We start from the raw sequence: 72089 nt of genomic DNA on the forward strand, positions 1-72089 counted from the left end.
ATTGTTATTAATGAATATGATATAGTTGGGATCACAGAGACATGGCTCTAAGGTGACCAAGGATGGGAGCTCAACATTCAGGGATATTCAATATTCAGGAGGGATAGACATGAAAGAAAAGGAGGTGGGGTAGCATGGCTGGTTAGAGAGGAGATTAACGCAATAGAAAGGAAGGACATTAGCCGGGAGGATGTGGGATCGATATGGGTAGAGCTGCATAACACTAAGGGGCAGAAATCGCTGGTGGGAGTTGTGTACAGGCCACCTAACAGTAGTAGTGAGGTTGGGGATGGTATTAAACAGGAAATTAGAAATGTGTGCAATAAAGGAACAGCAGTTATAATGGGTGATTTCAATCTACATATAAATTGGGTGAACCAAATTGGTAAGGGTGCTGAGGAAGAGGATTTCTTGGAATGTATGCAGGATGGTTTTTTGAACCAACATGTTGAGGAACCAACTAGAGAGCAGGCCATGCTAGATTGGGTATTGAGCAATGAGGAAGGGTTAATTAGCAATCTTGTCGTGAGAGGCCCCTTGGGTAAGAGTGACCATAATATGGTTGGATTCTTTAATAAGATGGAGAGTGACACAGTTAATTCAGAAACAAAGGTTCTGAACTTAAAGAAGGGTAACTTTGAAGGTTTGAGACGTGAATTAGCTAAGATAGACTGGCAAATGATACTTAAAGGATTGACGGTGGATATGCAATGGCAAGCATTTAAAGATTGCATGGATGAACTACAACAATTGTTCATCCCAGTTTGAAAAAAGAATAAATCAGGGAAGGTAGTGCACCCGTGGCTGACAAGGGAAATTAGGGATAGTATCAATTCCAAAGAAGAACATACAAATTAGCCAGAAAAAGCGGCTCACCTGAGGACTGGGAGAAATTCAGAGTCCAGCAGAGGAGGACAGAGGGCTTAATTAGGAAAGGGAAAAGAGATTATGAGAGAAAGCTGGCAGGGAACATAAAAACTGACTGTAAAAGCTTTTATAAATATGTGAAAAGAAAAAGATTAGTTAAGACAAATGTAGGTCCCTTACAGACAGAAACAGGTGAATTGATTATGGGGAACAAGGACATGGCAGACCAATTGAATAACTACTTTGGTTCTGTCTTCACTAAGGAGGACATAAATAATCTTCTGGAAATAGGGGACCGAGAGTCTAGTGAGATGGAGGAACTGAGGGAAATACATGTTAGTATGGAAGTGGTGTTAGGTAAATTGAAGGGATTAAAGGCAGATAAATCCCCAGGGCCAGATGGTCTGCATCCCAGAGTGCTTAAGGAAGTAACCCAAGAAATAGTTGATGCATTAGTGATAATTTTTCAAAACTCTTTAGATTCTGGACTAGTTCCTGAGGATTGGAGGGTGGCTAATGTAACCCCACTTTTTAAAAAAGGAGGGAGAGAGAAACCGAGGAATTATAGACCAGTTAGCCTAACATCAGTGGTGGGGAAAATGCTAGAGTCAGTTATCAAAGATGTGATAACAGCACATTTGGAAAGTGGTGAAATCATCGGACAAAATCAGCATGGATTTGTGAAAGGAAAATCATGTCTGACGAATCTCATAGAATTTTTTGAGGATGTAACCAGTAGAGTGGATAGGGGAGAACCAGTGGATGTGGTATATTTGGATTTTCAAAAGGCTTTTGACAAGGTCCCACACAGGAGATTAGTGTGCAAACTTAAAGCACACGGTATTGGGGGTAAGGTATTGATGTGGATAGAGAATTGGTTAGCAGACAGGAAGCAAAGAGTGGGAATAAACGGGACCTTTTCAGAATGGCAGGCGGTGACTAGTGGGGTACCGCAAGGCTCAGTGCTGGAACCCCAGTTGTTTACAATATATATTAATGACTTGGATGAGGGAATTAAATGCAGCATCTCCAAGTTTGCGGATGACACGAAGCTGGGTGGCAGTGTTAGCTGTGAGGAGGATGCTAAGAGCATGCAGGGTGACTTGGATAGGCTGGGTGAATGGACAAATTCATGGCAGATGCGATTTAATGTGGATAAATGTGAGGTTATCCACTTTGGTGGCAAAAACGGGAAAACAGATTATTATCTGAATGGTGGCCGATTAGGAAAAGGGGAGGTGCAACGAGACCTGGGTGTCATTATACACCAGTCATTGAAAGTGGGCATGCAGGTACAGCAGGCGGTGAAAAAGGCGAATGGTATGCTGGCATTTATAGCGAGAGGATTCGAGTACAGGAGCAGGGAGGTACAACTGTTATTGTACAAGGCCTTGGTGAGACCACACCTGGAGTACTGTGTGCAGTTTTGGTTCCCTAATCTGAGGAACGCCATTCTTGCCATAGAGGGAGTACAAAGAAGGTTCACCAGATTGATTCCTGGGATGGCAGGACTTTCATATGATGAAAGACTGGATCGGTTAGGCTTATACTCTCTGGAATTTAGAAGATTGAGGGGGGATCTTATTGAAACATATAAAATCCTAAAGGGATTGGACAGGCTAGATGCAGGAAGATTGTTCCCAATGTTGGGGAAGTCCAGAACGAGGGGTCACAGTTTGAGGGTAAAGGGGATGCCTTTTAGGAGCGAGATTAGGAAAAACTTCTTCACACAGAGAGTGGTGAATCTGTGGAATTCTCTGCCACAGGAAACAGTTGAGGCCAGTTCATTGGCTATATTTAAGAGGGAGTTTGATATGGCTCTTGTGACTAAAGGGATCGGGGGTATGGAGAGAAGGCAGGTACAGGCTTCTGAGTTGGATGATCAGCCATGATCATACTGAATGGTGGTGCAGGCTCAAAGGGCCGAATGGCCTACTCCTGCACCTATTTTCTATGTTTCTATGTTTCTATGTCCCTCCCTAATTATCCTTTTGTTCTTGATGTGTGTATAGAATGCCTTAGGATTCACCTTAATCCTACTTGCCAAGGAAATTTCATGGCCCTTCCTAGCGTTCCAAATTCCCTTCTTTAGTTCTTTTCTGGCTTCTATATAGTCCTCATGTACTTTGTTTGATCCATACTTCCGAAGCTTTACACACTCTTCCTTCTACTTCTTGACTAAATTCATCATCTCTCTTGACATCCATGGTTCTCTTATCTTTCCATCCCTGTCCTTCCTTCTCACAGGAACATAGCTTTCCTGTACACTGTACACTTAAACACCTTCCACATGCCTGATGTGGACGCCAGAGAAAAGGTGTTCCCAATTAACGCTTCTTAGTTTCTGCCTAATGCCCTCGTAATTTGCCCTACTCCAATTTAAAACTCTCCTGCAAGGACCAAAACTGTCCTTATCTATAGTTATCCTAAAAGTTAAGGAGTTATGGTCTCTACTCACCCACTGAAAGGTCAGTCACCCAGCCAGGCTCAATACCCAACAGCAGGTCCAGTACAACACCTCCTCTCATTGGACGGTCCACATTTTGATTTAAGAATCTTTCCAGGATGCACTTAACAAATTGTGCCCCATCTAAACCCCTTTCACTAAAATGTCCCAGTTTATGTTAGGGAAGTTGAAATCCCCCAGGACAACAACCCTATTATTTTTACACATTTCCTTAATCGGATTAGATATTTGTTCCACAATGTTCCAGTGGCTATTCGGGGGAGGGTGTGGTAGTACAGTCCCATCAGTGTGATTGAACCCTTCCTATTCCTGAGTTCTACCCAAATGGACTCAGTGTCTGACCCCTCCATTATGTCTCCCCTGACAGCTGCAATATTGTCCCTGATTAATAATGCAACTCTCTTCCCACCCCGCCCCCCACTCCACTTTACCTCCTTCTCTATGTTTTCTAAAACTCTGACAACCTGGTACATTAATCACCCATTCCTGCCCCTCTCTCAACAAAGTAATGGCCACAACATCATAGTTCCATGTACTGATCCATACTCTAAGTTCATCATCTTTACCCGTAATACTTCTAGCATTAAAATATATACTGACTCATCACACCTGTTATTTTGATTTTGCCTTTCAATATTTTTTCTGACATCTACCTTCTGGTCCAATTCTTCCCTTACTGGCCTGGTGCTCTGGTTCCTAGATAGTGTTGCTGTTGTTCAGTTAAGTCTGACTTTTGGTGACCTTATGGACTGGTCCATAGGGTTTTCGTGGCAAGATATGGAAAGATTGCCAGGCCTTTCTTCCACTTGCTGTTCAGGTTGGGACCCGTCTGGGTTTGAACTCAGGACCATCAGCATCGAAGTCCAGTGCTGATGTCACTACACCACCAGTTGGCCCTGCTAGTTAGTAGATAGGAGTAAAGTGTTCAGGTGCAGCAGCATATATCTCATCACGTTTCCATAGTAAATTTAGTTAGAACTACGAAAAACATGCAACAGCTTTGTGAAACTTGTGGAGACGTTATGTGTGAAATCTTTGTAAAACTACCAGAGTAACAATGGAAATTGCATGGCCATTTACAATTCCAGGGGTATATTTTCTTTGTCACTAGCTAGTGAATGAGTTTGCATATTAATAATTTGGTGCATACTGAACTTGCTTAATGAATACTAATTTTGAAAACTCCATTCAAATGTAAATACTCGGATAGTGTTTGTGCCTTAATATTAATTACATTGGATTTTAGTGAACATCAACAACACTAATTTATTGTCTTTTAGATAGAATAACATCCAAAAGTGTTCAATGAATAGACATAATTACATGAATAAACATAATTTACTGCCAAAGGTTAAGCACGGTAGCAATGTGAATTACCTGCAACTTTGATGAGGAAAAGTCACCCATGAGTTGGAAAGTGCTATATTTTTCTGTATAATTCTTGTATTGCTCTTCTGTTTGTATCTTTGCATCAGCCTCCTACTCCATTAGCAAATTTATTTCTAATTAAATTTTCCATAGATTAAGGTTTATAAAACCAATATGTGGGTTTGTTTATTGATTAGAGTATTTCCTTAAAAACTCATTCAACAATTTGAACTCTTTATTAACTACACTCAGCATTTAATGCAATCATACCTTCAGTACTGACAACTAAGCTTCAAAACCTGTACCTTTTTCTGCTACTGGACCCTCAACTTACTTACTGGGAGACCAGAGTTAGTGTGGTTCCTTTCTTGCTGACTATCAAACCAGCAACAATCTGTGCTTGGTCCAGTGTTCAACTCTCTCTACACTCATTGTTGTGTTCCCAAACACAATTTAAATGCCATCTATAAATTTGAAGATGACCCCTCTGTTGTTGGTAGAATCTCAGATGGCAATGAGGCAGCATACAGGAGTGAGACAGGTCAGCTGGTTGAGTGATGTCAGAACAACAACCTCATACCCAACATCAGCAAGACCAAGGAATTGATTGTGGACTTCAGGAAAGAGAAGCTGGGAGAACATACCCCAGTTTACATTGGGGGTGTGGGTGGGCGAGGGTCAACAGTAGAAAGAGTGAGCAGCTTTATGTGACCGGGCGTCATCTATCCTGAGCCTAGCACATTGATGCAATCATGGAGAAGGCAATCCAGTAGCTCTACTTCGTTGGGAGTTTGAGGAGATTAGCTTGTCAGCAAGGACTCTGGCAAATTTTTATAGCTGTATACAGTAATGGGGAATATTCTGTCTGGCCACGTCACAGCCCACAATGCACAGGATCGTAAGGGACTGCAGACAGTTGTAGACTTGGGTAGCTCGACCATGGAAACACCATCCCTACCATCGAGGACATCTTCTAAAGATGGTGCCTCAGGAAGGGGGCATCCAGCAATAAGGCCTCTCACTATCCAGGACATGCCCTCTTGTTCGGGAGGAATTACAGGAACCTAAAAAAACACACTCAGTAATTTAGGAGCAACATCTTCCCCTCCGCCATAAGGTTCCTGAATGGTCTATGAACCCACGCACACTATTTGGTAATTCATTTCGTTCTGCACAATTTATTTATTTTTGTAAGTTGTAGATTTTTATGTCACTGCTGCTGCAAAGCGACCAATCTTGATAATAAATCTGATTCTGATTTTGATTCAGTAGTTTCTCATTTCTTTAGTTAGGTGATGCCACAATTTTTTCACATTTAGAAACACTATTCTACTTACTTCTCCCTTAATCATTTCCTCTCTTTAACTTTGATTCTCGTTCACCCCTTTACTCTTCTACTGCTTAAGGAAATCAGCTGAAGTGGTCCCGCAATATTCTTTGCCCCTGCCGTGCATTATTAACTTGCACTTTAAAGCAGGAAGGGCAGGAGATAAAATCGAAACAGCAACACCACAATATGTTCTAATCCAGCACGTACTAGGCTAGTATTGTGTACTTTGTTCTGAATATGGTGTGAATTTTTTTGTTTGAATAATAAACAATCTGGCCACAGAAGAAAACATCCACAAAAATTTTAAAGCTAGGGGTATTTTCACAATCTATCAAAAGGAAAATAAACTTTTCCAAGGATACCTGAGAAACTACGACACCCACGTACTTCCCACTCATACGTAACAGATTTTATTTCTACACGATAGGTAGGGTACCTCCCACAAGTTGATAACTACTTGCTGATATCCTTCATGTTATTGGTTGAAACCATGAGGCTACATGTCTCATCCCATGGTCTGATTTCATTTCATTTGCATACTTGGAAAGTTTCCTAAAAATTTTTTGTACATAGTTTACTAAAGGATTGGCTGTGTGCGATCACTGACCTTCAGGAATTGCTTCCTTTTAATGCAGTAGAGGCTATTCAATCCTACAGAAAGAACTACATATTATTTAAGCAGTACAGTATGTATTCTGCAATTGCTGATTATCAGTAAGCTTGTCAATGTGTTATTTATTCTTACATTGTTAGATATATTTAGCTTTCAAGTTCTATTCATTGTCACTGGTCTGATACAATTGAAATATCATCGTGACCTTTGAGAATAAAATGGTCTGTTAATTAACTAACCGAACTTTGCTCCTGCTTCCATTGGGGATTTATGTGACCTCATCTCCCATTGCCCCTAAAAGCCCATCCAGCTGAACAACATCTTGAGGTCTCTCCCCCTCCTCTATTTTGTAATCTGGTGAATTTATCCAAGTTTCTGTCTCCTGTCTTTCCTCACATATCCCATGCCAACCTCAGTCCTTCCTCCACAACTCCCATCCAGTCTACTTCTCCATCTCCTTCTACATCTCCGCACCAGTTGCTATCGCTAATCTCTTCCAACTCCTTTCGAGCCTTGGTCCCCAGACTCCCTGTCTATCTTTAACCTAGCTGCTTTCCTTGACTAACCCCATTTTCCCATGCCAGCGTCGGTCCCTGACCAGACCGACACCTTTAACTGCCTCTCCCTACCAATTCTCAGCTTTGCTCTGTCTAAAGCTGTCCTGTCCAAAAGTCCTGAAATACCCTCCTGCTGTTGCCTCCACTGAAACCATAGTCACAACCAAAACAGCAAGAAAGCAGAAGATCCAGCCCACAGAGTTCATGCCAGCCATCAACCACCTATTACAACTAATCCCACACCACAAATGCCATTTTAACCCCCTCCCCCAATTCTGTTACTCACCTACACACTAGTGGTAATTTGCTATGGTGAATTACCCTACCAATCCACATATTTCTGGGAAGTGGGGTTAAAAGCAGAGCTTTGGAGGAATCTCACATGGTCAGAGGGAGAGCATGCGAAGTCCCTGCAGTCAGCACCAGAGATCAGGACTGGGTGTTTCTAGACTGAGACAGTTTTTAGGGCTGTGCAGGTGGTTCATGAACCACATGGTTGAAGGGAAATAGCTATTCTAGAACTTGGTGGTGTGGGAAATCAGGCTTCTATACCTCCTGCCCTATGGTGGTTTATTTTTGATGGCTGGTTCTATTGAGTACAGTTGCCCCAAAGCAGTTAGTGAAGATTGGACATGAAACATGAGATATAAGGCAGGTTGAACTTTCCCCTTTGCCCGGTTCCTAAGCCCACATTAATCTCTCACTAGGAAGGACATATACCGTACTGGGTTTGTGGTTGGCTGAAGTTCGGTTGGACACCATTGGAACAGGAACCTCCCAGTCTCTGTGGCACAAACAGTCACTGTCTTAGGTGCAGTGAGAGAGACTGTGAGAAGTACAGGAAGGTATGGGAGGGAAGAGGTTGCTCGACACATGCAGTGGCCAGGGTGTGAGGGTGTCAGAAATCCAACATTTAGTGGGGTATGTTGATGATTTGACATAAGGGAAAGGGCCATATTGTCAATCACAAACAAGAGAAAATCTGTTGGTGCTGGAAATCTGAGCAACACACACAAAATGCTGGAGGAAGCCAGCAGACTGGCAGCATCTAGGAAACACCTGAAACGTCAACTGTACTCTTTTCCTAGATGCTTCCTGGCCTGCTGAGTTCCTCCAGCATGTTGTGTGTGTTGCTTGGGTTGCATTGTCAAGTTTGATTTGAGGATATCAAGCAGATGTGAGAGGAACAGAGGCAGATTTGGAGATGTGGGGAAGGACTGGCTAAAGAGGATCAGATAGAGACTGATGATTGTTGCTGGCATTGAAAATAGAGTGGGAGATCAGGGAGAAAAGCTGTTTTGAAGGTAAAAGGCAGATTGTGTACTGGTGGGGAGTGGGATGGGGATCTTGGGAAAAGCTGAGGGCAGAAGTTGGATGTTGGATGTTGGGGAGTATATCACGCACAGGGTCTGAGATGGAGATACTTATGTGGGGAGAACGAGGACTGAGGCTGACAGAGCATTGAGTGTGTCATTGGAAGTAACAGTAGCAAAGCTCAGGAGGAGGTATGGAATTTGCACAGAATGCAGATCTGGGGTAGGGGATGGACTGAAGGTAGTCATAAATAGATGGTAGGGCAGATACACAAGACCAAATGGCCTACTCACCCTATTCCCCCGTGTGTCCAAGACCACATGATCTCTTCCATCTGATTTGTGAATGGACACTGAACCCATGAACACTACCTCACTACTTTTTTATTTCTATTTTTGCATTACTTGCTTAATTTAACTATAATGTATATATGTGTATGTGTTTATATGCTTACCGTAATTCACTGTCTTTTTTTCTCTGTTATTATGTATTCCATTGTACTAGTGCTGCAAAGTCAATAAATTTCACGACATATGCTGGTTTTAAATCTGATTTTGACTCAAGTGCGTCTTCAGTGCTTGAAATGGAACTTTGTGTAAAGAATGATATTACTGCAGGTAGTTTGAAATTGAAGTTGTGTTGCTGGCAACAGGGCAACACCAGCTGAATGTATTGATTGGCGTGATTTAACCCAGCAACTGTGGCAAACCTGGTGCGATCAGTGTTGCATTAATTTTCATAGCACAACACTGAAAGAAAAAACGTGTTATGTCTTCCATTTTCCAGCCAAGACGTTCAAGAATTACGAATATTGGGTAAATTGTAAATGTTAGTTTAACATGAGGCAGCAGAGATGTAGTTTTTGAGGAGGATGCAAAGAATATCATAGACGAAACAAGTATCTAACGAATATGTCATGAACAGAGCAAGCACAAAAAGAGAAATAATGCATGAGATCATGAAAAGGCAACGTAACTTCATTGGACATGTGATTAGGAAAGAGAAGTAGAATGCACGATAATTATGGGGAAGATTGAAGGGAAGAAAGCAAAAGGAACCAAAGACAAATGCTGGTGGAGACAGCAGCCAGAGAACTGGAAATGAATACCAATGAATTGATCCACTTGACCCGAAACAGGAATGTGTTGGACATGGCAGTCAAAGCTCAGACTGGGCACAGCACCTGATGATGGTGATGATGATCGGTGAAGGGTGTCATAGGAACATTAGCTTACATCTTTACTATAGAAATTGAATAATTTTCTCAGTTTTTATACACTTCTACTAATTGTACATATGTCTTTATCAAGCAAAAGGTAGGACTGGGTTTTGAAGTTGAGAAAGTGAAAAGTTTGCAATGTCTTTGCATTCTATAGCTGCAGGGAATTGGAAGGTTTGTGAGAGCATTATTATATGCAATCAGTAGAGAACTGACAGAACATGCTTTACAAAATACAACAAAGATGAGTCTAAACAATGAGAAAACATATTGTTTTATTTTAATCAACAGTCTGTTACCAATTTCTGATGTCATTTTCCAAAGCTGCTGAAAACAGCATGAACTAACTGGTTTGATTTTCAAAACCAAAGTTGTTTTTTTCTTTAAAGGCCTGAAGAAGTTTTAGTCTTCTGTATGTGATTGTGCATTTGGAATTTTAGATTTTCCCACCATCCTTTGCCACGAGGGCGGGTTGGCGGGGTGGGGGGATGTGGTTGGTAAACTCTAATTTCATTTCCAGGGCAACTGTCAGAATTCTCAGAATACTCAAACACTGAAAGCTTTAAAACCATGAATACATTTTTACACTTGTATGCTGTCAAATTTCAATATGTGCTTACACTAAACTCTATACTGGAACCTGAAGATAAATTGTAAATAAGACAAAGGCTACTGATAACATTGTTTCATACCATGACAACTACAAAAACATCTGCTGTTCAATTGTAAGTCACAAAAGTGCAAATCTTAACCAAAATCTATTAAAGGACACCTAAGCCATATCTTAGCAACACTGCACCAGCCAAAATGACTACTTTCTTTTGCTGATCTACAGCATCCTCTAGTGGCCGATGTGAGTTTAACAACCTGCAATTTGAATTTGTCATTTAGAAATCCATTAATTTTACAATCTTCTCTGTGGATTGTCACCTTGTCGTGGTGGAGAAGCTTGTGCGTTCCTGTGATCCTGAGAGCGATGCTGCCTGGAGCTATGCTCCTCGTAGGGTCACCCATGGCGGTAAGGTCGAGGGTGAGGTCCCTGACAAAGAACAATCCAACCAAGACCTCAATGGTGGAACAGGCGGACGAAGTTACTTCAAAATCAATGGCTGTGAAGGCGGATGAAAGCTGCAACAAATCCACCAGCTCCAATCATCATGGTTTCTATGCCATTGGAATCAGTTGGTTGATTTGGGAAGTATCGTGTGCTTCTTGGAGTGCAACACCAAGTACACGTTAAACAAATACAAGTACAGGCGTCTTCGCTCTGTGGGCCACTTCTTCAAGTCTTTCGGCGATCTGGGGAGGGCGACGGGAGCAGCAATGTGATGGCTGGAAGCTCCTAGTCAAGAACCAGCACGAAAGCGGTGAATACTTGATTCAGTCGCTCAACTTTTGGACAGAAGCAGGAAAGTTGTTTGGTAGCAGTATTCACGTCTGAGCAGCCCTATTTAGGATCTACTGTACTTACCCTGAACTGGGAAGGGGCTAGAAAAGGTGCCCTAAAAATAATCTGCTTCACCCCATCCTGTCTGGAAAGCCACGTCCAGAGGGATCACCATCATGCGGTCAAAAAACATCGAGAAGTGATGAAATTAGGAACCTGGAATATACGAACTCTGATGGATAACCCAGACTCAGACCAACCAGAGAGGGGAACTGCCTTTGTTGCCCAGGCACTCCAAAAATTCATCTTTGACATTGTTGCTCTGAGTGAGACCTGCAGAGCTGGAGAAGGGCAACTAAATGAAGAGCAAAGTCAATACACCTTTTTCTGGAAAGGACTGGATCCTGAACAACCGAGGATCCATGGAATAGCTTTTACCATCTGAAACAGCCTATTTCAGAAGCTGACAGAGCAACCTCTGGGAATCAACAAACGTCTCATGACTTTGTGAATCCAGCTTACCAAGAACCAACATGCCACCATCATCAGCGCCTATGCTCCAACTCTGGATGTTGAAGTTGAAGTAAAGATGAACTTCTACACTCAACTTGATAATGTCCTTTCCTCTGTTCCCAACAAGAACACAATCATTCTCTTGGGAGACTTCAATCCCAAGGTCGGGAAAGATCATAGGCTCTGGGCTGGAATAATAAGCAAGGAAGGAGTTGGCAAGGTCAAAGCCAATGGAACACTCCTCCTCACCAAATGTGCTGAACACAACCTGGTGATTACAAACACCCTATTTCAACAGAAAAACAGGCACAAAGTCTCCCGGCAGCATCCATGTTCCAAACACTGTCACCTCATTGACTACATTATCGTACGATCTTGGGACCATCAAGATGTGCTGATAACAAGAGCTGTTACTGATGCCGATGAGTGTTGGACAGCCCATTCACTCATCTCGTCCACCATGAGAATTAAGATTCAGCCCAAAAGGAAACACCAAAATCAGAAAACTATTAAGAAATTCAATGTTGACATCCTTCAAGACATCAACCATGTACAGAAGTTCCAACAAGATCTTCAAGAACAACTGCCTCAACAAATCCCACCATCTGTAGAAGAACACTGGAATCAAATGAAGAACGCTATCATCACCTCAAGCAAAGAAATAATTAGGTTCAAGACAAAAAAGCATCAGGATTGTTTCGATGATAACGACAATCTACTATAACAACTCATCAATGAAAAGAGAAAAGCTTTCATCACCTTACAAAATGACCAACAGTCAGCTACCAAAAAGAAACGCTATCAGGAATGCAAGGCTGCAGTCCAGAAGAGCACCTGAAACCTGAAAAACCAATGGTGGAGGAAGAAAGCTCAGGAAATCCAACAACTAGCAGACACCAATGACACTCGAGGCTTTTTCAACACAACTAAAGCTATTTTTGGCCCATCCATTCATGGTTAAGCCCCTCCCAAAAGCAAAGATTGCTCAACGATCCTGAAGAGCAATGCTGACATCAATTCTAGATGGAGGGAGCACGTTGAAGATCTTCTTAATCAAACCATCTCATTTGACAGGAATGTGATTAACAACATTCCAAAACAGCCCATTGACGACTCCCTAAGCAAAACACCAACACTTGAAGAAGTCAAAGAAGCCATCAAAACCTTGAAAAACAACATGACAGCTGGACACAACGGAATACCAGTCGAAGTGTACAAAATTTGAGGTAACCCGCTTCGTTACCAACTGCATCAACTTCTCATCAAGATCTGGATAAATGAAGACCTACCAGCAGACATTAGAGACTCAGCAATCGTTACCATTTACAAAAGGAAAGGCAATTGGTCCGAATATGGAAATTATCGTGGAATTTTCCCGTTAGCAACAGCAGGAAAAATCCTCACCCGCATCATGAACAACCGGCTCCAGCCTTTCGCCGAGAAGATCCTTCCGGAGACCCAAGCCAGTTTTAGACCACCACGTGGAGCAATCGACATGATATTCACAATGCGACAACTACAAGAAAAATGTCATGAACAACTTTAACCTTTGTACGTGGCATTCATCGACCTCACCAAAGCCTTTGACTCGGTATCAAGAGAGTTCCAATGGGATGTCCTATCCACCTACGGATGCCCTGAAAAGTACATTTGAATCCTGAGACTCCTCCACGATGGCATGCTTGCCACAGTCATGGTCAGCAGCAGTAACTCTGAGCCTTTTCAAGTTAGATCAGGAGTAAAACAGGAATGCGTGATTGCCCCAACTTTGTTCACCATCTTCATTGCGACAATCATCCACATCATCAAGGACGACCTACCCCCAGGAACATAAATTGTCTACAGAACAGATGGCAGACTTCTCAATCTTTCCTGTCTCAAGTCGAAAAACAAGATATCCACGAGTTCCCTCATCGAGTTCCAATATGCAGATGACAACAGTGTTGCAACTCTCTCAGAAAACCACCTACAACAGATTCTGACTGCCTGCAACCATGCATACACAAAACTTGGATTTACCATCAATTCCAAGAAGACTCAGATCATCTACCAACTGTCAACAACTGAGACAAATCGGATAGAACCATCAATTCAACTTGGCGAAATAACCCTGGAAAACGTGCACCACTTTCAGTATCTTGGAAGTCACCTCTCCTCCAATATTGATCTTAATGATGAGATCCAACATCGTCTTAAATGCGCTGGAACAGCTTTTGGATGTCTCCGAACAAGAGTCTTTCATGATCGTGACATCCGAACAGACACCAAAATGTTAGTGTACAAAGCAGTGGTGATCCCAATGCTCCTGTATGCATCAGAAACCTGGACAACATACCAACGACATCTGAAGGCTCTTGAAAATTTCCATCAATGCCATCTTCGAAACATCTTAAATATCAGCTGGGAAGATAGAAGTACCAACATCAGCATGCTAAATGAAGCAAAAACAACAAGCATTGAAGATTATGTCATTAAGAACCAACTAAGATGGAGTGGTCATGTTGTTCAGATGAAAGACGAACGTCTGCCGAAACAAATCTACTCCCAGCTTAAAGAAGGCAAACGTAAAAGAGGCGGACAGCAGAAGAGATTCAAAGACGTCTTAAAAGCCAACATGAAGAAATGTAACATTGACATCAACAATTGGGAAACCAATGCCAAGGACAGGAAACTCTGGCAAGCCATCATCCGAGAAGGAACAGCAACTTTCGAAGCCAACAGATGTGCGGAATTAGAAGAAAAGAGAAGAAAATGGAAAGAGAGGCAATAACAACCAAAGCCCGATCTGCCATCTGGAACTACCTGTCCTGAATGTGGAAGAACTTTCAAAGCCAAGATTGGACTCATAAGCCACTTGAGAGCCCATAAGTAGATCAACAGAACGAGGATCATCATCCTCGACCTCGAGGGCTAGCCACGACGATGAATTTTACAATGGCAAAAAAAGAATGTTACAAGAGTGACAAATATCAAAGTTGGACAGTTTTGATTAAACTACTACAGATATCTATCAAAAGCTAAGGAAATAAAATTAGGCACACACTGTATGATATGATTTTCGCATACAGTCAAGAAGTCAGGAAGTCATTCCTGCCTGTGGCCATCAAACTTTACAACTCCTCCCTTGGAGGGTCAGGCATCCTGAGCCAATAGGCTGGTCCTGGACTTATTTCCTGGCATAATTTACATATTACTATTTAATTATTTATGGTGCAACTATAACGAAAACCAATTTCTCTCGGAATCAATGAAGTATGACTATGACTATGACTATACAGAAGAAAAAGAACTGTGTGGCACATAAAGAAGCCAATTACCTCAGTCTGGTAGTGCCAGGTTCACATATTGTTAGTTACATTCACAAATTGAAAGAATGATAGGTGTGTGTTCATTGGCAACCAGACAAAGTGCTAGAGGAGCTCGGCAGGTCAGGCAGCATCTATGGAGGGGAATAAATAGTGGATGTTTCAGGCTGAGACCTTTCATCAGGACTGGAATGGAATGGGGAAGAAGCCAGCATAAGAAGGTGGATGGTGAGGGGAAGGAGTACCAGCTGGCAGGTGATAGGTGAAGCCAGGTGAGAGGGGAGGTGGGTGGGTGGAGGAGGGGGGGAGTGAAGTTAGAAACTGGGAGGTGATTGATGGAAAAAGTAATAGGCTGAAGAAGCTGGACTGTGATAGGAGAGGAGAGTGGATCACTGGGGGGAAGGGAAGGAGGAGGGGACATCAGAGGGAGGTGATAGGCCGGTGAGGGGAAGAGATGGGGTAAGAGGGCAGCAAGAATGGGGAATGGAAAAAGAGAAAAAGAGAAAAGGGGAGCGAAATTACAAGATTAGAAAAATCGATGTTCAAGCTATCTGGTGGAAGTTACACGGATGGAATATGAGGTGTTGCTCCTCCACCCTGAGGGTGGTCATCTCAGTTGTAGAGGAAGCCATAGCGATTCTGATAGGTTGATAATTTCCCAAAACGTCAACTGTTTATTCCCTTCCTAGATGCTGCCTGACCTGATGAATTCCTCCAGTATTTTCCGTGTGCTGCTCAAGATGCCCAGCATCTTGTGTTTATTGGCAACTGTATGTGTGGTTAGCCGAGTTGTGGTGATAGAGATGAGTAGAACAGGATTCTTGCTGCAACATGCCGAAGAGGAAAGGATAAATGATTAAATGATTGGGACGGTGAGAGATAAATGTCATGGAGGGAAGTGAGTGCTGGAGTAAGTAATGAAAAGATTGGTGGAGGAACGAAATCCAGGGGAGTTGCGGGTACTCAGCAGTTATCACCAAATACATTTTGAAGTGTCATCCCTACTATCTGCCACGGGAATTCACCTCGGTCATACTGACAGCGGTCTACATTCCTCCCCAGGCGGACGTGGAGTGTGCTGAGAACATACTGTATACCAACATCAGTGAGCTTGAGACCTGGTATCCGGAGGCTTTGCTCATTACAGCCAGGGACTTTAACCAGACCAACCTCAGAAAGGTGCTGCCAAAGTTATACCAACATGTCTCCTGCCCCACTAGAGGCCTGAATATACTTGACCACTGCTACACAGCAGTCAAGGATGCCTACCATTCCATCCCACGACCTCACTTTAGAAAATTGGACCATCAAGTTGTACTCCTTCTCCCGGCTTACAAACAGAAACTGAAGTGGGAGGTCACAGTGTCAAATGTAGTGTCACGTTGGACGGAGGAAACACATGAGGTCCTCCGTGACTGCTTTGAATCGGTGGACTGGTTAGTATTCAAGGACTCGGCAGCTAACCTCGATGAGCATGCCTCAGCTGTCACGGACTTTATTTGGAAATGCACAGAGGACTGTGTGTCTCGCAAGATGATCCGGGTATTCCCTAACCAGAAACCTTGGATGAATTATGAGGTCAAGTTCCTTTTAAAGGCTAGAGCTGCGGCTTTTAGGTCCGGGGATACCAGTCGCTACACGGAATCCAGGCGTGAACTCTGGAAAGCCATTAAGGGCACCAAGAGGCAATATCGAGCCAAGTTGGAAGCCCAGGCTAACCAGAGGGATGCCAGTAGACTATGGCAGGGTCTAAATGAGATCACTGTGCACAAAGAAAAGGCTGGGAATATCAATAACTGTGGTGCTTCTCTTCCTGACGAACTTAATGTATTCTACGCAAGATTCAAACAGAAGAGGAGCGTCCCGCTCCCTCCGGATGAACCGGACCTGCTGGCATCAAGATTCATCATCACTGAGGAAGATGTTAGAAGGGCCTTCCTGAAGATAAATCCAAGGAGGGGACGGGCTCAGATGGCATCCTGGGACGGGTTCTCCGGGCCTGTGCAAGTAAGCTAACTGGAGTGTTTGCTGACATCTTCAACTGCTCCTTGCTTCAGTCTAAGATCCCCTCGTGTTTTAAGAAGGCAACGATAATCCCAGTGCCGAAGAAGAGCAAGGTGGCATGCCTGAATGACTATCGGCCTGTGGCTCTGACATCAATTGCTATGAAGTGCTTCAAGAGATTGGTTATGGCACACATCAACCACAGCCTACCGGTCAACCTCGACGCTTTGCAATTCGCCTACCAGAGCAACAGGTCAATGGCAGATGCCATCTCTCTGGCCCTACATTCCTCCATAGAACACCTGGAGAATAAAGATGCATATGTAAGGCTCCTTTTAATTGACTACAGCTCTGCCTTTAATACCATCGTTCCAAATAAACTGATTCCTAAGCTCCGGAACCTGGGCCTTAGCGCTCAGATCTGCAGCTGGATCTTCAACGTCCTCACAGACAGGACCCAGGCTGTAAAATTTGGGGACAAGCTCTCCTCTACAATCGCAAACACAAGGAATTCTGCAGATGCTGGAAATTCAAGCAACACACATCAAGGTTGCTGGTGAACGCAGCAGGCCAGGCAGCATCTCTAGGAAGAGGTACAGTCGACGTTTCGGGCCGAGACCCTTCGTCAGGACTAACTGAAGGAAGAGCTAGTAAGAGATTTGAAAGTGGGAGGGGGAGGGGGAGATCCAAAATGATAGGAGAAGACAGGAGGGGGAGGGATGGAGCCAAGAGCTGGACAGGTGATTGGCAAAAGGGATATGAGAGAATCATGGGACAGGAGGCCCAGGGAGAAGGAAAAGGGGGAGGGGAGGAAAACCCAGAGGATGTGCAAGGGGTATAGTCAGAGGGACAGAGGGAGAAAAAGGAGAGAGAGAGAAAGAATGTGTGTATATAAATAAATAACGGATGGGGTACGAGGGGGAGGTGGAGCATTAGCGGAAGTTAGAGAAGTCAATGTTCATGCCATCAGGCTGGAGGCTACCCAGACGGAATATAAGGTGTTGTTCCTCCAACCTGAATGTGGCTTCATCTTTACAGTAAAGGAGGCCGTGGATAGACATATCAGAATGGGAATGGGATGTGGAATTAAAATGTGTGGCCGCTGGGAGATCCTGCTTTCTCTGGTGGACAGAGCGTAGGTGTTCAGCAAAATGATCTCCCGGTCTGCGTCGAGTCTCGCCAATATATAGAAGGCCACATCGGGAGCACCGGACGCAGTATACCACCCCAGCTGACTCACAGGTGAAGTGTTGCCTCACCTGGAAGGACTGTTTGGGGCCCTGAATGGTGGTAAGGGAGGAAGTGTAAGGGCATGTGTAGCACTTGTTCTGCTTACAAGGATAAGTGCCAGGAGGGAGATCAGTGGGGAGGGATGGGGGACACGAATGGACAAGGGAGTTGCGTAGGGAACGATCCCTGCAGAAAGCCGGGGGTGGGGGGGGGACGGAAAGATGTGCTTAGTGGTGGGATCCCGTTGGAGGTGGCGGAAGTTACGGAGAATAATATGTTGGACCCGGAGGCTGGTGGGGTGATAGGTGAGGACCAGGGGAACCCTATTCCTAGTGGGGTGGCGGGAGGATGGAGTGAGAGCAGATGTGCGTGAAATGGGGGAGATGTGTTTGAGAGCAGAGTTGATGGTGGAGGAAGGGAAGCCCCTTTCTTTAAAAAAGGAGAACATCTCCCTCGTCCTGGAATGAAAAGCCTCATCCTGAGAGCAGATGCGGCTCCTCTACAATCACTACTCAGCCCCCTGCTGTACTCACTGTACACCCATGATTGTGTAGACAAGTTTCCATCAAACTCAATATATAAGTTTGCTGATGACACAACAATTGTAGGCCGTATCTCGGGTAATAATGAGTTTGAGTACAGAGAGGAAATTAAGAACCTGGTGGCATGATGCGAAGACCATAACCTATCCCTCAACATCAGCAAGACGAAGGAATTGGTTGTTGACTTCAGAAGGAGTAGCGGACCGCAGCGGTGCTGCCAGGATAATCAAGGACACGACCCATCCAGCCAACACACTTTTCGTCCCTCTTCCCTCCGAGAGAAGGCTCAGGAGCTTGAAGACTTGTACAGCCAGATTTGGGAACAGCTTCTTTCCATCTGTGATAAGACTGCTGAACGGATCCTGACCCGGATCTGGGCCGTACCCTCCAAATATCCGGACCTGCCTCTTGGCTCTTTTGCACTACCTTACTTTCCATTTTTCTATTTTCTATTTATGATTTATAATTTAAGTTTTTAATATTTACTAAATTTAACTATTTTAAATATTTTTAATATTTAATATTTGTAATCCAGGGAGTGTGAAGCGCAGAATCAAATATTGCTGTGATGATTGTATGTTCTAGTACCAATTGTTTGGTGACAATAAAGTATAAAGTATAAAACTGAATAAATGTTTGCCTAGAATTTGACACATTTTGCCACAGAATAGATTGAAAAGTAATTTTGTCAGGGTTAGAACATTAATAATAATACATGGGCTAAATTTGTCTATCAGGAATGTGTGTGAGTAATGTCTGTTCAGTCAGATATGCACCTGTTGATATCATTGGTCATACTACACAGATTTCATCCATTAGTGGCTGAACCTGGAGCTTTGGTGGGGGGAGGGGTGGGAAAGCCAACAACTTTCTCAGAGTGGTGCAGCTGCCTCACCACTCTGGTAGCTCAAGATCAGTTCTGATCTCTGGTGCCTCCTGTGTGTCCCCATGGGTTTCCTCTGGGTGCTCTGGTTTCTTCCATTTCCCAATGGTGTGCTATTTGGTCACTGCAAACTGCCTCTGGAGAGTAGGTGGAATTGATACTAGCGTGGTGAAAATAAAGATCAGTGCCGGATGAGAGTGAGTGGGTGCTTGATGGCCAGTGTGGGCTTGGTGGGCTGGGCTTTTAATGATAAACTGGAGATGATTCACACAGAGTTTGGGAACGACAGGACTAATAATATCCCTGCTACAACTCACTGCCTCTGCCAGCTTTTTAGCCCAAAAGTGGGCAGTGTGGAAGTTAAGCATTGACCAAAAGCCTTTCAAAAGAAGATTAGATCTGAGCTGCATGCGAAGGAGCTTGGGAGGACCTGCACAGGCGAGTCTATTGTTTGCGAATGGGATGCAGCTGGTGCAAGCTTTGTGAGAGCCACACATGTGCTGGTTTAGCACTTGAACGTTACGGCACTAACTTTAATAAGTGAATGCTCTATTTTAGAAACTTTTACAAAAAATCTGAGATTTAATGTTATATAGATTCAGTGGCCACTTGATTAGATATATTTGTACACCTGCTTGTTAATTCAAACATCTAATTAGCTAATCAGACATGGTCAGTAGGTTCAGTTGCTGTTCAGAGCAAACATCAGAATGGGGGAAGAAATGTGATCTCAGTAGCTTTGGTCATGGAATGATTGTTGGTGCCAGATGGGGTGGTTTGAGTATCTCAGAAACTGCTGATCTCCTGGAACTTCCATGCAGAACAATCTCTAGAGTTCCTTACTCTTCTCTCTGCTTTCATTTAAAAGCTATGTTCACTGTATCTTCTTTCACCAGCTAGTTAGTTAAGGAAAAAAAACAAACAAACTGTTGCTTCATCCAGCTCTCAAACTTCCCTTACGTCCTCAGAGCGATTTCCAAGTTGAGTTTGACATGGAGTACTGATTCATTAACTGAAGAAGCATAGAAGACAGCCAACAGCAGATGGCACCCTGGCCCATCATTGAACCACTAGGACCTGGAGGCATTTCTTTGCCATTGGGCCACTCTCTCCTGCCTTGGTGACACTGGAACACAGATCAATTCAGCACAGGAAAAGGCCCTTTGGTCTTTCTATTGCGAAGACTGAGTCTGAATTCCACCTCCTGACGACCCCAGCTAAAGTGCTACCAGACCCAATAGCAAACTTGGTCCTCCCCAAACAAAGGCACAAAGTGCTGGAATAACTCAGCGGGTCAGAGGCATTTGTAGAAAGAGAAATAGTTCATGCTTTCCCAAAATGTCCTGTAGCTGTTTCTCATTTCCAACATTTGCAGTGTTTATCTTAACGTTCATTTTCTGACGCGGTCCAGCACCAAATTCTTGTCTGTCCCTGATCTGCAAACACTGACTGCCCACCTCCTATTTCCAATGTTAGCTGCAACCCCATTTGGGAAGGTAGCATTTGGTAGTATATTTTTAGAGACAGTGTTTCTAAAATCTCTAGAGACAGTGTTCAAGGTCTTGGATGTAAATCACTGGGCTGAAAGGGCCTGCTCTGCTCTGTATCTATAAAAGAAATAAATAAGTTTACAATAAGTTAAAAATATATATCTTCATTGGTGGGTGCTGATGCTTTTTTTGCCGGTGGGGGGAGGGGGGACCGTTGCTTGCTGCTGCTTATGCACGGGGGGGGGGGTACTTTGGGGTTCTAACATTTAACTGTCGTTCATTCTTTGGGGCACACCTCTGATTTCGTGGATGTTTGCGAAGAAAAAGCATTTCAGGATGTATATTGCATACATTTCTCTGACATTAAATGTACCTTTGAAAAATATATTGCCCTGTACTGCTGCCACAAAACAGAACGTTTCCTGACATGCAGTACGTCAGTGATAATAAAACCTGATTCTTACGCTGATTCCCCTTCTGTGATAAGCCCACTTCCAGCTGCATTTATCACTAATCATGCTTTAAGATTTTGAGTAATATTTTTTAAAAAGTGTATTTTATTTTGAAAATTATGACCTTATGTGCAACCCGATTGTCTTGGCTTTATCAGAATTTCTGCTTGGCATTACATTAATAAGTTTTAATGGAAACTTGGGAGCAAAACAGCAACAATTTGATGGGGTTTACACCAGATGAGGTTTACAGCTGGGATGCTCAGATTGTGAGCAATATGCTACTGATCAGGTTTCCGATAATGATGTCTTTGTTTTGCTTGGCAGCTGCAAGGACAGCTTCCTTTAAATTAAGATCATTGTGATGCAGAGTTTTCAGCTCCTGAGTGCTCTGGACTCCTTCCATGTCCCAAAGGTGCAGCACTAGCTTAATATGGATTAATGAAAAAAAGAAGCAGAGTGGAAATTGACGGCAGGTGTACAAGAAAATTTGGAGAATTGTGCGCAGTTTTGGTCACCCACCTATGGGAAAGATGTAAATAAGGTCTAAAGAGTACAGAGAAAAATTACAAGGGTGTTGCTGGGACTGGAGGACCTGAGTTATAAGGAAAGATTTGATTAGGATAGGACTTTATTCCTTGTAGCGTAGAAGATTGAGGGGAGATTTGATAGAGGTATACAAAATTATGAGGAGTATAGATAGGGTAAATCCAAGCATGCTTTTCCCACTGAGGTTGGGAGGGACTACCACTAGAGGTCATGGGTTAAGGGTGAAAGGTGAAAGTTTAAGGAGAACATGAGGAAAGACTTCTTCAGTCAGAGGGTTCATGAGCATGTGGAACGAGCTGCCAGCACAAGTGGTGAATACAAGCTTGATTCCAATGTTTGCGAGAACTTTGGAATGGTACACGGATAGTAGAGCTTATAGGGTGCTATGGTCCTGGTGCAGGTTGATGGGAGTAGGCAGCTTAAAGAGCTCGGCCCAGACCAGAGAGACCAAAGGGCCAGTATCTGTGCTGTATTTTTCGATGACTCTAAAATAGAGAGAGAGAATAGGAGTAACAGAATTGATCCCCTGGGGGTTTGCATGGACCTCAATGAGTGATTGCTTCCTTACGTGCAGCTACAAGTACAATATATGATAAAAGATATACATCTATTTTCAAATTCCAGTTCTCTTATCAGAGAGAAACCTGGACACTGAGTGAGATTACGTTGGCTGCTTTACTAAGGCGGTCATATGCAGCACAGTAGTCATACCAAGCTATTGTGCATCCAGGTAGCATGCTTTCTACCGTGTATCAATAAAAAATGATAAGGGTTGATGGGGACTTGCTGAATTTCTTAAGCCTCCTGAGGGGGAATTCAATATTCGTAAGGCATCATCTATGCTAAGAGAAACAGTCAATGCTTTCGTTCTGTGATTGCTTGCACAAACTAGGAAACAGACGCAGATAGTTTTTCAGCAGGAGGCAAGGCAGTGGGAGAATATGCGGAACACAGGGAATGGTTGTGGACAGGTGAATTGAAATGGCTTAATGGAGACAGTTGGAGGTATGTCAGTTTATTATAGTAACTGCTAGGTGTTTCTTCCCATTATTTTAAATGCACATATCTCTTCAAAAACAAAAATCACATCAAATTAAAATCACCTTAAAATGGGATCATCACAATTCACAGTTACATAGAGATATTCATCATAGTTTTGTCCTGTAGATGTGAGTAGCTTTAGCAGTTTCACGTGAAGCTTTTTTCAATCACACATTACACTTGTGGAGTGCTTCTAAATTGCAGGATGGATTGTCCGGGTTGGTAACACACTGGAGCATTTGAATAGGCCTGTCAAGAAATCAGCAACAGTTTTTACATTTTTTGAATTTGTAAACCAAAGCTACAAGGTACACAGTGGGATCCCAGGCTCCTATCTTCATCTCTAACCAGTTCTCCAGCCACACCAACATGTTGCTTCAACTTCTGTTCCCTCAGTTCTGATAACCATTTTTATGTGAAACCCCATTCAAGGCAAAGTGAAACTCAACTCAATTACATGCCCTTGTCTACTATGTTCATTGTACTTTTCTTATTCATTTTCAAATTCAACCCAGCACTGTAATGGATTCATCTTTAAGCAAGGAACTCAGTTAACCCCAATAATGGGTCGCAGTCCCACAACCCTCCAGATTTTACCCATTGTCTGTAGCAATTTATAAAAGATCCTGGGCACAACAAACTTCCAAGTGAATGCTAGGGCATTTTCCTCTTCTGTCATAAACAGACAAAAAAGTCGCCAAGCAAATGTTCTTAAGTCACTCCTCTTCGTGCTGAGCACAGAGGAAAAAGGTGAAATTAGATCTCCTGCTGGTATGTGTAAAAATCCCTTTTTGATAATATTCCCTCTTCATGAAGAAAGGAAGCTGGATCATAGCCAGATGGCTGAAGCAACCATTAGTCCAATCCTGGCAGTGGTGAGGGGGGCAGGGGGGTAAGGGGGCAGGGGTGTGAATGGGTAAACCTGTGTTTGGCTGTCCTTACCTCCAGAGGCTGAGTACAGTGACTTCACTTTGGGTGAGCTGAACACACTCAATTGTCAGTGCATTTACTGCAAGGCTTCCAGTGCACAACCCACAAAATGGAGAGGTCAACCGATGTTTATGGGGAAGGTGAAGTCATTGCATCGTGTGCAAAGATCAGTGGCTGGGAGTTTTGCTCTACCCACAGCCTTTTGTGGCAGTGAATTCTATTTCATTGTGCATAATAAATTTTGTGGAGATGATACTCTTTCTTTTATACCCTGACGAGAGGAAGTAGTTTCTCTATATCGACACCATAGAAACGTGGCTTGTTTTAAATAGCTCGATTAGTTCATTCTTTAATCAAAGAAACTCAAGGTAAATTTTTTTCACTGATCCTCAAATTTTAATCTCTTGGGTTGTTCTTATGAAGATAAACTATCTCCTTCCAGGGCCAGTATATCTTTCCTGTGGACTAATGCTCAGAATAGATCTTGGTAGCCAAATGCAGGGCAATCTCAGTTAATGAATGGGTTCCATTTTTATAGATAATTATTGGTCAATTCATCCACAAAAGGGAAAATATCATCTTATATAGTAACCATTCCCCCACAGTATTGTGACTTAATGGCACTGGAAGCACACAAGACTGATTAAGAAAAGGCAAATACTAAAAGGTGAGGGTGAGGGAGTAAAGCTCTGTCATTCCTCAGAACGAACGTATCTATTCAAGGTGGAATTTTGAATTTATTAAGATTATGGGAGCTTGCTCAATGCAGAAAGTGTCCATAATTCAGGCGCTTGTAATTTAGGGATAGGGTGTAGCATCTTTATAAAGCTGAGGTATCACTTCTTCCCTCTTTGTAGCCTAACTACAGTTCCATTGGGCTTCTGAGTTACGTATGTGTACGCACACGCGCACGCGCAAAAGCTACATAGGAATGAATCAAAGGAGAGAATACTTCAGTCCTAATTCACAGAGAGTGCCATAAAGAAGGAACACCTTAATGAGCACTTGTGATGTTTAAGGTGTGAAATACGAATTTGATGTGGTACACACCCATAATTATCCAAGCAAGTGAACTTTAGATTTTTCTTCTTGAGAATAGATTCTAATTCAGCAACACTGGCGATACCACACGACTCCCTGCAAGTCAAAATGCTGAAGGTTAGCGCTGTATGATTGATTACTTCCTATTCAGTTCCACCGGACTGGCTATTGTCATGCAGCAAGGTCTCTCAAAAAGATGGGAGGTGAAGATATTTAATTTTAGAAAATATCACAAATGATACAGAATTGAGTGAGGGCATTCTATAACCAGTTTGTTATTGCAGTTTCAGTGAGTGCAGGGATTTTGTTTTTGCAGTCACTATGAATGACTCTAAAGCAGGGATTCCCATAATGGGGTCCATGGATCACTTGCGTCATGGTTCTAGACCGTGGCATAAAAAAATGTTAGGGAACCCCTGTTTAGCAGGATTTGGACCAGTATAATACAGATGACAAGATTATGCTGTACAGCGAAATCCACTTATCTAACATTGTTGTTGATTTATCAAAAAAATGCTATTCAGCTTGTCCAACTTCTCAGCTGTTTCCCTGTCCTCTTTATGATTTATTTTAAGCTACTTAGCAAAATGAAATCATGGATTCAGTTTTCACTCAAGTTTTAATGTCCAAACTACTATCTGGACTAAAATATTTGTTCTAAATTTTTGTCAAGGCCAGATTCCGACTCAAGACTCTTGAGGAGTTCTGGAGTCACAAGGTAGGAAGGAATCGATGATGTGGTCTCCGACCTTTATCACATTATTGATCATCTGAGCGCCTCGGCTGAAATCAGGGCTATGGAGTCGCACTAGCCTTTAGGATGCGAGACAAGCCAATGCAATGGATGACAAACAAGAAAAATCCAAGCAACACACATAAAATGCTGGAGGAACTTAGCAGGCCAGGCAGCATCGATGGAAAAAGAGTACAGTCAATGTTTCAGGCCGAGACCCTTCAGCAGGTCTGGAGGAAAAGAAAGGTGAGGAGTAGATATACAAAGTGGGGGAGGAAGAGAAAAGCACAAGGTAAAACCAGGAAGGGAAGGGATGAAGTAAAGAGCTGGGAAGTTGATTGGTGAAAGAGATACAGGGCTGGAGAAGGGAGAGTTTGATAGAAGAGAACAGAAGGCCATTGGAAGAAAGAAAAAGGGGGGGAGAGAAGCACCCAAAGGAGGCGATGGTTGGGCAAGGAGATACGGTGAGAGTGCAAAAAGGGGATGGGGAATGGTGAAGGAAGGGGGGAAAATTACCGGAAGTTCAAGAAATCAATGTTCATGCCATCAGATTGGAGGGTATCTAGACAGAAAACAAGGGTGTTGTTCCTCCAACCTGAGTGTGCCCTCATTGTGACAGTAGAGGAGGCCGTGGATTAATATATCAGAATGGGAATGGGAAGTGGAATTAAAATGGGTGGCCACTGGGAGATCCCACTTCTTCTGGTGGAAATGTTTGACTTGGTAAAACAAGGGTTCCCACCAGTTTTTTATGCCATGGACTACTCTGCCAGAAGAAGTGGGATCTCCCAGTGGCCACCCATTTTAATTCCACTTCCCATTCTGATATATCCAGCCATGGCCTCCTCCGCAGTTGTGATAAGGCCACAATTAGTTGGAGGAATACCACCTTGCATTCCATCTGGATAGATTCCAACCTGATGGCATGAACACTGATTTCTCAAATATCCGGTAATGCCCCCCACTTCACCATTCTTCATCCCCTTTTCTGTCTCATCTCATCTCCTTGCCCACCCGTCACTTCCCTCTGGTGCTCCTCCCCCTTTTTCTTTCTTCCAATGGCCTTCTGACCTCTTCCATCAGATTCCCCTTCTCCAGCTTGTATCTCTTTCACCAATCAACTTCCCAGCCAATTACTTCATCCCTTCCCTTCCTGGTTTCACCTTTCACCTTGTGCTTCTCTATACCCTCCACCCACCTTCTAAATCTACTCCTCAGCTTTTTTTCCTCCAGTCCTACTGAAGGGTCTCGGCCCAAAATGTTCAAAGTACTCTTTTCCATAGACGCTGCCTGGCCTGCTGAGCTCCGCCAGCATTTTGTGTGTTAAATGCAATAGATGTTGGATTCTGCTTGCCTAAGATGGCTGTAGTGTGGGCAGATCAAAGGTGCAAGCAGAAAAAAATGACCACATAAACCAACGGCCAATCTGGATCCAAATATCCAACCAGATGTTACCCCAGCATTTAGAGACCAGATTCTGATCGCCACTCACTGGATCCGTTTGAAGTGGGGCTTAAATCTTCACCTTCTGATTTATGAATGGGAGTATTACTCCTGGAGCAGGCCCAAGGATCACTCCATTCTCAGGGTCTTTAAATGGATGCCATTTAGTTCAAGAAATGTGGCTACTGTGAAAAGGAAATTGTAAAATGTTTCTAACGTTTGTCTTGACACAATTTACTTCATATTCCGCTGAAGAATGCTGAATCTGTCTCCAGGGCTTTGTTGCCTCAGTTGTGTTACATTTCTTCCAGGACTGTGTGAGAACAACCCAGGACCACTCTCCCTCCAATTTTTTCTCCTCACCCTTCCCCCACTTCGTAAATATCTGCCTTCCTCACCTGGCCTCGCTAGAACAGTTGTGCCTGTATCTCTACACTCTGAGCAGACCCGCTGCATCTCAGCTGTTTAATTTTCTGGAGATCAACTGGACCTGCAATTCTAATACAGCACGATGAGGTTGGGAAAAGTACTGCATGAAAAGAGACAGGAAATTCAGACAATAAGATGTGAAAATCTCACTTATCGGGCCCATTAATATTATCCATGATCCAGAGGTGGACAGAGGTAACCTTCTTCTTGTCCAGCTGTGCGAGTTCTATTTCACCAAAAATACTAGGCATAGGAAAGGAAAACATTATCAATGGCAGCAATCGTAATGCAATCAACTTGACACTGTGATTTACATAAGCAGAAGCCACTATTGATTAGGTTCAAATGTAAAAGTTTGAAAAACAGTATGTATATTACATTTCTTTTAAAATTTATTATTATAGCTGCGTTTTCACGCAGCTCGACGTAAAACATTTGATTCACAAGTATTAATACAAACATAAAGGAATGTTTATGTTTGTAAATCATATATCAGTACATTTTGCTACCTCAATCTATATGTGTTTATCTGGAAATTACTGATTTGTATTCAATATCAGGTCATATCCATGTTTCTTTAGGTCTCAAATCAACATGTTAAAAAGCTTTCAATTGCTGGATTTTGCTTTTTCTCCCCCCCAGTTATAGCTCTCGCCCTCTGGTTTCTTCTTCTAAGAAAGCTCATAGTGATCTTTATAATGGAGAACCTCTTGAAGCTAAAGATCAGAAATTGATTCACCCTAGCCTTCTCTTTGTAGTGTGGACACATCTTATTATGGACATAATCCAATCCCTCCCTTGTCTCAATCACTCTGACTTCACCATTTCCTTTTCTACACTGATAGCACGAGGAATGCACACTATTCTAGCTGTAAGGGCCTGATGATTTATCAGGTGATAAGGATAGGCCTCAGAGTTTTGGCTCAATATTGCATATCCCACAACCAAGTCATTTTGAAATTAATTTGATTTTCTTTACTCACTGCTCCTGGATTATAATAGCTTCATTTTATTGCCAATCTGGACCTGCAGAATATCACTTCATCTCCATTTGAGTAATCACTCTTCTTGAGATTCTTGTTCCCATGGGAATCATTTTCCACTTCTCTGCAATTAATTTAATCTGCCAGCTGCTTGTTCAAATCATAAGCATATTCATAATATACCGTGGGTGCCACGGTAGTGTAGCAGTGAGCGCAGCTCGGAGTGGAGTTCAAAGTTCAATTCTGACATCATCTGGAAGGAGTCTGTACGTCCTCCCCATGGAATGCGTGGGCATCCTCCGGGTGCTTCGGTTTCCTCGCACAGTCCAAAGACGTACAGGTCAGTAGGTCAATTGGTCATTATAAATTGTCCCATGATTCAGCTAGGGTTAACTGGAGGGTTGCTAGGCAGTGTGGCTTGGAGGGCCGGAAGGGCTGGAAGGGCCTGTTCTCATGACTGAAAGGCATAACTGTGTGGCTAGGCATAGCTCAAATACCTTCTATAAATTTGCTCATGATACAACCATTGTTGGTAGAATCTCAGGTGGTGACAAGAGGGTGTACAGAAGTGACTTATGCCAACTGGTGGAGTGGTGCCACAGCAACAACCTGGCACTCAACATCAGTAAGACAAAAGAGCTGATTGTGGACTTCAGGAAGGGCAAGACGAAGGAACAAATACCAATCCTCAGAGGGATCAGAAATGGAGAGAGTGAGCAGTTTCAAGTTCCTGGGTGTCAAGATCTCTGAGGATCTAACCTGGTCCCAACATTTCAATGCAGTTATAAAGAAGACAAGGCAGTGGCTATACTTTATTAGGAGTTTGAAGAGATTTGGTATGTCAACAAATACCTTCAAAAACATCTACGGTGGAGAGCATTCTGACAGGCTGCACCACTCTCTGGTATGGGGGGGGGGCGCTACTGCACAGGACCAAAGGAAGCTGCAGAGGATTGTAAATTTAGTCAGCTCCATCTTGGGTACTAGCCTACAAAGTACCCAGGACATCTTCAAGGAGTGATGTTTCTTCAAGGTAGCATCCATTATTAAAGACCTCCAGCACCCAGGGAACGTCCTTTTCTCACTGTTACCATCAGGTAGGAGGTACAGAAGCCTGAAGGCACACACTCAGCGATTTAGGAACAGCTTCCCTTCTGCCATCCAATTCCTAAATGGACTTAACCCTTGGACACTACCTCACTTTTTAAAAAAAAATATATAGTATTTGTTTTTCTGCACGATTTTTAATCTATTAAATATATGTATACAGTATAAAGTATACTGAATAAGATTTATCTATTTATTATTTTTTTCTTCTATATTATGTATTGCATTGAGCTGCTGCTGCTAAGTTAACAAATTTCACGACACATGCCGGTGATAATAGACTTGATTCTGATCCCAATTCTGTGCCATATCTTAATAAATAAATAATCTCCTGCAGCTTGTCCAGTTCAGCTTTGCAACCATCACCAACAATGAGACAGTATCATCCACAAATTAACATATGGTGGTTCATTTGCGAGAGAATTAAACATAATAAGCCAGAAATAGATTGCCACACAGAGCACACTCGTAGTGTTCTACCAGAATGATCACAGTTCAGCATTTATTGTTGCAAGGAAATCAGGTTCCATCCTGAGCTAGGGTGCTGTCTCCCAGTAACTGTGGGTTTCTATTGGGTGCTCCAGTATCCTTCCACATCCTTGAGACATGGTCGTATGTTAATTAGATACAGTAAATTATCTCAAGTGTAGATAAGTGACAAAAAGATTTATAGGGGAATTGTTGGGTGCCAGAGGAGGAAAGGGAACTGGCATTGATTGGATTAGATTGGATCATATGGAGCAAACAGCTGCCTTCTCTGTTATAATAGTATTACTCCTGTTATATTGATCTCCTTTTTGAGATAAATACAATTCCAAAGAATGGTAGCAGAGGAACATTGCTTACTTACGCTCTCACTTAAGCAAGTAAAGTTCCTGTGGTTCTCAGTTTATTATTTTCAGAATAAGTACTTTTGGAAGAATAATGCCCTTCTTCAGAAGTGATCCTCCATCATGAAGGCCAATTGTATCTAAAATATTGCCCTCTTCTTGAACGTTCTCCTGTACTCCTCTGCACTTTGTCTGTCATAATTAAACAGTAGTAAGTCGTACGTTGCACCTTCCAATGTCCTGCCACAACATGGGCAGGAAATCTCCAAAAACCTTCCTTCCTCCAGCTTCCCCATGGCTAACAGTGATTCTAGCTTGTATTGTCTCTGCCACTTGATTCCATCCGTACCTGTTTTCCCTGAAAGCGTCAACATTTGCGGATCCGTTCAACATCACCGACACTCTTCCGTGGGCCTTCGCTGCATACTGGAGAGGAGATGCACAATTATTGCCTCCTGTACTTGAGGCCCAGTGGAATCAAAACAATCATTTTGCTTTTACAGTAAGGAATTAAGACCTGGTTTCCCCAGTCCGACAGGCTGGGACTAAGAGGACAAATTGAAATGGTTGGCTTGTTCATTCAGAGCTGGCACCAGTTTCCACCTCAGTGTTGTGCAGACATACGTAGCCAAGAAGGCAGGGGGCTGCTTAGGGTGCAGGGGTCAAGTCCAATGACCATATCGTGGTATGATATAAATGTCATGATCACATTTGGAAGCCCACATGGTGCCAACCTCAACTGAGTCCTTCCCCACCAAAACCTTGCACAGGGCAAGATTTGATGTGTTTCCCTCTGGATTGCTCCCTGAGTCTGGAAGGAGCCTGTTGACGTTGCCAGTACTAGCTTTCTCCCTCCCTCCCCGCACCTTCTTTTAAATGCCATACCTCCAGGCGGCTTGTGCCTTCTGGCACAATTCCTGCTGTTACCTGTTGAGCATCCTGCATGTCAGCTTCAAACAGGAGACAGGCTGGTTGATGGAAAGACAAGTGAACTGAATGGGCAACATTCAAATTTATTCATCACATGTGTATTAAAGCATACAGTGAAATGTGTTAACAACCAACACACCCGAGGGCGTACTGGGAGCAGCCTGCCAGTGTCAACACACATTCTGGTGTCAAATAGTCATAGTCATACTTTATTGATCCCGGGGGAAATTGGTTTTCATTGCAGTTGCACTAAATAGTAATAGAACCATAAGTAGTTAAATAGTTATATGTAAGTTATGCCAGTAAATTATGAAATAAGTCCAGGACCAGCCTATTGGCTCAGGGTGTCTGACCTTCCAAGGGAGGAGTTGTAAAGTTTGATGGCCACAGGCAGGAATGACTTCCTATGACGCTCTGTGCTGTATCTCGGTAGAATGAGTCTCTGGCTGAATGTACTCCTGTGCCCACCCAGTACATTATGTAGTGGATGGGAGACATCGACCAAGATGGCATGCAACTTAGACAGCATCCTCTTTTCAGACACCACCGTGAGAGAGTCCAGTTCCATCCCCACAACATCACTGGCCTTACGAATAAGTTTGTTGATTCTGTTGGTGTCTGCTACCCTCAGCCTGCTGCCCCAGCACACAACAACAAACATGATAGCACTGGCCACCACAGACTCATAGAACATCCTCAGCATCGTCCGGCAGATGTTAAAGGACCTCCGTCTCCTCAGGAAATAGAGACGGCTCTGATCCTTCCTGTAGACAGCCTCAGAGTTCTTTGACTAGTCCAGTTTATTGTCAATTCATATCCCCAGGTATCTGTAATCCTCCACCATGTCCACACTGACCCCTTGGATGGAAACAGGGGTCACCGGTACCTTAGCTCTCCTCAGGTCTACCACCAGCTCCTTAGTCTTTTTCACATTAAGCTGCAGATAATTCTGCTCACACCATGTGACAAACTTTCCTACCGTAGCCCTGCACTCAGCCTCATCTCCCTTGCTGATGCATCCAACTATGGCAGAGTCACCCGAAAACTTCTGAAGATGACAAGACTCTGTGCAGTAGTTGAAGTCCGAGGTGTAAATGGTGAAGAGAAAGGGAGACAAGACAGTCCTCTGTGGAGCCCCAGTGCTGCTGATCACTCTGTTCAACATGTCAAAGCAGAAATCCTAAAGGCTCTTCACTTGCCTTTCACTCCTAGCTGTGCTTTGCCATAACAAAGTACCCTTTGAGCTAGAACTAGAACATCTGAAGGTTTGGGGATTTCTTATTTTAAAAATGTTTGCTTTTCTGGAGTTCTTCCGTATCCATCACTTTTGACCCATCCTTTGCCTTTATACCTTTATTGAATTCACTTTAATTCCCACTTGTTCTCTCCCAGGCCTCCAAAGGTATTGATTCCAGCAGATGCAAGGACCACAGCTAAAAGCCCTGCAGTTCTTTGTTCAAGCTACTTCGGAAGAAATGGCTGTTTAGATTGTCAGATCTGGCAAAATGAAGGGGCACAACATTGAACTTCATTTCATCCACTGACACACATTTTATAGCAGTGGTCCATGTTAGAGTGATTTTTTGTGTTTAGGACATATACATTTAACAATTGACTTTGGCTACTGGTCTTTACTTCTGAATATGTGTTGTACGTTTAACTTGGAGTGCAGCTCTGAACAATGGGTTCCTAAAGGTAGTGAATCCCAGTCCAGACAATGCTGATTAAAATTAATTTGGATGTCTGTGGTGTGGATGTGAATCAGGAAGGGTGAAGGTTGCATGTAGTTTCAAAGAAAGCATTGTCCATACATTGTAAATATGGAGTTGTCCTTTGATGTTTGGCACATAAAATATCGAGCCTCATATTGGGCCAGCAGACCTTTCCACTGAAAGCGTTTCCATATGATGCCTGCTGTACCTTGTTTTGTTAAATAAAGAAGTTGCTTTGTATCTACCAGTAACGTTCTCCAGTGACTTCATTCACGCAACAGTCAGTTCATGATTAAAAATGGCCTTGCTGGCCAATATGTGTTCCTTTAAATCAATCTTCTGAGCATCTTAGCCATGTCTGCTGACAATCTCTCTCCACTGCTCAAACACCAGAGCAGATCCAAGAGTTGATCAGTTCAATTTGGATGAAGTGTGCATTTATTTGTAATAGGCTTTAAATGTCACTTTCCAATCTACTGAGCAGAGCTCCAAACTCCTACTGATGTCCCAATCTCAACAATATAATACATGGCATTAAAGATTTTAGGTTTATTGAAATGGAATTTGAGGATACGAATCGGCCTGTAACACTGAGAAACAGATTGCTGAATCTTCAACTAAATGCTTCAGATCCAGCGTTACGACAATACACCAACACATATAAATGGTTTCAGGGAAGGGAACACTCACATTCTGAGAGGCGGCTCTCCAAAATGAATGCATTGGATTATTTTCACAATCATTATATTCAGGGCACGATTCGTAATCTGGTCCTGTAATTAATCAACCATTTACAATTCAGATTTTTCATCAGGAAAATTAACTTCTACAATATTAAAAATTGGAAAGCCTTATTTATTCATGTAAATATATAACAATTTTCATTATATGAATCTCTCAACATTTTAAGGTTGCTAAGTAATATGCACTGCACTTCACTATTTTTGACAAAGAAGGAGTTTACATCTTAAGTAAAGTATATTCATGGATTGAATTGGATTTTAGTTTAACTTAAACAGATCTAGAAAGGATGTGAGAATCAGTTCATTCTGATTTCATACGTTCAGCTGCTCTGCTGCAAACAACATTTTGAAGATGATGAAAACATTAGTAAAGAGGAATTTCACCTCCACTGTATTTAAACTGTTCCATTAAAAACCCTGGAACATTTTAAGAAAATGATTGAGAACCGTAAATCAGTTGACTTTAAAAAAATGTAGCAATCATGTACTTCTAAGAATCTTTATTATAGAATTTGACTTTGTAAAGAAAACTTTTATTTTTCTACAGTTCCCAAACAAGAACATTATCAGTCACTTTAAAAAAAAATCACAAATTAAATGATTGAAGAAGGTAAGTTAAAATGAGGGATTCTGCTTATTGCTCATTGACAAGTTCTTGACTTCAAACAAACAAACCCACCTGAAAGGAACACAGGTTTTGAATATAATCTTCTGAGAAATAAAAATCCTCCTTGATCCTATTGGAACATAGATTGGTGTGTTGATCAGTGCTGTGGTCTATCAGTGTTAGTCTGTCAGAGGTGCAGTCATTTCATCTGAGTTCAGCACTGAGCCCAAGACATAACTTACCTACAGAAACCTTGCTCTTTGTGTGTGGATCAGAGGTTCCCAACTTGTTTTATGCCATAGAGCCTTACCATTAACCGAGGTGACTGTGGACCCGAGGTTGGGAACTCCTGGTGTAGAGTGTGGCAGCAGCCAGGTTTAGTGACCTGAGCAACTTAACCTCAAGTACTGGCACTCCTATGGAGCTGTATATGAATGCACACGAGTTTGTGGGTTGTGACTCCTAAGGAAATAATAAATCATCTCAGGAGGCAAATTTGAGATAAAGCAAGAGGTGCATGGTGGTACCAAATGGCTCAGCAGCAGCTGACCAGTGCCACGGGCTCTGTAGTGAAATAATCTCAGATAGAAGGCGAAGTACAACTAACAGTGGAACATTTGAGCATGGCCTGCAGTCTGAAAAGAGTTTTAATAAAAATTCTCTGAGCTGTTAAAAAGATTGAGAGCTCTGCTCTTGGGATATCCGAATATGCAGATTGGGGTCAGGTTTGGTTTATGATAGGAACTCAGAGCTGCTGATGAGAATTTGACTCCATTCTAGGCAGGATTAGACAACTGAGCTTACAGAGATGATCATATATATCAATGATTGTTCTATGAATACTATTTTAACACGCTTTATTAAGAACCCAAATGCTTAATCATCAGTCAGTGGAATAGTGGCATCCACACCAGAGTTTGAGGCGAGTGGTCCTGTATTCGGATCTGGCCAGCTTCCTGCGTGCTTTCCATCCGTGCTGGTTGAGTGTCAAGCTAGCAACACAGCCTCATAAAAATACAGATAAATGCTAAAGAAATGGCTAGGTTGCAGCCCGATGCGCCACAAGGCGGGGAGAGGAACAACAAAAAATTCTTAATAGCTCCATTGCTTAGGAACCCATTTGTACCTAATGCTTTCTATCATAAAATCCTGCCATCACTCACCTGGCTTGGAATCTCTCCCACACCAGTTCAAGCCATCTGCCAAATAACCAGTCAAGCTGCTCTCAAGAGGCATGAGCTTCTCTGTGATTTTGGTGTATTTTACAGTAAGTTCTTTTGTCCGGCTCCAGAAGATTGACTAAGAAATATGAACAATTACAGCTTTAGAATTTTATTGGAAAATAACTTTTAAATTACATTGGATCACATTCCCCAATTCTAGCATTTTACTTCTTGACGTTAATAGCTATTTAAAGCAACACACACAAAATGCTGGAGGAACCCAGCATGTCAGGCAATGTCTAGGAAAATGAATAAATAGTTGACATTTCAGTTTCAGACCCTTCTTCAGGACTGAAAAGGAAGGGGAAGATCCCAGAATAAAAAAGGTTGTGGGGGTGGGGGGCGCGAATGGAAGATGGCTAGGAGGTGATAGATGACAGATGAAGCCAGTTGGGTGGGTCTGAGATCTGTTAGGAGAGGGTAGTGGACCATAGGATGAAACGAATCCCCAGGTCCATACCAGAAATAAAGTGTTAGATTTGTGCAGCAGCTTCCAATGACTAAAACTAGCAAACCTTTTTACACTTGTTCATTATTATTTCCCATTGACCCAAATGGTGATAAAATAAATTGGAGAGCTAAAAGCTGAGTTATTGATTTATTGCATATTTTACGCCATCCCACATTGTCAAATTCTACTCCATTGAAATACATAGTGCATACATACTGTTGAAAGAGTCCATCAAATTTGCATTGGAAATTAGATTAGATTAATGCTAGATTAGATGAACCAATTAGATTAATTCCCTCCTTCTCCCCCAGTTATTTCTACAATCTTAGTGTTCTGCTTTGCCAGGCACTGTGTAAATACATTTTAAAGCAGTTGTGGACTTTGTCACAATGTTGATTTGTGCTCACCAGTTTTACTTTCTAAATGCCCACAGTTTGAAGAAATGAAATGAGAGGTTCCAGTTTCCTGCCACAAACCAGGCAGTTGATGAGTGAACATGAAATGAAGTTCTTTATTCTACCTGATACTTTTGAGCCTGTCCTATAACTTTTTACAGTTATAGAGTCATAGGTGGATTTAGGGCATATAGTCACCAACCCTCCGCTGACCATCATTCATCTATTTACACTAATCTTATATTAACCTTGATTTAATCCATTTATTTGTGTAACATCCTTGAAAAACTCCCCCCAGATTCTACCACCCACCCAGACATTAGAGGCAACTTACAGTATAGCTCTGTGTTTGAGACTTGTCTTCCACATGTTTGGGACGTAGGAGGAAACCAGGGCACTTGAGGGAAACTCACTTGGTTCCAGAGACAATGGCAGGCTGCATCTTGGTCAGGCACTCCGAGATGTACCACTAAACTGTACAGTCGTCTTAAATTGAAATCAATCAGCTTCAGTTTGAGCAGCAGTTCATTACTGTTTCTCCAAACCAGAAAATGTCTTCCAGAATTCCCTGCCTGTTTCTTGGAACCAGCTTTGACCCAAGGCTTAAGGAAACTACTTTTGGCATTTAATAGCCTGGTATACCATTACCTATTAAGCTACAGATAGGATACTGTCTCTGAGGTTTGACTTATTTACCTATCCTATAGGCACATTCTCATAGGATTAATTTTTATTTTTCATTTAGAGATACAGCCTGTAACAGGCCCTCCACCCAATTACACCTAGGTGACCAATTAGCCGACTAACCCAGATGCCTTTGGAATGTGGGAGGAGACCAGGGGACCCGGAGGAAATCCATGCAATCAAAGGAAGAACAGACAAGATCTTTACGGACAGCAGCAGAACAGAGTTTTTTTTCCAGCACCCACAAAGTGCTGGAAGTGCTCTGTATGTTAGTGTGTCTGGATAGAGAAACTGAGTTTACGTTATAGAATATGATCTTACAGTAGAACTGATTTGATATGTGAGAAAATTGGTAAGGCTGATTTTCAGAAGATATAATTCAAGCCTTGAATTCCAAAGGCTATGACTGTAACATTAATTTAGTTTTCTATTTCTCCCCACTGATGCATCACTCTTCCTAAGAAATGTGAATTACATAAGACCATAAGTTTAATGAGTCAGATCATCAAGATACTCCTTAGAATTTTGATGACAAGAGCTAAAAGTAAGATACAAGCTGAAATAGATAAAGAACAATGTGGTTTTGTGAAAGACAAAAGGTACTAGAAACACAATGTTGATGTTAAGGATACTATCAGAATGAGCTATTCAAGTGCAAAAAGATTTGTTTGTTTTATCGACTACACAAAAGCATTTGATAAAGTGAAGCACAATAAGTTCTTTGAAATATTACAGAAAATTCTAGATCTGATTAGGTGGAGGTCTTTCGAATCTAGAAATCTGTACTGGGAACAAACTGCCACTGTAAGAATAGATGGAGAAGTGAGTCAGTTTACGAAAATCAAGAGAGGCGTTAGACAAGGCTGTGTTTTCTCCCGACTGATTTAATGTGTACAATGAAACAGTATTACAAAAAATAACAGACATCTTGGGAATCAAAGTTGGCGGTGAAAACATCAATAATTTCAGATATGCAGATGACACTGTGTTAATTGCAAGTACGGAGGAAGAACTACAAAACTTAATTGATATAGTTGTTGAAGAAAGTGCAAAAATGGGTCTATCTGTCAATTGCAAAAAGACAATGTATGGTGATATCCAAAAAGAAGGAGAATCTTATCTGCAGGCTGAGAATAAATGGGGAAGACATAAAACAAGTACAGAACTTTTGCTACTTAGGAAGCTGGGTGACATCAGATGGCAGGTGCGACATGGACATCAAAAGAAGAATAGGGATGGCAAAAGACACCTTTACAAGAATGAAGAGTATACTGACCAATACTAAACTAGGCATGACAACCTGGCTCAGGGTACTGAAATGTTACGTTTATCCAGTTATGTTATATGGCTCAGAATGTTGGACAATATCTAGTAACATGAGGAAACGAATTGAAGCAGCAGAGATGTAGTTTTTGAGGAGGATGCAAAGAATACCATGGACGAAATGAATATCTAACGAGGATGTCATGAACAGAGCAAACACAAAAAGAGAAATAATGTATGAGATCATGAAAAGGCAACGTAACTTCATTGAAAATGTGATTAGGAAAGAGGAGTTAGAATGCACGGTAATTATGGGAAAGATTGAAGGGAAGAAAGCAAGAGGAAGACAAAGACAAATGATGATGGAGACAGCAGCCAGAGAACTGGAAATGAATACCAATGAATTGATCCACTTGACCTGAAACAGTCAAAGGTCAAGTCATGGCAGTCAAAGCTCAAACTGGGCACGGCACCTGATGATGATGATACCGACTGATCTGCATTGTCTTTATTATCACCCCACCCTCCACATCATCTATAACACAAAACACGATGGAAACAACAACTCTTTCTCTCTACAGACACTGCCTGGCCTGTTGAGAATTACCAGTATGATTGCTTTAAAAGATTTAAGTTAAAGGTAAAAAGACAAGCATTATTTGTCACATGTACATTAAATCATACAGTGAAATGTGTCATTTGCATCAAATCAAATCAGCAAGGCTTGTACTGGGCAGCTGGCAAGTGTCACCAGCAGGGGTGCAGTGCTAGCCGGAGCATGTCCAGCACCTCTTTAAAAAAAAAAGCCAAAATAAACAAGCTAATTAATTAGGTGCCACCCAAGGTGATTTCAGTATCTCAGAAACTGCTGATCTCCTGGGATTTTTATGCACAACAGACTCTGGAGTTTACAAAGAATGATGCCAAAAACAACAAAAAAAATCCAGCCAGTGGTTGTTCTGTGAGCGAAAACATCTTGCTGGATTTTTTTTTTGTTTTTGGCACCATCAAACTCCCTACATTAACAGTAGGAATTAAACCCTGATCTTACAATTGTTAATGCTACACTAACTGCTACGCTACCATGCAGTACACAAAAACAGAACGTAGCCCAAGTAAAATGAACACATTTTAAAGTTTCTAACATTTGGTTATGATTAGTAAAATTATTCTTCACGTTCATATTATTTGATCTCTGGATGAGGCAGCCACATCTGCACTACAAATATTGTCCATTCTTGGTTGCCCTAGACAGGGCAATAGCTAAGTTCAGCCTCCAGCAAGTATGTTTAAAAATCTGTAGCTGAAGAATAACATTAACAGTCTCACATATTGTTAGTGACTGCTCTCCAGCCAAATTTAGTGTTGCAACTATAAGAACTTCCCAAGAACAATTAGGATGCTTTGTGTAGCTTGACCATAAAACACATGTCAACTAATTGCCTTGATGACTGATTGGCTTCAGCCTTCTAGTTGCACTGCAGGTCTAAACACATTACTGGCTTCCTTCACCAAATGAATTTAATCAAACAGCTTTTCTGACAGTCTGTCAGCCTTTGTGTCTCTGTCTCATGATACACATTACCAAATATTAACACACTTAGTGAAGTAAATTGTCATTTGAACCCTTAGTCTTAGAGTGCTACTGCTGGATCCTGATGTTGGATTGCTGAACTTTTGTCCACCCACTTTCGAGCAAGTCAGAGTTTACAGTGGAGTAGAGGAATAGATTGTCAATCATATATTGGACTCTGGGTTATCAGCATGGACTCCTGCATCGACACATTTCTTACCTGATTGACTGGGATGTCATGATCTGCCAGTTTCAAAAATGGTTCATAATCTTCCATTTTGATATTACATGGGTCTTTGCCACTAAATGCATTCAGAAAATTTTCCCAAATCTTTGGACAGTCTTTCTTCCTGAGAGAGAAATAAACATTCAAACACAGAGAATGAAAAAATGCTGTTAGGATTGAGGAATTCATGGTCATTAATGCTGAGAATCTATGATTGATTTGGAAAATCTGCAAGATTTTACATTTATTTCACAATAGCCCATAGTGCTTTACAGCAATAAGATACTTTTTGAAAATGAATGCAGGGAAATGTGGCGTCCAATTTGCAAGCAGCAGATTGCAGAAGCAGCATCAGGGTAAGTAATCAGGCTGTCCTTTGGGTACAAAGTTAAACAAGATCCTGTCTTGTCCCTCAGATGATTGTGAAAGCCCTCGTGAGAATCAAGAAAAGAGACAACAGATTCTAGCACATTTTATTTCTCAACATCATTGAAAATTTATTTTGCTTAAGTTTGCGTAATTTTTGGGATTTGGGTGATGCCAGCAAGGTGAACATTTATTGCCAATCTCTAATTGCCTTTGTGGATGTGGTGGCGAGCTACTTTATTGAACTACTGGAGTCTTTCTGTCAAAGGTAATTCCATTATGAGAGTTTCAGTATACAGATCCAATGATGAAGACAAGACCTGAAACAACATTGAACATTTTATCTAAAAGACACCCTACCAGTTAAACAATGGAGCATGCTGCCACTAATGCACTAAAGTGGCTGTCGTGATTTTGTGCACAGATTTCTTAATTCAGCTTGAGGTCATAAACTTGGACTTGGAGACAAGTGATCTTTTGAACCAAGGCGAAGTCTCGACAGGGAGTTAGGGAAGGTCATCAAACACAGATCAAAGACCGGAGTAGAATACAAACTGCACCCAGTAGAAGGAATGCATATGGGAGGGCAATACACTGTCTGGACAAATGCAGAAGCAGCAAAGATCTTGATAAACTTTCAAGCAATAGCTGAAACAAGAGGAAAATAAACCCCATGGTGTACAAACTCTACCTAGTGCAAGCTGAAACAGAGAAAGGCAACATTTAGATAGCAATAATTAACTGGTTTCAGGATCTTGTTTGCTTACAGGAATTGAATGTGACCTTTAATTATACTTTTTCCACAATGGTTCAGCAAGTAAGTTAAGGGAGTAACTTAAACTATTTTTGTGGAACAGGTTTACACATTTCTTTAGAAAACCAAATGTTCACCTTGCTTGTATTATTGTTATACAAGAATTTAAAATTTTATGATGAATAAAAACCCATACTTTCCTTCAGAAAAGGTGTACTTTGAAATGTGCTTTGATGCTGTGCCAGTGAATTACATATTAACATACCCTACACTGGGATTTATATTCTGAAGGTAGTCAAAACATCTTCCCATCATTATTTCTTTCAGATTTCTTGTTGATCCTTTTCCTTTCCATTCTTTTGAGTCAGCACTTGCCATTGCCATTGTCATAAGACTTAAAACAAGTCCAAGCAGAAACACACCTATTACAAGCAATTAGATACAGGCATTAGTGCAAGAAATAAACATTCTATTATCTATTGTGTCTGGTGCTCCCAATGTGACCTCCCCGATGTTGGTGAAAGCTGTCGTAAATTGGGAGACCATTCGTCAAGCACCTCTGCACCATCCACCATAGGCAGGACTTCCCAGTGTTCAAACATTTTAATTTCGATTCCCATTTCCATTCCAACATGTCGGTCTCTGTCCTCACTTGTGCCAAGACGAGGGCACCCTCAGGGTGGAGGAGCGACACACTATATTCCGTCTGGTTAGCCTCCAACCTGATGGCATGAATATCGATTTCTCCTTCTGGTAAATAAATTCCCCCAACTCCCCCCACCCCAACTTCCCCTATTCTCCACTCTGACATTTACCTCTTCTCATATGCCTACTACTTCCCCCTGAGTCCCCTCCTCCATCCCCTTCTCCATTGATCCACTCTCCTCTACCAATGACATGGGTAGGACGAGTTATGAGGTTCTGCAGAGGGAGTTCAGGGAGTTAGGTGCTAAATTAAAGGGCTGGTCCTCCAGGTTGTGATTTCAGGATCATTACCCGTGCCCCATGCAATGAGGGTAGAAGTAGGAAGATTATACAGTTTAATTCATGGCTAAGGAGATGGTGTAGGAGGGAGGGCATAAGATTTTTGGATTATTGGGATTCTTCCAAGGAAGGTGGGACCTGCATAGAAGGGACAGTTTGCACCTGAACTGGAGGAGGACTAATATCTTAGTGGGAGGGTCTGTTAATGCTACATAGTGGTGTTGAAACTAGAGTTGCAGGGGAGTGGGAACCAGAGTGCCAGAACAGTTAGTGGAGAGTTTATGGAGACAGGTGTTGGTAAGACTTCAGAGAAAGTGAGGAATCAAAAGTTTGATCATGGTGCGACTAGTGTCCTGAACTGCATATATTTCAATGCAAGAAATATCATAGGAAAGGCGGATAATAGTGCTGAAGATGAGCGAGCTGGTTTACAAACAGAGGTAACTTGTATTGAAGAGAGGCTGTTGATTGGGCAAAACTGCAGTCAACAGGATAAAAGGCAGATGAAATCAAAAAGGGTGAAGACAGGACTGAGGGTGTTGTATTTGAATGTGCGCAGCATATGGAATAAGGTAGATGAACTTGCAGCACAATTGGAGATTGACAGGTTTGATGTTGTAGGCATCACTGAATCATGGCTGAAAAACTATAGCTGGGAGCTTAATGTCCAAGGATTTGAATTGAATTGAATTTGAATTGAATGATCTTTATTGTCATTATACATAGGTACAATGAAACTCTGTTTGTCTTCCTCTCAGGCAATTAAATAAAACGGTAGATAAAAACAAGACAGTAATAGAAAAACAGTATTAAATAGATAAGCAGCAGAAGATAAGTTGCAGCAGCACCAGAACATCACAGTAACATAGAACATAGAATAGTACAGCACAGTACAGGCCCTTCGGCCCACAATGTGGTGCCAAACCTCAAGCCCTGCCTCCCATATAATCCCCCACCTTAGATTCCTCCATATACCTGTCTAGTAGTCTCTTAAACTTCACTAGTGTATCTGCCTCCACCACTGACTCAGGCAGTGCATTCCACGCACCAACTACTCTGAGTAAAAAACCTTCCTCTAATATCCCCCTTGAACTTCCCACCCCTTACCTTAAAGCCATGCCCTCCTGTATTAAGCAGTGATGCTCTGGGGAAGAGGCGCTGGCTATCCACTCTATCTATTCCTCTTATTATCTTGTACACCTCTATCATGTCTCCTCTCATCCTCCTTCTCTCCAAAGAGTAATGCCCTAGCTTTCTTAATCTCTGATCATAATCCATACTCTCTAAACCAGGCAGCATCCTGGTAATTCTCCTCTGTACCCTTTCCAATGCTTTCACATCCTTCCTATAGAGAGGCAACCAGAACTGGACACAGTACTCCAAGTGTGGCCTAACCAGAGTTTTATAGAGCTGCATCATTACATCGCGACTCTTAAACTATATCCCTCGACTTATGAAAGCTAACACCCCATAAGCTTTCTTAACTACCCTATCTACCTGTGAGGCAACTTTCAGTGATCAGTGGACATGTACCTCCAAATCCCTCTGCTCCTCCACACTACCAAGTATCCTGCCATTTACTTTGTACTCTGCCTTGGAGTTTGTCCTTCCAAAGTGTACCACCTCACACTTCTCCAGGTTGAACTCCATCTACCACTTCTCAGCCCACTTCTGCATCCTATCAATGTCTCTCTGCAATCTTCGACAATCCTCTACACTATCTACAACACCACCAACCTTTGTGTCATCTGCAAACTTGCCAACCCACCCTTCTACCCCCACATCCAGGTCGTTAATAAAAGTCACAAAAAGTAGAGGTCCCAGAACATATCCTTGTGGGACACCACTAGTCACAATTCTCCACTCTGAATGTACTCCCTCCACCACCACCCTCTGCCTTCTGCAGGCAAGTCAATTCTGAATCCACCTGGCCAAACTTCCCTGAATCCCATGCCTTCGGACTTTCTGAATAAGCCTACCGTGTGGAACCTTGTCAAATGCCTTACTAAAATCCATGTAGATCACATCCACTGCACTACTCTCACCTATATGCCTGGTCACCTCCTCAAAGAACTCTATCAGCCTTGTTGGACACGATCTGCCCTTCACAAAGCTATGCTGACTGTCCCTGATCAGACCATGATTCTCTAAATGCCCATAGATCCTATCTCTAAGAATCTTTTCCAATAGTTTTCCCACCGCAGATGTAAGGCTCACTGGTCTATAATTACTCAGACTATCCCTACTACCTTTTTTGAACAAGGGGACAACATTCGCCTCCCTCCAATCCTCCAGTACCATTCCCGTGGACAACACGGACATAAAGATCCTAGCCAGAGGCTCAGTAATCTCTTCCCTCACCTCGTGGAGTAGCCTGGGGAATATTCTGTCAGGCCCCGGGGACCTATCCATCCTAATGTATTTTAACAACTCCAACACCTTCTCTCCCTTAATATCAACATGCTCCAGAACATCAACCTCACTCTTATTGTCCTCACCGTCATCAAGTTCCCTCTCATTGGTGAATACCGAAGAAAAGTATTCATTGAGGACCTCGCTCACTTCCACAGCCTCCAGGCACATCTTCCCACCTTTATCTAATCAGTCCTACCTTCACTCCTGTCATCCTTTTGTTCTTCACATAATTGAAGAATGCCTTGGGGTTTTCCTTTACCCTACTCGCCAAGGCCTTCTCATGCCCCCTTCTTGCTCTTCTCAGCCCCTTCTTAAACTCTTTTCTTGCTACCCTATATTCCTCATACCTTCTTCATGCCTTCTTCCACCTGACTAAGTTTTCCACCTCACTTGTCACCCATGGTTCCTTCACCCTACCATTCTTTATCTTCCTCACCGGGACAAAATTATCCCTAACATCCTGCAAGAGATCCCTGAACATCAACCACATGTCCATAGTACATTTCCCTGCAAAAACATCATCCCAATTCACACCCGCAAGTTCTAGCCTTATAGCCTCATAATTTGCCGTTCCCCAATTAAAAATTTTCCTGTCCTCTCTGATTCTATCCTTTTCCATGATAATGCTAAAGGCCAGGGTACGGTGGTCACTGTCCCCCAGATGCTCACCCACTGAGAGATCTGTGACCTGACCTGGTTCGTTACCTAATATTAGATCTAGTATGGCATTCCCCCTAGTCGGCTTATCAACATACTATGACACGGGGGCCTATAGAATACTCCCAATAGAGTAACTGCTCCCTTTCTGTTCCTGACTTCCACCCTTACTGACTCAAAAGAGGATCCTGCTACATTACCCACCCTTTCTGTAGCTGTAATAGTATCCCTGACCAGTAATGCCACCCCTTCTCCCCTTTCTCCCCCTCTCTATCCCTTTTAAAGCACTCAAATCCAGGAATATTGAGAATCCATTCCTGCCCTGGTGTCAGCCAAGTCTCTGTAATGGCCATTACATCATAATTCCATGTATGTATCCAAGCTCTCAGTTCATCACCTTTGTTCTTGATGCTTCTTTTATTGAAGTACACACACTTTAGCCCTTCTACCTTACTACCTTTACACCCTTTATTCTACTTCTCTTTCCTCAAAGCCTCTCCATATGTTAGATCTGACTTTACTCCATGCACTTCTTCCACTGCTCTATCGCTCCGGGTCCCATCCCCCTTGCAAATTAGTTTAAACCCTCCAAACCATGCTCGCAAACCTACCTGCAAGGATATTGCTCCCCCTCGAGTTCAGGTGCAACCCATCCAATCTGTACAGGTCCCACCTTCCCCAGAAGAGATCCCAATGATCCAAAAATCTAAAACCCTGCTCCCTGCACCAACTCCTCAGCCACGCATTCAACTGCCATCTCCTCCAATTCTTACCATCTCTGTCACGTAGCACTGGCAGCAATCCTGAGAACACCACCCTTGAGGTCCTGTTCTTCAGCCTTCTGCCTAATTCCCGAAACTCACACTTCAGGACCTCATCCCTTTTCCTCCCTATGTCATTGGTACCAACATGTATCATGACGTCTGGTTGCTTTCCCTCTCGTACCAGGATGTCGTGCACCCGGTCAGAGACATCCCGGACCCTGGCACCCGGGAGGCAACAAACCATTTGGGTGTCCTTCTCACGTCCACAAAATCTCCTGTCTGCTCCCCTGACTATAGAGTCTCCAATGACGACAGCTCTCCTCTTCTCTGTCCCACCCTTCTGCACCACAGGGTCAGACTCAGTGCCAGAGGCCCTGCCACAGTGGCTCACACCTGGTTGGTTGTCCCCGCCAACAGTATCCAGGACGGTAAACTTATTATTTAGGGGAATGGCTACAGGGGTGCTCTGCACTACTTGTCTGCTCACCTTCGCTTTCCCCCCTCTGACTGTCACCCAACGACCTGCTTCCGGTAGCCTAGGTGTGACTACCTCCCTGTAGCTCTCATCTATGACTGCCTCATTCTCCCTTATGAGTCGAAGGTTATCCAGCTGCTGCTCCAGATTCCTTACACGGTCTTCCAGATCGCCCAGCCGCATGCACTTCTGGCAGATGTGCCGTTAATGCAAGTATTTGAGTCCTTGTATGTGCATCTGTGTGCTCGCAGTTTCAGTCATTGTTCTGTGGGAGTGGGATACACATTGTATCGAAAGAACAGGCAGGACGCAGAGGGGGTGGCATTGCTCCATTGTTAAAAAATGAAATCAAATCATTAGAAAGAAGTGACACAGGGTGGGTCAGAAGGAGTTGAATCATTGTGGCTAGAGCTAAGGAACTGCAAGGGTAAAGAGATCCTGGTGGAATTGTATACAGAAACCCCCCCCTTCCCCCCCGCCAACGGTAGTAACCATGTGGCCTACAAATTAGAACAGGAGATAGAAAATGCATGCCAAAAAGGCAATGGTTCACCAGTCATGGGGGACTTCAATATGCAGAGGTGGCTGAAGAGATCATGGAGGCAAGAATCACTAGATTCTGGAATGGTTCCGGAGGACTGGAAAATTGCAAATGTCACTCCACTCTTCAAGAAGGGAGAGGCAGAAGAAAGGAAGATAGGCCAGTTAGTCTGACCTCAGTGGCTGGTAAGACGTTGGTATCAATCCTTAAGAATGAGGTCTTAAGGTACTTGGAGGCACATGATAAAATAGGCTGTATTTAGCATGGTTTCCTCAAGAGAAAATCTTGCCTGACAAATCTGTTGGAATTCTTTGAAGAAATAACAAGCAGGATAGACAAAGGAGAATCGGTTGATGTTGTGTACTTGGATTTTCAGAAGGACTTTGACAAGGAGCCATACGAGGATGCTTAACCAGGTACGAGTCCATGGTATTACAATAAAGATTCTGCATGGATAAAGCTGTGGCTGATTGGCAGGAGACAAAGAGTGAGCATAAAGGGAGCCTTTTCTAGCTGGCTGCCAGTGACTAGTGGTGTTCCACAGGGTCAATGTTGGGACCGATTATTTTTATATCATATGTCAACAATTTGGATGAAGGAATTGATGGCTTTATTGCAAAGTTTGCAGATGATATGAAGATAGGTAGAGAAACAGAAAGTTTTGAGGAAGTAGAGAGGCTACAGAAGGACTTGGATTAGGAGAATAGGCGAAGAAGTGACAGATGGAATACAGTATCGGGAAGTGTTTGGTCATGCACTTTGGTAGAAGAAATGAAAGGGTTAACTATTTTCTAAATGGAGAGAAAATATGAAATCCTGAGCTGCAAAAGGACTTGGGAGTCCTCATGCAGAATTCCCCAAAGGTTAACTTGCAGGTTGAATGTGTGATGAGGCAGGCAAATACAGTGTTAGCATTCATTTCAAGAGGACTGGAATATAAAAGGAAGGATGTAATGTTGGGACTTTATGAAGCACTAGTGAGACATCACTTGGAGTATTATGATCAGGTTGGGCCCCTTATCTTAGAGCTCGGGATCCTTCGCTCCGGAGTCCGGCTGGTGGTGCAGTGACATCCAGTCGGGCCGCTCCCGGGCACGCCTTCCATCCGTGCCGGGTTGAGTACTGAGCTCAGAACTCAGCCTCGTAAAAAAAAACTGTGCTGTGAGAAGGACGCGGGGGACCACTCACAGGATCTTTCCTCCAAGAGAACCACTTGAAAAAAATGGTCGCTGAGGCTCTGGCAGAGTATGGCACGCAAAAAAAAAGCTTAGAAAGGATGTGCTGAAACTGGAGAGGGTTCAAAGGAGGTTCACAAAAATGATTCCAGAATTGAATGGCTTGTCTTATGAAGAGTGTATTCTCTGGGCCTGTATTCACTGCCATTCAGAAGAATGAGGGGTGACCTCATTGAAACCTATGGAATGGTGAAAGGCCTTGATAGAGTGGATGTGGAGAGGATGTTTCCCATGGTGAGAGTATCTATGACCAGAGAACACAGCCTCAGAATAGAGCGGCGTCCTTTAGGAGGAATTTCTTTAGCCAGAGAGTGGGGAACCTGTGGAATTCTTTGCCACAGGCAGCTGTGGAGGCCAAGTCATTATGTATGTTTAAGGCAGAGTTTGATAGATTCTTGATTGGTCAGGGTTTGAAGGAATCCAGGGAGAAGGAAGAAAGGAGATTGGGGTTGAAAGTTTGATCAGGCATGATGAAATGATAGAGTAGATTTGATGAGTCAAATGGCCCAATTCTGCTCCTATATCTGATGGTCTATCAGATTCCTTCATCTCCAGCCTTGACCTTTCTCACTCATCTGGCTTCACCTATCACCTTCCAGCTAGCCTCCTTCCCCTCCCCCCACCTTTTTATTCTGGCATCTTCCCCCTTTCTCCTCAATCCTGAAGAAGGGTCTCAGCCCAAAACGTCAACTGCTTATTCATTTCCATAGATGCTACCTGATGTGCTCAGTCCTTCCAGCATTTTGTGTGTGTTGCTTTGGATTTCCAGCATCTGCAGAGGTTATTGTGTTTATAAATCAAATTATGTAACTCAATGAAATATTTTTAAAACAGGGAGAAAGTCTAGTGTGGTGTGACTGTTTACTCTGTGTTAATCGGCTGCCATTGATCCAAAAGTAGCACTCGATATCCAAATAGACTTGCAATAGTATGACGCCTTTGGTATGCTAAGTGTTCTTTCCTTTCACTCAAACGCATAAGCACAGTTGGCTTACAAGCTGCCATCGGAAATGTTACCATAAGACAAAAAGACATAGGAGCAGAATTAAGCCATTGGGCCCATTCAGGTATTTGTTAGAGGTAAAAAGGAAAGAAAGATATAAAACAGATTTGGTAAATGCATTTAACTGTCATGTGATGGAAAAGTATAGTGATTATACTCACATTTATACCGATGGTGCGAAGGAACCTGTAACAGGAGTGACAGGGTTTGGGGTGGTAATACCAGCAAAAGAAATTGGAATCAGCAGAAGAACATCTAATAAGTTAGGGGTGTTTACAGTGGAGATGCTGGCAGTGTTGGTTGCGTTGCAATGGGTGCAGGAAGCCAGACAAGCCAAAGCATTGATATGTTCAGATTCATCCTCAGTTCTAGCAAGTTTAAGGTCTTTTCACACAAACAGTCGGCAAGATGTACTTTATGAAGTCCTTCAGTTAGTTACAAGAATTGCAAATCAGGGAGGTCAGGTAAAATTTCTATGGGTTCCAGCACATGTATGGGTGAAGGGGAATGAGAGGGTGGATGAGTTGGCAAAGAGGACGTTAAAGAAAGAAAATGTGGAAATGCACATTAGTATCAGTAAAGCAGAGGTTAAGTGTGTAATCTGGGAAAAAGTCAACTGAATGTGGCAAGAAAGATGGGACAGGGAGGGGAAAGGGAGGCATTTATATCAAATACAAAAGAGTGTTGCAGTTACTAGGGTAGGTAATGGAAACAGAAGAGAGGAAATTGTGTGGACTAGGTTAAGGCTGGGGCATTGTGCATTAAACAAAACATTGAAAATGATAGGGAAACACCAGACAGGATTGTGTGAGGAATGTCAGGAAGAGGAGTCAGTAGAACATGTAGTTTTGCGTTGCAGGAAGTATGGGATACAGAGAGAGATGATGAGAAATAAATTAAGGGAGTTGGGGATGCAGGAATTCACATTAAAAGGGTTGCTGGGCATGGGTGAGAGAGCATAAGTCCGGGTATTTTTAGCGTTTTTAAGGGGTACAGGGGTTTTTTATAGAATATGACGAATAAACAGGAATAGGATATTAGGATGGTCAAAGATGGGAGGGTGAAGTGTGTGTGTGTGTGTGTGTGTGTGTGTGTGTGTGTGAGAGAGAGATTGGGTGAAGGGATTTAGAATGTATGTCTAGTGCACATTCTGGAGCAGAGGGTGGCGGTAATGCACCATTAAGCTGGATGCCAACCGCTATAAAACAAGATACAGACAGACAGGCAGTCTACCCCACTCAATACAGGAACACCCCACTGGCATACACAAGTAAAGGCACCAAAGTATTGAGCTAAATTGCTGTTTGACACAGGCTACACAGCCAGGCCATGAAAAAAAAAAGTTTTTAAAGAAACGCTCATCCATCAAGAAGCTAATAAACAAGCAGAAGGATAAATCCAGCAGGAAATTGTATAAGCAAAGGGTTTTAAATTTGAAGCTACAGTTTAGTGTTATGAGCATACATACCCAGGGTATAAATACCATGAAAATTAGCTTTGTGCAACAGCACCACAGTACATCACAAACACAATTAAAGTACATTACCTAAATTAACTTAAAGTATATACAACTATACAACAAAATAACCATAACAACATCAGTGTAAATTGAGAGAAATAGCATTACGGCTTTTCAAGTTGTTTCTAAAACCTGATAGTAGTGGGGAAGAAGCTGTTGTTAAACTTGGAGGTGTGGGTTTTCAGAATCTTGTAATGTCTGCCTGACACAAAACCTAAGGTCAACAGCATATGCACATATCATTGCAAAGTTATTCCACCCCGCCCTACTCCAGAATTATACAATAGGCTCTCAGATCATTAGCCAAAGAAGAAACTTGTGAATGAACAGCATTAACAAACTAATTGAATGGAATTTGGATGAAAACCCACTTACCGTGCATTGTTGAATAATGTCTTAAGTGACCTTTATGGCTAAGATGCAGGTCTCCCAGAAAAAACATTTTCAACTGCGATCTCTACTTCTACTTTGTGATTAATGCTGAAAGCAGAACTCCTTCCCAATTATTTTCAATGATATACACTTCTCAATCTCCACCTATAACTATGTGTAAACATAATTTAGGGTAGGCCAATCACTGAGCAAAGGATGGGCCAATCAAACAGGCTCTTAAGCTGTTTTATTATTATAATTAATGACATAAACATTTTACCACTCCCTGGGATAAATCAGTCTTGATATAATTAGTTGTCACAAATTTATAGTAGCTCAAATGATATTTGTTAATTCTCTCAGTTTTTTAGAACTTCTTTCGCTTCTGACTATGCCTCTCCAAAACAGAGGAACCTATGACTTATTTTCTTTTCTCTCCTGAGAAATCCTTTTTTAAAAATGCAGGCTGCAAATCTATTTACCTTTTTTTCCCTATTTGACTTTGGTAAGATCAGAGATACTGCAGCCAGCATACAGACAGGAATCATTCACCAAACCACACCCCAGTGAAAGGCTGGATCTCTCATCACATATATCAGCAATCAGTTTACGGGTAATTGATCTTTTCGAGTACATGTGCTTGATTCACAAACTTTGTAGCTTGTGATAAACAATTCTTAATTTAAGCAATGAACATAATTGAAATCCCAGAATTGAACATAATTGAGTGGGCACAGCTGTCACGAAAGGTCAGAACCTGTTAACTAACCGTTGTCTTGCTTTTTAACAAAGGTCATTGATTTAAGAGCATATTACAACAAAGAGCAGACTGTTGACATATTTAATTGTGACACAATCTGCTGTTGGAAATAGAACTTTGCTCCTCTATCACTTCCAATCATTAGCTACGCACAAACATCATTAGAATGCAGAGCAAGTATGGGCCAATCGGCCCCTCAGTTGTGCTCTACCATTCAATGAGATGATGGCTGATCTGATAGTAAGCTCTCATTCTCATTTACTAGTAGTAACCTTTAACCCTCTCTATTATCAAGTATCTATTAACCTTTGCCTTACAGCCTCCATTGCCCTCTGAGCAAAAGAATACCTAAGGCACTGGACCCACTGAGAGAAACAAAAAATCACCTCCTCTCCATCATAAATGTGCAAGCTCTTATGTTTAAACAGTGACCATAATTCTCCCACAAGAAGGATGATCTTCTCCACATTAATTTTTCAAGAACTCTCAGAATCTTATATCTTTCAAATCAATTTCCCCCTCACTCATCCAAAACCTAGCATAATAAAGCCCAGCCTGTATAAACTTCCCACATATAACAAACTACTCATTCACGGTATAGCTCTGGTAAAACTTTGCAGAAATATTTCTTAAGTGTTAACCTCCTCCTAATACTCCAGATGAAGTCTCACAAAGAAATTACAAAGTTCTTCATTCTAGGTTAGAGGTTCATTCGAGGCCATCAGAACAGACCTCATCAAATCATTTGTCTCTAAGTCTTTTGCAAGGAACTGTGAATGCTCTTCTAAAATTTAGGTGCCCCCACAAATTTGTCTCAGCCTTAAGTTGCGCCATGCCAGCTTTCAAGCTGTAATAAAAGACAGTAAGTCTACAAGACCATTCTCAATAGCAAACAATGCCATGTCATTGCATCAACAATTTTTTTAGAACTTTCTTGCTGCAACGTTGCAGTTGACCTCCACAATCTTCCTGCAGAAGTGGAACTAATCTTCAGGAACAATCGGGCTAGCTGCGGCCAATCAGTGATTGCAAGCGTGAGAAAATGTAGCGCACTCAGGTTGGCCGGTTGAGTACATAAGGCATTGATTTGCAGCAGTTTGGTGTTTTGAGCAGCGGCCAATCAACAATCAGAAATGAATGGCAAGAACGAATAAAAATAAGGCAGGGGCAAGCAAAGTAGCTATGTGAAGCTTTAGCCTGGATAACATCACCTGCAGGAAGTGCATCCAGCTGCAGCTTCTAAGGAGCTGGAACTGGATGAATCCTGGATCATTTGGGAGACTGAGGGGGTGATAGATAGGATATTTAGAGAGGTTACTTTAGAAAGAGTGCAGAGGAGATTTACAAGGATGTTGCCTGGATTGGAAAGCATGCCTTATAATAATAGGTTGAGTGAACTTGGCCTTTTCTCCTTAGAGCAACAGAGGATGAGAGGTGACCTGATAGAGGTGTATAAAATGATGAGAGGCATTGATCGTGTGAATAGCCAGAGGCTTTTTCCCAGGGCTGAAATGGCTAACACGAGGGGGCATAGTTTAAGGTGCTTGGAAGTAAACATAGAAACATAGAAAATAGGTGCGGGAATAGGCTATTCGGCCCTTCGAGCCTGCACCGCCATTCAGTATGATCACGGCTGATCATCCAACTCAGAACCCTGTACCAGCCTTCCCTCCATACCCCCTGATCCCTTTAGCCACAAGGGCCATATCTAACTCCCTCTTAAATATAGCCAATGAACTGGCCTCAACTGTTTCCTGTGGCAGAAAATTCCACAGATTCACCACTCTCTGTGTGAAGAAATTCTTTCTAATCTCGGTCCTAAAAAACTTCCCCTTTATCCTCAAACTGTGACCCCTCATTCTGGACTTCCCCAACATCGGGAACAATCTTCCTGCATCTAGCCTGTCCAATCCCTTTAGGATTTTATACATTTCAATCAGATCCCCCCTCAATCTTCTAAATTCCAACACGTATAAGTCTAGTTCATCCAGTCTTTCATCATATGAAAGTCCTGCCATCCCAGGAATCAATCTGGTGAACCTTCTTTGTACTCTCTCTATGGCAAGGATGTATTTCTTCAGATTAGGGGACCAAACGCACACAATACTCCAGGTGTGGTCTCACTAAGGCCTTGTACAACTGCAGTAGTACCTCCCTGCTCCTGTACTCGAATCCTCTTGCTATAAATGCCAGCATACCATTCGCCTTTTTCACCGCCTGCTGTACCTGCATGCCCACTTTCAATGACTGGTGTATAATGACATCTAGGTCTCGTTGCACCTCCCCTTTTCCTAATCGGCCACCATTCAGATAATAATCTGCTTTCCTGTTTTTGCCACCAAAGTGGATAACCTCACATTTATCCACATTAAATTTCATCTGCCATGAACTTGCCCACTCACATAACCTATCCAAGTCACCGTGCATCCTCTTAGCATCCTCCTCACAGCTAACACTGCCACCCAGCTTCGTGTCATCCGCAAACTTGGAGATGCTGCATTTAATTCCCTCATCCAAATCATTAATATATATTGTAAACAACTGGGGTCCCAGCACTGAGCCTTGCAGTACCCCACTAGTCACTGCCTGCCATTCTGAAAAGGTCCCATTTATTCCCACTGTTTGCTTCCTGTCTGCCAACCAATTCTCTATCCACATCAATACCATACCCCCAGTACCATGTGCTTTAAGTTTGCACACTAATCTCCTGTGTGGGACCTTGTCAAAAGCCTTTTGAAAATCCAAATATACCACATCCACTAGTTCTCCCCTATCCACTCTACTAGTTACATCCTCAAAAAATTCTGTGAGATTCGTCAGACATGATTTTCCTTTCACAAATCCATGCTGACTTTATCCGATAATTTCACCGCTTTCCAAATGTGCTGTTATCACATCTTTGATAACTGACTCCAGCAGTTTCCCCACCACCAACGTTAGGCTAACCGGTCTATAATTCCCTGGTTTCTCTCTCCCTCCTTTTTTAAAAAGTGGGGTTACATTAGCCACCCTCCAATCCTCAGGAACTAGTCCAGAATCTAAAGAGTTTTGAAAAATTATCACTCATGCATCAACTATTTCTTGGGTTACTTCCTTAAGCACTCTGGGATGCAGACCATCTGGCCCTGGGGATTTACCTGCCTTTAATCCCTTCAATTTACCTAACACCACTTCCCTACTAACATGTATTTCCCTCAGTTCCTCCATCTCGCTAGACCGTCGGTCCCCTACTATTTCCGAAAGATTATTTATGTCCTCCATAGTGAAGACAGAACCAAAGTAATTATTCAATTGGTCTGCCATGTAGGTACAAGGGGGATGTCAGAAGTAAGTTTTTCACACAGAGAGTGGGGGGTGTATGGAATGCACTGCCAGCGAAGGTGGAGGAGGTGGATACAATAGGGTCTTTTAAGAGACTCTTAGACAGGTACGTGGAGCTTAGAAAAATAAAGGGCTATGTGGTAGGGAAATTTTAGGCGGTTTCTAGAGTAGGTTACACTGTGGGTCGAAGGGCTGATAGTGTGCTGTGGATTTCTATGTCTCTATTTTACACCTATGGTGTAGGACACTGGAGACTGGGTGACGGTAATGAAGGAGAAAGGGGTTAAAGTGCCAGTGCAGAGTACCCCTGTGGCCATCCCGCTCAACACCTTGGATCCTGTGGGGGATGGGGGTGACCAAGTCTCAGCGGTTACGTGTCTGGCACTGAGTCTGACTTTGTGATGGAGAAGGAAACAGGGGAGAGGAGGCAAGCAGTTGTGATAGGGGACTCATTATTCCAAGGAACAGAAAGGACGTTAGTATGGTGTATCCTGGGTGCCAGGGTCTGGGACAATTACGATCAAGTCCTCAGCATTCTTAAATGGGAGGGTGAGCAACCAGAGGTTGTGGTCCCTGTAGGTACCAACGACAGAGGTAGGAAGAGTGACGAGGCTCTGTGCTAAATTAAAGGAACTCCAGGGTTGTGATCTCAAGTTTGCTACCTGTGTTACATGCTGGTGAGGTCAGATATAGGAAGATTATAGAACTTGACACATGGCTAAGGAATGGGTGTAGGAGGGAGTGCGTCAGAGTTTTGAATTGTTGGACTGCCTTCTGGGGAAGGTGGGACCTGTACAGAAAAGATAGTTTTCACCTAAACTGTAGGAGGACTAATATTCCAGTGGGAAGGTTTACTAGTGCTACTTGGGGGGGAGGGGGCGTTTAAGCTGGAGTTGCAGGGGGATAGAAACCAGAGTACAAGGATAGATAGCTGAAAGGTTGTGGAGACAGATGTTAAGACCTCATAGAAAGTGAGGAATAAAAAGGTTAAAGCACAGTGCAACTTGATATTCTCAGCTGCATAATTTCAATGCAGAAAGTGTTGTAGAAAAGGCAGGTGAGCTCAGGGCATAGATCAACACGTGGAATTATGATATTGTAGCCATTAGTGAGACTTGGTTGCAGGAGGAGCGGGACAGGCAGCTCAATATTCCAGGGTTCTGATTTGGACGTGATAGAGCGGGAGGGATTAAAGTGGGAGAGGTGAAGTTACTAGTCAGGGAAGATGTCATGCAGTTCTCAGTCAGGACAGACTGGAGAATTCGTCTAGTGAGGCTTTATAGGTGGAACTGAGGAATAAGAAAGGTATGACCACCTTAATGGGGCTATATTATAGACCATCCAATATTCCACAGGATTTGGAGGAACATATTTGTAGAAAGATCTCGGACTGTTGCTAGAAACATAATGTTGTTATAGTAGGTGATTTTATCTTTCCATATTTGAATGTGACTCCCAGGCTGTAAAAGGTCTAGATGGAACAGAGTTTGTCAAATGTGTTTAGGAAAGTTTCCTTAATCAGTATATAAAAGTCCCAATGAGAAAGTGTGCAATGCTTGAAGTGTTCTTAGGGAATGAGACAGGGCAGGTGACAGAAGTTTGTGTGGGGAAACACTTCGTATCTAGAGATCATAATGCCATTAGTTTCAAAGGAAATACGGTCAGTGGGTTCAGATTCTTAATTGGAGAAAGGACACCTACCTATGGGAAATATGTGAATATGGTTGAAAGAGTACAGAGAAAATTTACAAGGATGATGCCAGGACTGGTGGACCAGAATTATAAGAAACATTGAATAGGTTAGAACTTTATTCCTTGGAACACAGAAGATTGAGGGGAGACTTGAGAGAGGTATACAAAATTGTGGGGTATTGTTAGGGTAGATGCAAGCTGGCTTTTTCCACTGAGGTTGGACGAAACTACAACTAGAGATCATGGGTTACGGGTAAAAGGTGAAACATTTGAAGGGAACATGACAGAAAATTTATTCACTCAAAAGGTTGTGAGAGCGTGGGACAAGCTGCCAGCACAAGTGGTGCATATGAGCTCAATTCCAATGTGTAAGAGAAGTTTGGATAAGGACATGGATAGTAAGGGTATAGAGGGCTATGGTCCCAGTGAAGGTTGATAGGAGTAAGCAGTTTAAATGGTTCGGCACAGACTAGATGGGCAGAAGGGCCTGTTTCGGACTGTACTTTCCTATGACTATAGGTTAGTCTATCCCCACTAGTTGAGTTGCAGTACACATGCAATGTTATGCTTGCATATATTCAGAGGTTGAGCTCTAAGACCTCATCAATTCTTTTACAAAAGTAAAGGAGAAGATGAGATTACCAGTAAAACTATGTTTTGATAATAGAATGGTGGCTGCAGGAAGACTTAATTAAGTAATAGATTGGGTCCTGATTATAGAGTAAAATGCTTGTCCACAGGTCTAACAGTTAATCCAATTTTCTGTCACAACAATGGAATCATACTATAATGCAATTAATGAAACTCCTGAACCTTGGATGCCATTTCTGCTGCATTCCATGTCTCTATTTCTAGGCTTTGTCTGCAGTTTCCTGTTACCATATTAGCACAATCCACCTCCCTATTTACTAGTTACTGGCCCTCTCTATTCTTTCCCCTACAACAGTCCCACCTCTAAGACTTGAGCTGAAAATGGCCAACAGGGCCTAAGGATTAGATCCCTAACAGTACCCATGTTTGGCCAGCTTGCTAATGCCATTGCAGCACACACACCAAAATAATGATGGCCATTAAAAAAATCAACAGTTTAAAAATGATAATATGAGAGATAAGTCAAATCCAGGGGCGTATTTGTGCATTCACACCCCAATTGCAAATGCTGTCCCAAAAGAAGAGGTTCTCTAGAACCACCTCAGCTCCACTCTCATGACCCATTGTCCTTCATTTGTTTACTATTGAGATACAGTGCGGAATAGGCCTTTCTAGCCCTTCGAGTCACACCGCCCAGCAACCCCTGATTTAACCATAGCTTAATCATCTAACTAACCTAGTAACTGGTAACTCTTTGGACTATGACGGGAAACACACATGGTTACGGGAAGAAGGTACAAACTCCTTACAGACAGCAGGAAATGAACCCTGTTCGCTGCTGTAAAGCGTCGTGCTAACTACTATGCTACTGTGCTGCCCCATTTCTTAAAGACTTCCTTATCCCATTGGAAGATGTTTTCTCAATCAGCAGTAAAGTGTGGAATAGTTCTGTAGCTACATACGTGTGCATTCCTTTGTCTGTGTCACTACCATAAACGGTAAACTCTAGCTCCAGCCAAACTTCTGCAACTCGGTTAGTCAAGTTCTGCCCCGCAACTATTAATTTGGCTGAGACATCACTAATTGCCACATTACAGCCAGTCAGATTGCATTGCGACCATCGCTTGTAATATGCCCTTGCTGATTTTGCGATGCAGTAGATAATGTTCACCAAAGCATACTTCAGAATATCCACCAGTTACCCAGACACCCAGAATTGATCAGTCAATTGATTTCCCCAATCAACTGCAATCCATAGCCACCCGGATCCCATCCGCCAGTTACCCAGATACCCAGAATTGATTAATCAATCGATTTCCCCAATCAACTACAACCCATAGCCACCCGGATCCTGTCCGCCAGTTACCCAGACACCCAGAATTGATTAGTCAATCAATTTCCCCAATCAACTACAACCCATAGCCACCCAGATCCTGTCCGCCAGTTACCCAGGCACCCCAGACCCCTGTTCTCCGATGAAACTTCTCACACTCCAAAATACCACAAACAAGGTCATGGTCAACTATGGGGTTATCCTGTAACCTCACAGGGTGGCAAAACAGTGTAACGCACTCACCCAACAAAGAGCTTCATAGACGGTTGCGACCCAGCGGGGTACTCTGCTCACCCCACCACTTGTAAGAAGGAGCAAATGAAAGATGACACGGAGTTGGTGTTCGAAATAACAGGGGATTGAGATCAAGGGCGCTCCAGAAGACCAGTCAAAGCTGAGAGACCTGAGCATGAATTTGGTGGAGCTTTTATGTTCTCAGTAGCACCAGTAAAACTACGTTTCGATAACAGAATGGTGGCTACCGGAAGACTAATTAAGTAACCTGATTACAGAGTAAAGTCTCTGTCCACGGGCCTAACAGTACATCCAAACTTGGACGTCATCACAGCTGCATTTCATGTCTGTGCTTTAGATTTTGTGTGTGGTTCCCTGTTATATTAGTACAATCCAGCTCTCTATTGACTAGTTACTAGCCCTCACTGTTCTTTTCCCTACAACAGCGAACGATGCATTTCAGTGGATCACACACAAAATGCTGGAGGAACTCAGCAGGCCAGGCAGCATCTATGGAAAAAAAAAGTACAGTCGGCGTCCTGGGTCGAGACCCTTCAGCAGGACTTTCTTGTGTGTGTGCTGCTAGGATTTCCGGTATCTGCAGATTCTCTCCTTGTTTGTCGTTCCAGTGTATGTTTCGGTGTACACGCGACAAGTAAACTAGAATCTTGAATCTTGAGATGGAAGTTTGCTTACAATTCAAAGCTGGGTAGGAAGGTGACCTCTAAGAAAGAGGCAGACATATAGCCATAGAAATGAGAAAATCTTCAGATGCTGGAAATCCCTGCAACACACACAAGTGCTGGAGGAACTCAACGGGCCAGGCTGCATCTATGGAAAAGAGTAAACAGTTGACGTTTCGGGCCGAGCCCCTTCATCAGGACTGGGAAAAAAAGATGAGAAGTTAGAGGAAGAAGGTGGGGGGAGGGGAGGAAGAAGTACAAGGTGGTAGGAGATAGGTGAAACTGGGAGAGGGAAGGGGGTGAATTAAAGAGCTGGGAAGCTGATAGGTGAAAGGGATAAAGGATTGGAGAAGGGGGAATCTGACAGGAGAGGCTAGAAGACCATGGAAGAAAGAGAATGGGGAGGAGCATCAGGGGGCAGTGATGGGCAGGTAGGGAAATGAGGTGAGAGAGGGAGACGGGAATGGGGAAATGGTGAAGGTGGGGCTAATTACAGGAAGATCAAGAAATTGATGTTCATGTCATCAGGTTGGAGGCTACCCAAACAGAATATTTGGTATTGCTCCTCCAACTTGAGTGTGGCAGTAGAGGAGGCCATGGACTGACATGTCAGAATGGGAATGGGAAGTAGAATTGAAGTGAGTGGCCACCGGGAGATCCCGCTTGTTCTGGACCGTAGATGCTCATTGAAGCGGTCTCCCAATCTACGTTGGGTGTCACTGATATACAGGAGGCCACACCAGGAGCACCGGACACAGTACATGACCCCAACAGACTCATAGGTGAAGTGTCACCTCACTTGGAAGGACTGTTGGTGCCCTGAATGGTAGTGAGGGAGGAGGTGTAGGGGCAGGTGTAGCACTTGTCCCGCTTGCAAGGGTAAGTGCCATGAGGGAGATCAGTGGGGAGGGACGAATGGACAAGGGAATCAAATAGGGAGCGATCCCTGCAGAAAGCAGACAGTGGAGGGGAGGGAAAGATGCGGAGGCTACTGGGGTGGATGTCCAGCATATAATTTTCTGTAACTTCCGCCATCTTTAACGGGATCCCATCACCAAACACGTCTTTCCCTCCCCTCCAATTCCCCAAGATTGTGTCTTCAATACCCTTCTCTACTCGCTGTACTTGCATGACTACGTGGCCGGAGCACTGGAGTGTGACTGTGTGGCCAGATTCTGTTCTAACTCCACGTACAAGTTTGCAAATGATACCACCGTAGTGAGCCACACCTCCAAAAACGGCGAGTCAGAGTACGGGAAGGAGATGAAGAGCTGACTGACATGGTGTCATGGCACCAACTTTTCTCTCAATGTCAATGAAAGAACTGGTCAGTGACTGCAGAAAAAGTTAGCAATATGCATTTTCCTGTCTAATCAACAATGTTGAGCTTGAGAGGATCAAGAGGTAATGTGAATATCATCAATAGCCTATCATGTCCAACCACACTGATATTGTGGCCAAGGTAGCTCACTAGCTTCTTCAGGAGGCTAAAGACATTTGGCATGTCTCTGTTGGGTTCTTACCAATTTTTATCGATGCATCATAGAAAGCATTCTGTCTGAATGCATAGTGGCTCGGTGGGTCGAATGCTCTGCACAAGACCTCAAGAAACTGAAGAGAGTTGTAGACACACCTCAGTACATCCCAGGAATCAGTCTCCCCTCTATGGGCTCTGTCTATACTTCTTCCTGCTTCAGTAAAGCAGTCAGCACAATCAAAGACCTCATCCACTTCGGACATTCTGTCTTCTCCCCTCTGTCATTGGGCAGAAGGTACAAAAGCCTGAAAACACATACCACTGGGAACAAGAATAGATTTCATGCAAGTGTTGTCAGACTCTTGAACAGACTTCTTATAAGATGGACTTTTGGCCTCATGATCTACCTCATTATGAACTTGCACTTTAAAGGTGGCTTTTACACTTTATTCTGCATTGTTTTACCTTATTCTAGCTCAATGCACCGTGCAATTATTGATTTCTGTATAATCTGTATACAAGACAATTTTTCAATGTGCCTTAGTACATGTAACAATAATAAACCAATACCAATGCCCCATTCACTTTGCTGAAATATATTCAACCTGCTGTCATGTTGCTTCTTCTGGGTTTTATTCCAAAATAAAGATTATGAAAGCAATTATGTTTTGCATTAGGGTGTTATAGATTTCAAGTCGCAGTTAATACTCCATACATGTTTGCACAACATGAACATTGTGAAAAGATAGAATGCCTTATCATCAAAAAATACTTCTAAATTCCCTTTCAAAACATTATGCAAAGCATCAAATCCCTTTGTGAACTGGTAGGCCCATACTGCAAAAAACCTTGGCTTCGGCAATGCAATTTGTGGTTTATTCTGTGCCAACAAAGAACATAAATATTTTTTGGAGGTTTTTGTACAGATGAAAGAAAATGCAAATATTGTTGTTTTCATTGTTGCCATTTATATGAGTGACCTTGATCAAAATCTTTGGTGTACTGCCAATGTTAAATGTTCCTTGAGCACAACCAGATTAAACCCAGCTCTCCTAACAAAGTATTTTAGTCTCTAACCTCGTGAGCCCATTGTAATTATCTTTTGATTCCCACCACACCATTTCTGACCACAAACAACTGTTTAGTAGGAGCTGAACTGAAAGTAGTTGTGAGGAGCATGGCTAAAACGAACAGCTGAGATGGGATTTTCTATGTCTGGACTGAGGACATATTAAATGGTGCTTTCACAACCTGTTAGTATTAGACAAAGTCAAACCACGCTATCGATTTTATAAATTTATAGAAGAATGTAAATACCGTACCATGTTAGAAAATAAACACATTGCATGAAATGGTTCTTCCACCTATTATTAAATTTGAGGCAATTTACATTAGTAGAAGAAGTAGCAAGATGAGGTACATTTTTAAATGGAAAAAGTTTTATAGGTGCTGGTGTTCTGAGAAACCTTGATATCCTTCTATTAAAGTCACTGAAAATGAACACTGGGAAGTAGTATGATATATTACATGAGAATTTGAATACAAGAGTAGAGATATCTTGCTTCAGTGATTTTGAATGATGGTGGAACAGTATGTGGAATATTGTACGGTGGATTCCAGTTAATTGAGACACATCAGGATCAGTACATTTTGGCCCGAGAAGTGGCTGCCCCAGTTAGCTGAAGTTTCATGGAAATAGTTAAAAAGGTATTAAAAAGGACAAACTACCATTTAATTGAGTGTTTAAATGAAATACAGAACAAATTAGAACACTACCAATACCACTGGTGGTTATCCATCATATCTGTCAACGACAAGAAACCTGTAGAGTATTTAAGGTGGAAAGGCCATTGCACGGGGTAGTTTCACTATCTCAACTTTGGAAGTTAGGGTTCAGTTGGATGAGTAGACTTCACAACTGGGGTCTTCCCTGGTTGCAGTGGTGACCATGATGTCTTCAGTGCCTCGTCATGCCTGCTGCTCTCCACAGAACATTGCAAAACTGTCTCCAAAGCCATTGGATCTCACTGTATCACTCATTCGCCCAGGCGCCAGAATTGACTTCACATGCTTGACAGTTTTGTCCCTATCTCACAGGGGTACGTAGACCCACCGACTATCTTCACCTGGTTTAGCCCGTCTACCGAAGTGATGTACCAGGGAGTGGCTGCTGTCACATGTGAAAGGCTGCTTGGAGCCACAGGTGAGAGTTGAGTGTCTGGTGGGGACCAAAGGTAACATTCAAGATGATTATCGATACCTTCGAATTCTTCATAGTCCCTAACATGTTGAAATAGTGAAATTGTTTAATTTTCACTCCCAGCCATTTCTGGCATTTCCAAGCCTGAATGCTTGAATCCGCTGTGAGCAAAATATCTTTTAATTGTCTAACTGCTTCGTTTTCACCACCTATCAGTGACAGAAATCACTGTGTTTTGAACACAAATGCACACAACTATTTGCTCTAAGCACCATGTAGTGTCTAACAGCCACACAATGTGAATGTGACTGACACCAGTTAGAAACTCTTTGGCAATTAAGCAGCATATTGTTCCAAATAAATGAAAGAAATCCTGGTTATTATTTTCTCAATTTCTTTTTGTTCTTTAAGAATTGTTCCAAATAAGCTGCTGCCCTGATTAACTGATTAATCAGAATCCACTATATATACAGTAAGTCAGGTCTATCACCATAAAGAAGGATGTACTTCCAAAATAATGCATTGAATATTCACCAGATTCATTACTGGGAGTGGGAGGGGATAATCCTTTCCCCCAAGCAACACACACAACATGCTGGAGGAACTCAGCAGGCCAGGCAGCATCTGTGGAAAAAAAGTACAGTCGACGTTTTGGCTGAGACCCTTGGGTAGAACTGGAGAAAAAAGGATGAGGAGTAGATTTAAAAGGTGGGGAGGGGAGAGAGGAACACAAGGTGATAGGTGAAACTGGGTGGGGGAAGGATGAAGTGAATAGCTGGGAAGTTGATTGGTGAAAGAGATTCAGAGCTGGAGAAGGGGGAGTCTGATAGGTAGGGATAGAAGCCATGGAAGAAAGAAAAGTGTGGAGGGAGGAGCACCAGAGGGAGATGATGGGAAGGCAAGGAGATAAAGTGAGAGTAGGAAAAGGGGATGGGGACTGGTGAAGGAGAGAGCGGGGGGAGGGGGCGTTACCAGAAGTTTGAGAAATTGATGTTCATGCCATCAGGTTGGAGGCTACCCAGGTGGAATGCAGGATGTTGTTCCTCCAAACTAAGTATGGCCTCTACTGTTGTGATGCTGCCTGGTCTGCTGAGCTCCTCCAGCATTGTGTGTGTGTTGCTTGGATTTCCAGCATCTGCAGATTCTCTCTTGTTTGTGGTTTCCTTTTGTCCCAAGACTAATACAGCTACAGGCAGTTGCTCTTGTTGGACTTGCTAAACATTGGACAAATTAGTTCCCTTGAATGAAATTTAGGGAATTTATATTCTCCTTTGCAAATACATTGACTGGTCAAATAATTGAAACCCTTCAGTATTATTGTCCAGAATTACTTTGCACTTGTCAGCAGTTTGCATACCGATTTTTACCTTTCTATCTCTCTTAAGCTGTTTAGAAATCAGTAATACATTCCCAACAGTGTGATTGCCTCTTGTTTTGAAAAGATGTCCTAATATCAGAAAGAATGTCATCCAGTACATGTTACAAATATTGAGTAAAATTCACATTCATTCTATTGGTGGACATACAAAATCTGTTGTTCTGCACCTCTGACCTTCTACAATTCTCAATTGGGAGGCTTTGAAATTCCCTGGCAAGCCACTTTCATATCACAACTGGTGTTTCCAGAGGCTGTGCCTGTAATTGAATGGATGGTGAGCATACTGTCCATGTCTTGCCCCAGAAGGAACAACAACAAAGCTATATGCTATCACTTTCACTTGCACTATGATCAGATGTTCCACATCGAGTTGCCCTAGCATTCATTTCTGAAGTATTGTGGGAAAGACTACACATCATTCCCACTTGATGCATATTTGGTTAGACAATTTCAGCATATTTATTCACACACCTACTGTAAAATAGTATATATTTAAGTTTGTTCTTACGTTTTCAGTGACGGTGATGAGAAAGTTATGATGAACCAGCTGTATTGCATATTTTGAATTCTCAACGTAGTGATTTTAATTATTGCAGGAAGTAGTCCAAGCACCTATTAATGGGATTGATTTGAATTGTCCTGCAATGTCTTGCACTACTGCAGGACCCGAGGTTCATTGTCAGACTCACTTTTGTTAAGAACACATGAATGGAAGGTTTGGACAACAATTAGGAGTAGTCTATATTCTATTTTTTAAGACTCACTCATTGTTAAGGTCAGAAAAACAGGTAGTGATGCTTAAAAGAAAACAGATCTCAGAAAAAACATGGATACCAAAACGAACCTCCGTCTTTTGCACATGGCTTCTTACAGGGAAGCTGTGGTTGCTGAATTTTCTTTTAAACAAGAATCATTTGATCTGAAAGAAATCTCATAATGCATTTTTATTTTTTTAAACAATTTTAGCAATGCCAAAGAAACAAGCACAATACATCAAAAGGAAATTTCATTGCAATTACAGGCATTAATATGCGTGTAAAGCACAAAACACAGTTGATCATAAGAGGTTCTGAGAAATGGCTTCAAATGAAGACAGATGTACTTCACATTAAATAGAATCATCTTGTTGCAATATACAACTGCAGGCTGGGTCATTTGGGAAGTCTACACATTGTAGGATGCGAGTAGTCCTGTAAAACAAAAAAAAGTAACATCAGACATCCCATCTCTCCTGGAAGTTCCGGGAGTCTCCCGTATATTAATAGTGGCTCCCTGATGCCCGCAAATTATATACAATATCACAGAAATCAACTTTTTTGAGAGCGAGCGATAGAAAGCGAGAGAGAGAGAGCGAGAGAACGAGAGAGAAAGCAAGCGAGAGAGCGAGAGTGCGAGCGAGAGAGAAAGCAAGTGAGAGCGCTTGAGAGTGCGCAAGCGACCATGAGAGAGAGAGAGTGCGAGCAAGAGCGCACCATGGCAGAGTGTTCCAAAAAATATATAAAACGTACGTCACCCCAGACTACACTAAAGTGTACACCTGCCGAATAGGGGTCAAAATAATCACAGAGTTGGTCGCTGCACTGTTTGCAGCAGTGACTTTTCTATTGCCCATGGTGGGTTAAGACTGTAAAAGACGTGTTGAGGCAAGTTTAACAGATGTCATTCGTTCATTAGCATAGCTAACGTTATTTAAACTAGCTGGCCAGCTGCTAGGGAGCTACTCTATTGCAGACATCCCACCTCTCCCGGAAGTCTCCCGCAAATTGATAGTGCTATCTCGCTGAAATCAGTTTTTGCAGGGTGGGATGTCTGTAATATAAAACTGAAAAAAAAAAACTTATGTTCTTGCAATGAATATCTCAGTGAAGAATAGTGTTTGCAGAAAAAATTCACTGAAAACTTTTAGGCAGTAGTCTTGATTTTATGCTCCTGCAATGTACACATACCCAGTCACAGGTTGTGGGACCAAAATTTTCTGCAGTGGACTGTCTTCATGTGCAGTTAATGAAATGGAACTTCGAGCTATACAATCAATCCATACTTGCCTTATTCTCCTTTTAATGCCACATAATAGAAAGAGTCATAACAGACTGGGTGAAATACAAGTACCAATTACTTTGCTGAAACGTATGCAGACTGTTGCTACATATTTTCAGCTGAATTTTCTAGTCTAACCAAAATAAAGGTCATAAGTACAATTACTTTTTGCATAGGATGTCTCAAATTTCAAATTGCAGGTAGTGCTCCATAAATGTTTGTTTAACATGAATATTGAGAAAAACAATTGAATACTTTGTCATCAAAAATACTTCCAAGTTCTCTTTCAAACCATTATGCAAAGTTCAAATCCCATTGTAAATTGTTAAGCCAGTTTTGCAAAAGGAACAGATATTGACCAGCAATGTCATTTGTGGTTGGTTCTGTGCTAACATGTTGAACACAGAGCTGGTGGTCATAAATATCTGCTGCAGGCTTATGTTCTGATGAAAGTAAATACCACAACTGAGTGTCATTGTTGCCATTCAGCTGAATGATCTTGATCAAAATCTTTCATGTATTGCCAATGTTAAGAGTTCCTTGATATAATAAAGTACAACCAGGTGAAAGCAAAACTCCCTTAACAAAGTATTTTAGCCTCTGACCTCCATGAACCCACTGTATCCTTTGATTGCATCCACACTATTTCTGAATATAAACAACAGATTAGGAGTGGTTGAACTAGGCGTGATTTGAGTTCATGCTTCAAGAAACATGGCTAAAACTAAATTCAACCAACAAGGAAAGGAATTTTACGTCTGGGCTTGGGACATATTTAGAGGCGTATCCACAATCTTTTAGTATTAGCACAAAGTGAAAACCAATCCATCCAGGCCCCTCACAAACAAGGGAAAACTTGCAAATGCTGGAAGTCCAAGCAACACACACAAAATGCTGGTGTTTTGGGTCGAGATCCTTCATCAGGACTAGTCCTGACGAAGGGTCTCGGCTCGAAAGTTCGACTGGACTCTTTTCCATAGATGCTGAGTTCCTCCAGCATTGTGCTGCTATCCAGACCCCTCATAATTTTTACTAGGTCAGACCATAAACCCAAAGCAGGAGACAGTTCCTCCATTTATTATATGTTAAAGAATGGTTCTAAAAAACTTGCAATATCTCAGAGGCACTGCATTTGTTGCAATGAAAATATCACTGTACTGAACCTTGAAGGAATAAAAACACGTGGCAATATGGACAGTGTGTAGGATTATAAGGTTTTATAACCTGTTAAAGGTTGATAATTTTCCCCCAGTCTCACGTCCTCATTCTGGTGCTGCTTGATCTGTGTACTACACCTCATATGTAGGCAAATCATGAGACAATGTTCTCCAGAATTCCACACCATCAGTAGACAGTGGGTTCTCATTAGAAAGTATGCCCATTTCAACCATTCAGGTTGCTTTGCAATAGTCTCCTGTTTTCCTGCAAACAAACTGCAACGTGGTGACCAAATATAGAATATAGACACTCAACAGTGCCATCAGGGAGGAGTGGTGCCAAACTCAAGGGACCACTTCACTGGGAACAGGAGGTAAACCTGTTCCTCTGTTCTTATTCCAGTAGACATTGAATAGCAGGCCTCCAACAACTACAGCCAACGTTCCCTCTACTGAGTAGAATTCCAGCTACCAGATGCTTATTTTTCCATTTCTGCCATTGACATCAGAGTTGATCAGCTCATGCCTGTCGTTGAGAGGAGATACAAATCTCTGCACTGAATTTTTCTCCTACATCCAGTTAAAGAATTCAAGAATTTAAGGATACTGTTTTAAGGATACAGATATATTCAAACTATTGAACAGATATTGTAAGGGTGTACCACTGAAAGTTACTGTAGCAAACTGATAAGAACCCAAAAGATTGAATGTTACCGGATAAATTGTTTCAGTAATTTGTCATTAAGATATTAATTGTTGTAACTCTTTTAGAATAGTTTGTGTGGGGATAATTATTTCAGTTGTACAAGCACTATCACTAAATGTCGTTAGGACCGATAACCTTTGCAATATCAAACATACTCAAGTTGACAACATTTCAAAGGTTAATTTATTAAGTGCTTTGGAATATTCTGAGCAGACACAAAAAATACCACATTGAGCAAATGTATTGAAAAATTAAACACATTGGGCTGGAAATTGTCACGTGGCCGAGCGATACAGGGTAGATTTGCTGATGTGTAGGCAGAGATATTCTATTCAGTATAGTGCCTACACGTCCTGCATGCTCAAACATATTCAGAGGTATTTCTTTTATATGCAGCTATTGGAGATTATGGTGAATGAAACTGTAGTTGAGGAGGTGGTGTAACAGAAAGGTGAGTATTTACAGAGTGCAGCAAGTAAAAGGACGAGCAGACCACATGGTCTGCAGCTTTCAGTGAAAACACAGATCGAGTGCATCATGACATTTACAGTAACACTGACAAGGAGAATATTGTGGGAAAAAAAGATCTTTGGCAGAAAGGACAGAATGGAAGCAGGGAGAGACAACGTAGAGCAGAACAGTGGAAGAACTGTTGGGGGGGACCGCTATGGAGCAGTGCAGGTGAGGGCAGTTTGGGAGTAAGAACTGGGAAGAGGGAGTAGTATTGTCCTGTCCAATTATTGTCAGCATATAACCTGTAGCACCAGAGGCCCCACCAAACTAGACCACTGTTATACTAAGATAAGGAATGCCCACTGTTCCATGCGCGGATGGCATTTCGGTAAATCAGATCATTCAGCTGCCTTTCTCCTACCTGCATGTGGGCAGAAGCTAAACAGCAAAGCTCCAGGGATTAGGACAACAAAGAGGTGGTTGCAGGAGGCAGGAGCAGCTATGGGTTTGCTTTGGGTCGGTGGACTGGGCTGTGTTCAAGGACTCATCAGTGGATCAGAATGAATACACCATGCTTGTCGAGGACTTTATTAAATCAGCTGTAGATGAGCACGTAGACCAGGTTGGAGAAGGTTCCATTGCACCTCTGCATCACTTGAAGGGATATTTAAATTCCTGGATGGTGGTGGGATGTCATGCAGGGACAGGTGTTGTGACTCCGATAGTTGTAGCGGGAACATGCCAGGATACAGGGAAAAGTGGGTGGGAAGAGATGAATGAATTAGGGAGTTAGAGAGAGAGTGTGATCCCTGTGGAATGCATAAAGGAGTGGGGGAGGGGAAGATGTGGCTGGTGGTGGGATCACGTTGGAGATGGCAGAAATAGCAGGACTTGTATTGGATGTGAAGGCTGGTGGAGGGAAAGGTATGGACCAAGGCACTCTATCTCTGTTCTGCAGTCACAAGTAACAGCAGATGCTGGGATAGGAACAGCACTAGAGCAACTCTGCAGACTGAACGGCATCTGTGGGAGGACAACGTTACCAGTGTTTCAGGTCAAAACCCTGCATTAGAACTTGATACAGGATTCTGAACCAAAACTTCAAAAATTCCTTTTCTCCTACGGATGGTACTCAGCCAGCTGAATTCTCCCAGCAGATTGGTTGTTGTTTTATTTCTGTCAGTCTGGTGAGAGGGGGATCCAGAACAGATGGAGGGAAATGGAAGATGGTAAAATTTAAGGAGCACGTAGTTCTCTGACCCCCATTTCACTTCCCAAACAATCTGGCTCTGACAATTCTTAAGAAGCAAACTATAACTTGGAAATTAAATGGATTATCACATTTATTCATGTGACACTTTTGAATAACTAGTTGATTAAAACTGATGCAATTTACTTGAAGTACAGAGCAGCTGTCAGGACCACTGCTGGCAGTAATATTAATGTACCTGAAATTGTCGGTGCAAGAGTAGTTGAAATTTTGACTTCTCAGTATCTCCTCAAGCTGTTCCACAGTGCCTGTCCCACATGATTCTCTATCAGAAAGAGGAAATCATTGCAGAATATCAGAATAATAGAAAAAAACATGCATTTTAACATGCTTGAAATAGAATGGTATTATTGCAAACGACAGGGTGATTTTTTTTTGAGTTCTTATCTCTGTTGAGACACCTAGCAAGCTTTGTATCAAGAAGTATCTTTGATCTCCCTTTGGGTGAGATAGTTCACCTCATGAATCTACTCTTTTGCCACAAACTAAAACAAGTGAAAGGGCAAGATTTAAGTGCATGAAGAATAATATTGTGAATTGAACAGGCAGTCCAAAATTAAATGAAATTAAATGCTGATGAAGGATCTTTGACCTTCAGAAGTTAATGCTGTTTCTCTTCCCAAAGGTCCTGCATAAATATACTCAGGGGCTACTTTATTATGTACACCAGTACACCTGCTCATTAATGCATATATCTAAACAGCCAAACAGCAACCCAACGTATTAAAGCATGCAGACGTCATCAAGAGGCTCAGCTGCTGTTCAGACCAAATATCAGAATGGGAAAGAAATGTGATGTAAGTGACTTGATTGTGAAATGATTATTTGTACCCGGCAGGGTAATTTGGGTATTTCGGAATCTGCTGCTGATCTCCTGGAACTTTCATACACAGCAATCTCTAGAGTTTTCAGAAAATGGTGCAAAAAGCAAAAAAAAAATCCAGTGAGTAGCAGTTCTGTGGGTGAAAATGCCTTGTTAATAAGAGAGATCAATGACCAGACAGATTCAAGCTGTCAGGATGGCGACAATAAATATAATCACATGTTACAACAGTAGTGTGCAGAAGAATGCACAACACGTTGAATATTGAAGTGGATGAGCTACAACAGTAGATGCCTGCGAATATACACTCAGTGAGCACTTTATTAGCTACAGGACGTACTTGATAGTGTGGCCTCTGAGTGCATCTGCAATTCCTGTTTTCCATACGAGTTTGAGCCAAACGTACAAAACCATGTCTACTTCTTCATAAAAACCACATCCTTTTTTCATAATAA

The 72089-nt window shown here is 42.4% G+C and overlaps 1 protein-coding gene across 1 annotated transcript; it reads right to left on the minus strand.

Moving 5' to 3' along the window:
- Positions 1-23135: 23135 nt before the first annotated feature.
- LOC140194637 (ADP-ribosyl cyclase/cyclic ADP-ribose hydrolase 1-like) lies at positions 23136-51632 on the minus strand. Its single transcript, XM_072251884.1, has 9 exons — positions 51523-51632; positions 41820-41976; positions 40429-40558; positions 35783-35918; positions 33960-34042; positions 30977-31053; positions 27858-27950; positions 25112-25198; positions 23136-23380 (listed from the first exon to the last, which is right to left on the minus strand). Exons 1-9 carry the CDS (start codon positions 51587-51589, stop codon positions 23299-23301), a joined length of 912 nt encoding a protein of 303 aa, XP_072107985.1. The 5' UTR covers positions 51590-51632; the 3' UTR covers positions 23136-23298.
- Between the last annotated feature and the right edge of the window lie 20457 nt (positions 51633-72089).

The sequence above is a fragment of the Mobula birostris genome, chromosome 3 (genome assembly GCF_030028105.1).
Source record: "Mobula birostris isolate sMobBir1 chromosome 3, sMobBir1.hap1, whole genome shotgun sequence".
Lineage (NCBI taxonomy): Eukaryota > Metazoa > Chordata > Chondrichthyes > Myliobatiformes > Myliobatidae > Mobula > Mobula birostris.

Coding starts and splice junctions, on each gene's coding strand:
- LOC140194637 (XM_072251884.1), bottom strand. CDS start 51,589: ATGTTTTTTCTGGGAGACCTGCATCTTAGCCATAAAGGTCACTTAAGA. Junction 41,977..51,522: donor ACATTATTCAACAATGCACG/GTAAGTGGGTTT, acceptor TGCTTGTAATAG/GTGTGTTTCTGCTTGGACTT. Junction 40,559..41,819: donor AATATAAATCCCAGTGTAGG/GTATGTTAATAT, acceptor TTTCTCTCTCAG/GAAGAAAGACTGTCCAAAGA.